The sequence below is a fragment of the Lynx rufus genome, unplaced genomic scaffold (genome assembly GCF_022079265.1).
Source record: "Lynx rufus isolate CCGP_SWC_20201006 ecotype Redwood Valley unplaced genomic scaffold, mLynRuf1.p SCAF_4, whole genome shotgun sequence".
Classification (NCBI taxonomy): domain Eukaryota; kingdom Metazoa; phylum Chordata; class Mammalia; order Carnivora; family Felidae; genus Lynx; species Lynx rufus.
In genome coordinates, this window is record NW_025814856.1 from 129454997 (window position 1) to 129527085 (window position 72089).

Genomic DNA, 72089 nt, shown 5'->3' on the forward strand with positions numbered 1-72089 from the left:
ATAAACCATGTGAAAGGAAATGACACACTTTAGAATTTTTTTAAACGAGGTCATGCCTATAAACTCTTTAGTTTCACATCAGGAATGAGGAAAATAGTTAAAATATTCTAATATTAAAAAAAATAACAGGTGCCCAGTGATTCTCATATTAACTAAATTAAAACAGCTTAAAAGAGATGAAGACTTTTTTCAAAGCTTTAAGATTTCAGAGCAAATTTAATGAACAATATTTTATAAATGAACTACAAATAATAATGGTAGGAAATTTGAAAGAGAAAATGTGAGAATAGAGAGATTTGACAAAATACTAGAGGCAGTTAAGGAAGCCTATTAACATAGGGAAAGCAGTACCAAATTACTTTCTTGACATCATATTAAAAACAAAAGAGGAAAGAAAAGGAGGCAATTTTTTTTTTTTTTTTGGAATTAGTCAATTTTGAGTGAAAACAGCTAAGGTAAATAGAAGAGTCAGTAGAGGCCTTTGATATAAAATTGAGGTATATTGATGGTAGAAAGTGAAAGAGAAGACGGATTTCAAATAGAATCAAATAAATCAAATAGAACTTGAAGAGTGAAATACATTTATGTATGTGTATAATTGGTAGTAGAAATTCAGTGAATAGTTTTACTCAGTATATTAAACTCAAGTGAAGGAAGTATAAATTCATTCAAAGACAAATACAAATAATTGATCAGCATGCAGGCAGTTATGCACACAAGGAATCATTAATTTACGTAGAAGGATAAGTTTCAACATAGATATGATTGGAGTTTCAGAAAGATTTGATTTTTATATTGAATTTCATATATTGTTGGTGAATCTGAAACTTGATAACCATATTGGAAACAATTTGTCATTCATTATAAATTTAAACATGAGTATCATTGGTTTCCAGCAATCCAACTCTTAGGTGTGTAACCTACAGGAATCATTTCACATGCATTAGGGGACCTACAGAAACATATTCATTACAAAAGCAATAGCAAAAACAACCCAAATCTTCATCAGTATTATAAATAATAAATTATATGTTCAAGCAATAAAATATTATATAGTATTGGAAATGAATGACTATAGTTAAATAAGATAAAAAAATGAATTTCAAAAACACGTTAAGCAAAAAGGAAAGCCTTGGAAAAACACATTATTCCATTCATAGAAATTAGGTATAGGCAGCATTAAGTAATATATTATTTCTACATATTTATGTAACAAATCTATAGAAAGCAAGGAAATTACCATAACATTTAAGATAGGAATTATATTTAGAAGAGAAGAGATGTCATGAAGTGGAGGGAGCATCCAGTGGCCTGGGGTTTGGATGATACAGTGTCTAAGGAACATGAATGTAGACACAAACTTCTAATCAGAATAGTAGGAAATGGAATGTGGGATCATATGAAAAGATTCATGACCAAGTAGATTTTATACCAGGAATTCAAGGTTGATTTGATATCTGAAACTCAATATAATTTATCACATTAACAGAATAGGGAGAAAATAGTACATAATCACATTAAGAAGTAGAGATGATTTTCCTCCAAAGGCAAAGATACCTGCTCACATCATACTATTCAACCTTGTATTAGATGTCCTAGGTAGTTCAATAAGGCTGGATAAGTACTATGTATTATAAATTATGGGTATTTAACTTTTGGTAATGGAGCATCTGATTAATTGACCTTGATAAACACTGTCAAAAAATATGAACAACCACTTAAACACATATCTTAAGGAATGAAAGTGAATTTCAAACAGTATGGTGATGTGAGATTTACATAATACTTCAGTTGAACATTTTAAAGACTGGCACCTTACCTTCCATTTGTTTCAGTGTTTACCATTGGATCCATTGGAAATAATACATATTTCCTGCTGGTTCTCTTCAACCAGAGAAACAGAACCACTAGGAAATATGTATTAAGAGATATATTTTAAAGCATAGCTTCATGTTGTTGTAGGGACTGGTTAGGCAAATATTAAATCCATGTAACAGGCCATGAGAAAGATCAGACTGGAACTCTGGCACAAAATGAAGCATCCAGTCCAGGCAGAATTTCTCCTTTCTAGGGAAACCTCAGTTCTTAAGAACATTTCACTAATTTAATTGAGCCCATCCAGATATCTAGGATAATCTCCCTTACTTCAAGCTCGAGTTTAACCACATCTATGTAATACCTTCACAGAAACAATGATGTTGATGTTTGATTAAATGACTGGATACTGTGGCCTAACCAAGTGGAAACACAAAATTGACATTCATGATCTAACCCTGGTCAATTTGGCACCCATACAAAAATCTCCTTAAAATACATCAATCTCTAAATAAAGATAATGATACCTACTTCTGCCTTAGATGATATGGCTGTCTCGCATACAACTAAAGACATGCTAATCCTTTCTCCATAGGAGGATAATATTCAGTCTTTTTCTTTGGTATTCAGGAACTTCATTTCTATGGTATAAAATTAGCTGCTATTCATGTATCTTATGTTAAATAATAAGGGAAAAAGAGAAGGAAGAAAATAAAATACTGTGTTAATATATATAACTAGATGTATTCATAACAAAAGAAGGAATAAATATTCAAAATGTATTAGGGTTCTCCATACAAGAGAGGGGGAGGGTTGGTGGACCAGAGAGGGAAAGACTGGGAGAGGGAAAGAGAGATTGGGATTTATTTTAGGAATTGGCTCACATGATTGTGGTGGCTTGGTGAGTCCCAAATCTGATGCAGTGGGCTGGCAGATGAGAGATTCAGGAAAGAGTTGAAGTTCTACTTCAAAAGTAGTCTGCTGGCTGCATTACTTGTTTGGGGAAGGTCATTCTTTGTTCTGTTAAGGCCTTCAACTGATTGGATGAGGCTGATCCATGTTACAGAGTTTATCTGCTTTATTCAGAATCCACCAATTTAAATATGAATCTCATCCAAAAATCATCTGCACAGAAATATCTAAAATAATGCCTGATGAAATATCTGGGCCTCAACTGGCCCAGCCAAGTTGACATATGAAATGAACCATTTCACATAGCTCTTCTCAGTTTTGCAACTGGTCATTTGATATAGCCACCTTCTTCTACCCCTGACTCCATATCCCCTTTACCCTGAGCAGCGACCTCAGCTGGTTGTGGTTCTTTGCCTAGTAGGTGACTCACATCTAATGGTCTTGAAGGTTCTGGACCATTAGAAGTCTAGCCTGAATTGTGTTGTTGTAGTTTTTCATTGATTTTAATCATAGGACATGGTACCACTTTAAGTCACCTTATGGGATATCTTGTATTCCTGACATACTCTTCCTTACTTCCACTGTATGAGAGCAACACATTTTCCCCTTGGTAGTATCAATTGTCCCAGCCAATTTAGTAATTTAACACTCTTCTTTGCCTGTTGATTCAGAGGCATGCAGAAGCCCAAAGTGGCCGAATGACAGTCTCAACTTCCAATTTAGTGGTCATGGTTGTGTTTCCTGATGATAGCAATACTTGCTTTGGAACTAAGACCTCTAGACCATCAGGTCCTAAATTGGTAGGAAAGGAAATGAAAATTTTGGTAATAGATCACTTGGGCTAAAAAATATATGGAGCCACTCCCATTTCCACCACTTGATTCCTGCACTCACAGATCATAGGTATGAGAGAAAAAAACACTGTTATGCTGATTTAAAACATACACAGTATCCTGGAGGACATTGCCCCAACCTTGCAAATTATTGGAAGCTAGACTGATCTTACTGGTTTGCTGGTGCTATAACTGAGCTTCAAAGGCCATTTTACCATTTTAGCAAGACAGCTGCTTCTGGATAATGGAGACCATGGTGAAACCAGTGCATTTCATGAACATGGGCCCATTGCTACACTTCATTTGCTGTGAAGTAACTTCTTTGTTCAGAAATGATGTGTTGAATACTATGATGGTGGATAAAGCATTCTAAAGTCCATGGATTGTAGTTTTAGCAGAAGCATTGCATGCAAGGATGGAAGATCCCTTTCCAGAGTAAGTGTTTTTTTCCAAGAAGAACAAAACACTGCCCTTTCTATGTTGGAAGTGGTTCAGTGTAATCAACCTGATACCAGCTAGCTGGTTGATTATCTTGGATAATGGTGCCATTTAAAGGACTTGGTATTGGTCTCTTCTGCTGGTAGATGGGGCATTCAGTGTTGGCCATAGATAAGTGGACCTTGATTACTAGAACTCCATGTTATTATTTCCATAGAATAAATGTAAAAATTAAAAACTTAAGGATATAATTTTTCATAATAAAGATCTAGATGGGTAATTAACAAGTATTATTGTAAAAAGTTACCAAGGTTGGTCCACTTTCATAAGACTTTGAAAATATGCCAAAAGTAAGGCAGAGGGGAGGGTAATCTTTAATGCATTTCCACCCTTACAAGTACCTATGCACTTCTGATAATTTGGCATTTAAGGATAAAGATATGTGTACTTGTAACTTACTGTTAACACTACCTGTGCCATGAGACCAGAGAATCCCACTGTTTGTGAACTGTAATTACTTCATACTCCCATCCAGAAGATATCCTACACTGTCACTCTTGTCAAGGGGTTAACATTTATTCATAAAGTAATAAAGGATTTGGTTATCAGAAAGGCATCTTTGCAAGCCCTACTTCTAACCACTGAGCTGGATTTCATAGACCAGAGTCCTTAATGATTTCTCAGTTGTAACTGCTCTGGTTAAAGAATTGTGTCTTCCAGCATAATTGGCTCAAGCTTTGACTTCTGAGGAAAGTTTACCTGTTTTCTGGCAAATAAAGCTTCACTAACAATGTTTGAATTCCCAACCAAGCTGAAGTTTATTTCTCAAGTTGTACAAAATAGATTTTTATTTTCTACAAGTGATATACTGTATTAATTAGATGCACTTTCTAAATGGCATCAAGCTTTTCTATAGATACACAAATGTGAAGGGAGAGTAGATAAATACAGCAAAGCAATTTTGTAGACAATTTAATAAAGTTTCCTACTTTGAAAGGATTTTGAAAAATAATGATTTACCTAAATGTTTAGTCATGCAAAGGAATGATCCTTTTTACAACATAATTAATGCACACAAAATCTTTGAAGACATTACTCATATGGAGCATATTTTAAAATTATATAAAACCAAATTAAACTAGCATTTTAAAGGTAAAAACGAGTCATCAGCAATTTCACATATAATTTAAACATTTTATAGTTTTATCTATCATTGTATAGCCACACTGTTTTAAGTTTATTGATACTGTTTTTTATTTAAATAAACATTTTTTCTGTAACAATAGGTATTAAAATTATTATATTTGTTGTTTTAGGGAAACATGTTATTGTTGGGGAAGAAAAAAATTTCCTTTATCCTTGAAAGTGCTTCTGGCTGTTCTAAGAATTAATTTAACTTGATACAGATTAATAGGAGAAAATAAAATTTAATTATGTATGTACAGGGAATTCACATAAACGTGAGAAATTTCAAAGAGAAGTCAGGCAAAATGAGGTATATGTGTCATCCTGAACTAAAGAGAAGGAGGTGAGGGCCCAGGACTTCAAAGGGAAGAAAGGCAGTTCATAGGAGGATGAGAAAGTAAATATCTGATACACAAATATTTGCTGGCCCACACAGAAACAATATGACATTGAGAGGAATTTTAACAAACAGACTGCTAAATTCCTCCCTGTCTACCACCCCTATTTCATTTTATAATGTGGTTATCTTTGGTGACAGTTCCATTCCTGGAGCAGGTCCTTTATGTAAATTGTTTTAGGCAGTTAGAGAGAAGGTCAAAGTTTCTTCCTGAGTCTTTTCGGCCTTGATTGTTTTCAGCTCAAAATATTCACATGCCAAAGTGGTACATTTTGGGGGAATTTGTTTTGAACCCCCCCCCCACACACACACACATTATTGAAACTTAAATCCTTTTTAATGACTGAAGTTTTTATGTTCTTGGCTCTGATGACTGTTTTTTGTGGGTTTTTTGTTTTGTTTTGTTTTGTTTTGTTTTGCTTATCTCACACACAGTACAAGAGTTACAGCATGTTACAAAAATGTTCCAACTGACTAGAACCCACTGAAGCCCCATATTATTCCTGCATATGTAAATGGTAGTAAATGTGAGGTGAGACAGTGATGAGACAGACATACAAATACAATTTGCCACTTTTCAAGGAATTTTCAAGAAGACTGGTTCTCAGGAGATTCAAATTCCATGTAAATATTTCAGCCATTTTCTCACATGAACTAACATTTTCATGCCTCTTAGAATTACTTCAGGAAGAGGTAACACCAAAATTGATATTCAGCTTTGTTTTCCTGTATCCCTTTGAAGCTCATTGGATACCTAGGAAGGGGAAAGGAAACAAAATGGAACACAAGACTCAGTAATAGATGATCCACAGGTCATACATGCAGACAAGCTTGTGTGACCTCAGGAGGGGCCCTGACATCAAAATATATCTGTGGTGTTGCATTTGCTTTCACCAATGAGGAGTTTTTAAGGGGACAGGTGGGAAGATGGATATTACTTTCATAGTGATAGTGATATTTTTAAAAAAATCTTTTGTTTTCAACTGAATTTTTTTTGCTAGTATTTGTTTAAATGATTTTCCTTTGATTGTCCTTGATGCTCCCCTATGAAAGTACATAGTGAATAACCTTTTTAAAAAATAATTTATTGATGTCTGTTAATACCAGTCTGTAGCTTTGTGTGACAAGCCCTGTCAAAATGACATAAAGTGGACATAGTGATGCGCCTATGCTGTAGCAACTCATGATAGAGGCTTATTTTGTCATTTGATCTTTATATCTGATGGGTCCCTGCTGAACCTGAATGAGTGACTGAAAGTGACAGTAAGAGCAAGTCAGTGCCTTGCATCTCAATGGTAGGTTGAACAGCACCTCAATTGAGGAGTCTTTGTGCTGGTGTGAATCTTGATGCAGTGTTGGCATAAGCCTGCCACAACATGTGCTTGCCTCTCTTGGATATGGTTTTCAAATTCCTGATTTATCACTTTGACATTTGAGAGAGCAAAGGAAAAAAATAAAAAGCACAATTCAGTGACAACTAACAACTTTCTCTTCCCTCAAAGATTTTCTAGGTTTGCCTGAGGAGAGTTGAATCTCTATTTGATTGTTAATTAGAACTGCTATATGAACACTCCAAAATCAAAACAAGCATAATCTGGTTTGTGTCATATTTGTGACAGTAGGGCAAAATCATCAGTTTACTGCAATTAATGAATAACTGCCTCAAGGACTGTGGAAGTGATTGGTCTCAAAGAAGATTTTAAATGTATTATAATGCCAGATTTTTTTTTTAATTTCATACTACAGAATAGTAATAAATTTACATGTGCAGACAAATAAAACTCAGGCCGCCCTTAACAGCCCTACTTAACTAAAATTGGTTTAGACAGAATGCCACTTATTTAAAGTCAAGTATGGAAATTGTATTTGGTATTTGGTTTGCTGACATTAGATAAATACTTGTGTATTTTGGATGTTAATATGAAGAACTCGTCACTCTTTTTAAAAAATTTCCTAGGTCTTTTGTTGAATAGACCATTATGGAAATGGTGTGTCTAAATTCACCCTTTAAACACAGACAGCCATCAATGATAATGCCCTAGGAGAAGCCTCAAAAACCTCAGAGGAGGTGACAAAAGTATATGAGAAGAGAATTAAAAAGTTATTTCACACTACTAGAGGCTGACTATACCCTTTAAAGTTGTCAATGATAATTCTGTCTTACTCACTTCTTAGTTTAGGAGTGGATGCATCTAGGTTTCTTCATTAATGGTTCATTAAACAGTAAATTTAATTACATATATTTGCCTTTTTTTCTGTTTTAGTAATTATATGTTTTTTTCATTTCTTATTTATTTTACTTCCTTTCAAATAAATAAATGGTCAAGCATAAAAATGTTACCTTTTTAGTCATTCATTTATTACTAATAATCAGTGTGTATAAGGAAGCTTTATGAAGTTCCATCCTTTGAGATGTACTATTTGTTAATCTCTCTGACTTACACTGAACTCAGTCACTCATTTTATAATTGCTCAGTATTTTAACATATATTGCGAATTGTTCTTCAGTGTTTCCATTTTGTTTTTAACTTTGTCCCTTTTATTAAATGTCTCTAATTGAGATAGTTATCATTTACTGAGACACTTTAAAATGCTCTATACCCCCAACTCCTCTTCATTCTTTTCGTAGTCTTGGGAGGTAGATACCATTATTGGCTTTGTTTCATGGAGTAGGTACAGAGAGGTTAAGTTACTTATTCAAGATTGCATAGCTAACTAACACGAAATTGTTCATCATTGTTCACAAGCTAAGAGGAATCATTGTTCACATTTGTCTACGCAGGAGCCTCTTAAAAACACTTACCTTAAATGAATGACTCTAATGGAAATAATTCAGGTGGGTACTTGAAAAAAATGTATTGTGTACATGGAAACCTTTGAGAAAATATCCTATTATGATGGCAACTGCTTGTTTCACTTTTATCCTGGAAACATACAAAATTTATCTCTTTCTCTTCCCCAGTCCCTTGATTTACCAATATATTAACAGAAAAGAATGTTTCTTACTGCAGATATTTGATAACAAATAAAAATACTCAAATTCGAAACATCAATTTATGCTACTCATTAAGTTATTTGTAAAAGTGAAATAGATATGCATATGCAAGATGAAAGGGAAAAATTACTGAATTAAGGATTATGTATATTTCTGTTACCTGTTCTCACTTTCTATATCTCTTAAAGATCGTTTTCCTTATTTCTCACTCTAAATGCCACAACTCTAGAATCTATAGGATGATGTGATGATCTTCATATCAGTATCTCATCTTCTCTTGGGCTGCATACTCTTATGGCTATAGAATCTCCAAATTAATATATCCAAATAGATCCCCACCCTTCCTAACCATTCCTTCTTCTATTCCATTTTCACCTCTCTTCTCTGTCCTTGTCTTTTATCATCTTTCACCTTTGTTCTCCCTGTTGACTTCCTGCTTGTAGACACTCAGACCACCAGCCATCATTAATCACACTAACTACAAATTACCCGTCCAAACACCAAATACCATCATGTCACTCATCATCTCAGAACCAAGTCCAAACTCCTTAGCAATGAATATAGTTATTCTAGCTTGTCTTTTCTTAATTCTTTCATACTTACCAAGATTACACCCAAAGTATACTACCAGTTTGGTTGCATTGGATTAGTACATCTTTTAAAGTCATATAGTAGTGTGTGTGTGTGTGTGTGTGTGTGTGTGTGTGTGTGTATTTTTTTTCCTTTTCGTGAAGACTTCACAAATACTTGGTTGTAGAATACCTGATACAGATACCTTATTTACTCTTTTTTGTGTTTGGAACCATAGGTTTTAAAATTTTTTTTTTTCAACATTTATTTTTGGGACAGAGAGCGACAGAGCATGAACGGGGGAGGGGCAGAGAGAGAGGGAGACACAGAATCGGAAACAGGCTCCAGGCTCTGAGCCATGAGCCCAGAGCCTGAGGCGGGGCTCGAACTCACGGACCGCGAGATCGCGACCTGGCTGAAGTCGGACGCTTAACCGACTGCGTCACCCAGGCGCCCCTGGAACCATAGGTTTTTATGAAAGCTAGTTTCTTTTGAAATGTGGAACATGCTTATAAAAGAATTTAAAGTGCAAAAGGAAGAGTATATACAAAATAAGAATGGAAAGAGGGAGATTCATGAAATGTATTAGATTACAGGATATACTTTATTCAGCACACCTACAGTCCTTTGAAAACAACTGCAACTGCAAGTTCTAGTTCAAAATGAAAAATTGAGCAAAATTAGCTGTCCACATTTCCTAAAACCATGATATAGTGTTTAATTAAAAAAACAAACAAACAAAAAAAAAACTTCAGAAAAAAACAAAAGTATAAACTTCTTCAGGGTTCTTCCCTTCCCCAACATGACAGCAGCAGAGTGCAAGGTACTTCTGTGTGGCTCCATGAGCTGTTCTGAACCAGCAGGCAGGTTCTGGATAAGTAGAAGTGGCATTTAAAACCACCAGCATCCAGATGGTCCAAGATAAGGTAGTCAGAGGTCTGAATCTCCTTGACACCAGTTTACAAAGAGATGCATAATAACCCAATGACAATTACAGTTTATGCTAATAGTATATTTGAAATGTATAAAGAAATCTAGGCTTTTTAAGGCTGTCAGTAGAAAACATTTTATGATATGAATAACTGTGCCTCCTTTTACTTATGCTTTCAAGATTTTTGTATAGGCTCCTGTGTACGTGCACACATATATATCGTTGTTTATTCGTGGCTTATAAGAATTCCCCACACAAGCATTTATGTTAATAATTCAACTAAATAATTCTCATTTGATGAATCTGAACAAAGATCCCTTGAAGTTGATTTGATTAATATCCAAATTAATTATTATAATTAACTAAAGAAAACATAGATAAGCACATTAATACAGTTGAAAGAGTAAGAATCTGGAAGGTGATAAAACTTATTGTGGAATTTGTTTAAATTCAGTTTTTTAATCTTTCCTATTAAGATGAAATTCTTAAACTTCCCACATTTCACCATAGCAAAAAGAAAGGGAGAAAATTGCTTCATGTCTCAAGTTCAAACCTTTGTTTCTTTATTTCATTGTACATTGTCTTTATGTACTGGTGATAGAAGCCCTTAGCAGGTTCCTAATCCTCAGTGTCTTGCCTTATACACCATATTAGTGCTACATTGTGGGGACACTGAATTTTTATATGCTTGGGGCTGAAACAACTACAATGATAATTTTTCAATACTATTATCTCTCCACTGATAGGATAATCACATTTATATCCTCTTCCCTTATATGTTCAGTCTGTTCTAGATATGCATTTCTTTTTTATGCATGGCAAAATAATTGACTCAACAGCTGCATAGAGATAATAAAAAAAAGGTATCTAGGAAAAAAAGGGTCATCCCTAATTCTTAAGGAAGTTTATTTTAGAAGATTTTAAGTTATGTGTTAATGCAGTTTGTTGAAATGATTGTTTTATATTCAAGGAAAAGTTCAGATCATTTTAGCAGTATTATACATTAAAATTGATTTTTTTTGTTTCCCATTATTGTTTATTTATTGCCAACATTTAGAAAAGAGTTTACTGCTTCATATTAAGAGATTATCTTTGGTTTTAATTGTTTTATATTTTAGCCTCTGAACCATCTTTAGCTCTAAACTATCCCTGATCTCAGATGAAAGAAACCACCTGAAGGCAGTTTTGTCAATTTAGTGCTGGGATCAGTCCGCACCTTTTTATTTTTTTAATATTTATTTAATTTTGAAAGAGAGCATGCACGCAAGAGAGAGCAGGGAGGGGCAGAGAGAGAGAGAGGGAGACAGAATCCAAAGCTTGCTACAGGCTCTGAGCTGTCAGCACAGAGCCTGATACAGGCTCAAACCCATGAACAGGGAGATCATGACCTGAAGATGCGTAACCGACTGAGCCACATAGGTGACCCAGAGCACACCTTTTTAGAGAGTTGTATCTACCAGTAAGCAAAATCAATACATGAAAATTTTCATGTAATCAAAAGGTTATTTATTCTCTTTGCAGAGTTATTTGCACTTTGGAAATTAATTTGTACAATTTCTTTGTGTATCCTGCCACACTATTGCATTTAAGGTATTATTCTATTGCAAACCAGTTTTTTTCATACTTTCTCAGGAAATTATCCACTATAAATCCAACAAGTGGTTTATCTAAAAGTAGATTTTCATTCATTCATTCACACATAAGTATATTGATGAAACTCCAAGGGTATAATTTTGCAAACTTGATGGGTGCCCTGATAATTACATTTAATTTGCCACAGACAGCTAAAATTTGATTCTTAACTCTTTTTGACCACACTAAAATTGAGTGTTGTATCATAAAAGAGCACATCAATGGTGTCTTAAAAGTTATTTTTGGCATTTTTTGCAGTTGAAACAATGAGAAGAAAGTAATTTGTATCTCTCTGAGGCTCATTTATGGTCCCATTCTCTTCATTCAGCTACTTTTTTTTTTCTTTCTTGTCACTCTTTATGTTGTAATTTATAGTTATCAGTCATCAATTTAATAGATGTTTGTTGTGTTCCAGCTATGCATTATGCATTAATCTGGGGACTGGATTTACAATGATATGCCTGGATTTAAGGAATTACATAGTTGGCACATATGCAAGTAAAAGGTAATTATAATACAGTGTGATAAAAGCAATAATTACAGTATGAATGGAATGATATGGGAGACAAAAGAGGGATTGAGTAATTACTCTGGCTCGAGTTGTTTCAGTATGGAAAAGATGATGTTGAATTAGTTTTTTGCATATAAACAACTTATTGTTGTTCTTGCTTTTTGTTCATTTTTTATTTAGGTTTTTTCATTGTGGTAAAATGAACATAACAAAACTTTACCATTGTAACAAAAATTTTAACCGTTTTTAAGTATACTCTGAAATGGTATTAAATACATCCTAACATTGTGCAACCATCACCATCATCTGTCTTCATAATTCTTTGCAAACTCTATTCCCATTAAACAATAACCTGTCATTCTGCTTCGCCACCTACCATATCTTGGTAACCACCATTCTGCTGTCTGTCTCTGATTTTTGACTACCTGACTACCCTAAGTACCTCACATAAGTGGAATCATATATTTACTTTTTGTGACTGGCGTATTTCACTTAGCATCATGTGCTCAGAATTCATCCCTGTTATAGCATATGTCAGAATTTTCTTCCTTTTTAGGGCTGAAAAATATTCCATTGTGTGTGTATGTATGTGTGTGTGTATACATATCACATTTTGCTTATCCGTTTATCTGTCCATGCACAATTGTATTGCTGCCACATTTTAGCTATTGTGAATAATGCTGCTATGAACATGAGTATACAAATATCTCTTTTTGAGACCTTGTTTTCAAATCTTTTGGATATATATCCAAAAGTGGAATTGCTGGATCATATGGTAATTCTGTTTAATTTGTTGAGGAACACCATGATGTATTACACAGCATCTGTACCATCCACCAACAATGTAAAAGCATTCCAATATCTCCATATCCTGGACAACACTTGTAATTTTCTGGGGTTTTTAATACTACCCATCCTAATGGGTATGAGGCAATATCTCATTGTAGTTTTGATTTGTGTGTTTTTTTTTTTAATGTTTATTTATTTTGAGAGAGAGTGCAAGAGAGTGAGTGGGGCGGTGGGCAGTGAGAGAGGGAGAGAGAATCCCAAGTAGGCTCTGCGATCACTGTTGAGCCTGACTTGGGCTTGATGTCATGACTGTGAGATCATGACCTGAGCCGAAATCAAGAGTAGGACACCTAACCAACTGAGCCACTCAGACACCCCGATTTGTATTTAAATTTGATTTTTTGGTTAATTTTTCTTACACCAGTGTTTCTCAGAGTGTGTTCCAAGGATTAAATGACCAAAATTAACCAGAATGTTTGTTAACAATGTAATTTCTTATGCTTCCAAACTTTTATTCAAGTTCTGGTATTCTATGAAAATTGTACACTTTTAGACTCTTCCGGTGATTTTTTGGCACAATAAATTTTGCCACAGAATCTAGTGAAAATTATTTTCTCTTTCATCAAGATTACTGTCATCTTTATAATCACATTGTTTATTATCATCATGTCTAAATTGTGTTAATGAGAACATACATTTAGATTACACTGGTGTATTGCATACCCCAAACAGCATGGTTTTCTTAGAGATTAGTGAGCCACAGATTCTGGGATTGGTGGGTACTTTATAGATGAAAGTAGTCAGCCCCCATTTAATCTTCAGATTCTTCATGCAATATGCTGCTAAGTCACCTAGCCTGTGCCATGTCTTTGAACCTACTGGATGGTTCCTCTCTTTGGAATATATTTTAGCCCTCACTCTCTGCATATATTTGCCCATGATTTACATCCAGTCCAAGTGCCTCCTCTGTGAAGCCATCCATGGATGACTTTAGCAAGGCAGAGCTGATGTTTCCTCCTGTTGTATCATCACCAGACAAAGCTTTGCCCTTGTACATACCTATATTGCAAATTTTGTTGCCAAGGCTGCCCTCAACTCCTTGAGGATAAAAACTGTTCTAATTAGCTTTAATTTTTTGCCTAAGACAGTGCCTTATACCTAATATATAAAAATATGTTCTTTTTTTTTTTTAATTTTTTTTTTCAACGTTTATTTATTTTTGGGACAGAGAGAGACAGAGCATGAACGGGGAGGGGCAGAGAGAGAGGGAGACACAGAATCGGAAACAGGCTCCAGGCTCTGAGCCATCAGCCCAGAGCCCGACGCGGGGCTCGAACTCCCGGACCGCGAGATCGTGACCTGGCTGAAGTCGGACGCTTAACCGACTGCGCCACCCAGGCGCCCCTAAAAATATGTTCTTTAAAACTCATTTGAAGTGGAATTTTAAGAAATCTTAAAACAGTAAGTTAACCAAGCAGGCGTGATAATTTTGTCCACCCAGAGGGTTAAAGATTAAAAATTACGTAAATCTTCTCAGGTTGAAAAATATTAGAACTTGAATTTTGTGAATAAAACAGAAAAAATCTGTAGTGATACAGAAAAGATATAACAAAGGTCTATGTAAGAAAAAAATGTATTTTTTTCAGAATTCTTTTGCAGTGATAAATTCTTTTAATAGGTAGAAAATAGGAATATAAAGATACGTTTAATTTTTCCCTTTGACATTTCATATAGAATTTTAGTTTTCAAATAAAATAAGGATAATTAGGTGTTGGAAAATAATCTGAAGATAAGATATTAATACAGGTATCTTGTAGTGTATAGGGTACAATTTCAAAACAAATGCTAAATTTATGGGGGTTTTTGTGGGTGAAAGTTTTTCAATTATATAATACTGATGGAATTTGTTTTTGAGATAACATTTTGGGACCCTTCCTAAGCAGGAAATTAGGAAGAGTAATTATGGAGTACAGTTTTCCTTGGAAAACTATATAGTTGATCTCATCGATGGCTGTTTTCTTTAAAGAACAGTCCAATCCTGGAGCCCACAGAGTCTCCCATAGATGATGCACACTAATTCCACAAACAAACCAGAACTGCTTTAACATGTTTTCCCTCTTGGTCTCTCAGGTAATTAGCTGTAGGTAGAATCAATAGTTGTTTCCCTAACACAGAGTATACCATTGCAGTGATAATGAAATAATCCTTTTCATTATATATTTACTAAACTACTCTTCCAATTTGGTGCATTAGTTCAAGGACCAGATAATCCAAAAATAATAATCTTCAATGAGAAACCATATAATCTATAATGCCCATTAAAAAGTGAAAATTTCATACATGGCCATAAATAATAAGGAATACATTTACTGAATATTAACATTCACAATACTAGTTGCATGTTCTAAAGATTTATGACAATCTGATGGCAGGCACATGATTGCAGTAAGCTAACAATTGACCATGTGCTTCAAAATAATGAGCCAAGCCTTTTCCAGAAAGCCTAGAGAAAACAGAGCTTGCCCAGAGAAAATAGGCCTGCCCAGAGAGCCTGACAATGAGGAAGTGAAATGCCGGTGATGGCAGTAAGGTAATCTTCACCTAACTCATTATCCAGGTGTGACAATCACTATGAAAAGTACCATTAAAAATCAATGCATATTGGCCTTTTACTCAAAAATCTTCCTCCTGAAAAACATCTGAAGGCTTTTTCAACTTGACATTATAAAAAGAAAAGGAAAAGAAAGGAATTTTTTTTTTTTTTGAGTTAAAGAAAGTTCTCATAGGTGCCTTTATGTGAAAATTTAGGACTGCTTTGGGCCATCCCAGAAATGTTTGCATTTCAGAATATAAACTTTACTCTCAGAAGTGCTGATATACTCTTCTTTATTTTTTCCTTTGCTCACCCTCAGTAGTCCTGAACTTACACCTAGTACATGGGGCTTCTGGGGATGCTCCCAGTTTTTCTCCTCTGAGTATGATATATAGAAAAAAGAGAAAATAAAATTACTCAAATTTTGCCAATGTATTGAAAGGTTATGGGCTAAAATGATCTGTCAGACCATTCTTTAGACTTCAAAGGTCAAATTGAGAGGTTAGCAATTCTAAAGTTTTACTTCATTGACTATTTTTTTCTGGCAAAGTGCTGGAAAATTTTGTTCCCTGGGGTTAATCCTCTGTCAGAGAACACAGCCAACCCCCTTTAATTGGCCAAAGTTGTATTGAATGTTCTTCCTTCATAGCCAGCAAGTGAGTGGTGGATGATTGCCAGTTTTGATCTATTAAACATTTTGATTGTCCTCCCGTCAGTTGTCTGCCTAAGATTGTGCAGCCATTCTATGCACTCAGAGGTGACTTTTTTTGACAGATGGACAGGCAGAGGCTGAAGGTAGCCTGACAGCACCTGTGATTCTATTGTGTGTCAGAATCAACCTGCAGATTGGCACCAGATGAAGGCAAATGTGGGCCACAACTCACCCGCTAGAGTGTCCTGATATCACTCTGCTTTGGTTCATTTGTTGTTTCATTTCGCTGGCTTTGGTTGTTTCTAATTTTGACCTTCTGTGACTGGAGTGCAGGGAGGAGCTCTGTCTTTGGGGTCCTAAAATCTTAAAGGAACTGAACTCTGTGGGACGGTGGGAAGCCAGCCACATAGGCATTCAGGAGATATGTGTAAATCAGTTTACACAGTGTTTGGGTCCATCAGAGAGTTTTTTACTTACTTAAATCACCTTATGAAACTTAAAACAGCCACTGACTGCTAACCAAACATACCATGCTTGTAATAAGTATAACATTTATTTTTAAGATTATCATGAATAAAATAATTTTAAGAAAGGACTAGATGTAATCTGTTGGTTCTCATGCTGGGTAAAGGAATCTGGATGTTTGGAGTTAGGCACAATGCAGATAGGCTCTGCTGCCACATCTGTGCCTGTCCCCTCTGCTCACCAGTCGCTTCCCAGAAAGAACTTCATTATAAATTCAGGCATTGTGTAAATTTCTGTCATGTTTTGAGATCTGAAGAGAACATAGCCTCACCTACACGGGCTGGAAGTTGCAAGGAGAAGCACAGCAGGGTCATCTGTCTCTCAGTGTCCTGCAGGAAAGCATGCTTGCCCTGCAGAAGAGCTAGCTGGACATACTGTGCTTCAGTATAGTTTTCACAGGATGTGGTAGTGAACCCACTTGTTACTCTGTCCAGGTCTCCTCATACATGCCTTCCAAGTTGGTGCTCCCCATCTCCAGCTTCAAAGTGCTTTTGCTTCTGACGGCCCAAACCTGAGGCCTGTTTTTATCACAACCCTCTGGCTACCATAGTGGTTTTGCCAGAAGCACAAGGAGCAAACAAAGCACAACTGTCAGGTTGTAATTTCCCACTGCTCAACCAGGCCACCCTTAGCTAATGAACAACTATGAAAGTGTGAAAACCCACGTCTTTTGTCTTTGTGCAGGGCGCATGTGAGGAGTCACGTAGACTCCCTGTTCCCTTGTGGGACCCCGCTGAACCTACTATTCTCCAGTCTTTGTCTGGAATCACATCCTGGCTCGTCTTCATCTTCCACACCTAGTTTCCCTCACTTCTTTATGTGCTTCTCCAGGAGGACTTCTTTAGTAAATCCTTAATCCACGTCAGGATCTGATTCTAGACAACTTGACCAAAAATCTGGGTCACATATGAAAGCTGCCTTATTAACACTTAACACATTTGTTTGATCAGTAGTCTATCTGGATTTGGTGTTACTCATTTTCAATTGTGAGATAGGAGCTGTTGGAGACTTGGGGAATGCATGAGAGGTTAGGTAGATGCATTAATTATCTGTTACTGGAACAAATTACTCCAAAGTTTGATAGTTTACATAATACACATTTATAATCTCACAGTTTCTTTGTGCCAGGAATTCTGACACAACTAAGCTGGGGCTTCTTCAGTATCTCTCATCTGTAATTAAGGTATTTGCCAGGTTGTAATTATCTCAGGATTTAACTAGGGTGGATCCACTTCCAAGTTCACTATGTGGTTGTTGACAGGATTTAGTCCATTGTGGGTTGATGGATTTATTTTCTTGCTAGCTGTTCTTGAGCCCTCAGCTCCTTGCCACAAGAGCCTCTTCATCATGGCAGCTTGCTTCAGCAAAGTGGAAAAGAAAACAAAACAGAAGGCAAGGGAGAATAAGAGAGACTTTGAGCAAGGGAGAGAGAGCACACTAGAAAGGGTGGAGTCACAGTCTTTTGTAACCTAATCATGGAAGTGATATTTCATTAGTTCTGTCACTCTTGGTTAGAAGCAAGTCCCTGTGTGTAGTCCACACTTAGAGGAAGGAGACTGCACAAGGGCATGCTTATAGGAAGTAGGAGTCACCTGTAGCTGCATCCTTCTAGGCAATCTGACAAAGCTGTCTGGGGTCATCTTTGCAGATTCTTGCTTGTCACTTCAGTTTCCTCTCATTAAAACTTTATACCTCAGTGATCATATTCACATCTAAATTCTATGAAGCTTTTTTATATAAAGAAGAAGCACGTATTTACACATAAATATCCCTCAAATGTCAGCATAAGGGAGAAATACAATGGTTTCATCCTTGGAATACCTCAAAAAAAAAAATGGTTAAAATTCTGTCATGACAAATCATGCAGGTTAGAAACTCAAAAATCTCTGCTGGCACTCAGTTGGCATTTCTTTTGACACTTTCTGAAATGATGCTTAGATAATTTGCTCCTTTGCTCAATCTGGCTTGACAACTGGAAGGTATTTTATGCTGGTCTTCTATGAAAGGCTGTGTGTCCACTTCAGTGGCTCCAAAATGAATCAGCTCAACTCCCGGATATGAATGATTCATTGGATCTTATCTCCCTCATGCTGGCTGCCTTGGCTCTCAATTTGCTAATATAATGATTTCCTAAATACTGAGTCCAGATGTTCCCTTGGGATAAGCAAGGCAGAGGAATACAGGTATGTGAAAAGACAAAGTTTGTTTTCATTTTTTAATTTCAAATAATTGTGGTTATGGCTTATAGTCATACTGTGCTAAAGCCTTTAATGCAGTAGCACAGACAACCCCTTTTCTCTCCACCTGCATGAATATGTGCATAGATAGATAGATAGACAGAGAGATGCATTTATATCACTGCATTATATAGGTGATAAGTTCTGGTCAGCAGAGCTGCCACGACAGCCATTATCTTGAAGTTGGTTGGCCTTACACTGTGTAAAATTTCAAAAAAGACTGAGAAGTCCCCGCCTCTACTAGTTAGTAAGAAAACCAACTGGCATTAAATAAAAAGTAGTGATCCTGTGCCAGATCGAGTAGATTTTTTATGCTTGCAAACTCTGGAGTGAGCTGTAACTACTGACAGGGGCTATGACCTTGTTTTAATATCATGTTCGCATGAAGGTTATCTCTTTGGTTTCCAGAAATTTTTATTCAATGCATAATTGATTTTAAGATGAATCATCATTATATTTAATCATTATTAAAATATATATGTGTGTGTGTGTGTGTATGTTTGTGTGTGTGTGTATGTTTGTGTGTGTGTATGTTTGTGTGTGTTTATTTAAAAACCCTAATAGCTAAGGAAAAGGCTTGCTTTGTGCCAGAATGTTTAAAAAGCTCTAAAATCCCAGGGCACCATCAGCCAGACAGCCACTCAGATAGCTGAACAAAACGACGGAGCTATGCAATTCATATAAATACACACAGATGTGATGCTGGAAACCCATTATTTTTCTTGTGGGATGCTTTCTGTCTCAACAGCAATAAAATTTATACAATTGTTAAATCAAACAGATGTAGCTTACATTGTGTCTAAAGGCCACCAAATCTGGATTCTGGAAGAATTAGATAAGAGAGAAAGCTCTTGTGTCAAAACTGTAAACCCTACACTGGCTTCACAGCCCTTTATGCTACTATGAAGGGATAAATAGATGGTGAAAGTCAGATCTCTATCTACAGTTTAAACTTGAAATGAAACACAAAATGAAATGATGTGTTTGCTGAGCAAGAAACATGTAACACCTCTTAACCCAGTTAAGAAACTCTCAGGACTATGGGCAGAGACAGAGATTTTGGTAGTTGGGACACTAAGATATTAGGTGAGCTGACCAAAGCCTTTCAAAGACCAGGATTATTTTCTAAAATTTAACAAAATCTGATGCAACAAAATATTTTGATCTCTTTTTAAAAAATAGTATAAATCCAGCATTTAAAATAAAGTTAAGCTTAAAAAGAAATTATCACCCATCATTTCAACACAAAGAAACACATTTTCACTTATAAATACATGGGTATATACACATACATATATGTATACATTAAATCCTTTGGAAAACCAAAATCAGACCGTACATACTGTTTGTAAACTGCTTAAACTTGAAAATATGTCACGAATACATTTCAGATTATGGTAGAAATTGTTAGTTACCTACAGTCTAGTTACCTAACATTCACTCCTTATTTTTTGCTAAACAGGATTTAGTGTGAAGCAGCAATGTATTTGCAAAATTTAAGAGGCTGGATGGCAATTGGTTCAAGCTGTTTACAATGATCCTATTCCCTCACTTTCTGCTTCTTTAACATGTAGGTTGAGCACATGGTCAGTTCAGACCAATAAGGTTTAAGAGAAGAGAGTTGGGGGGATTCCAGGAAACTTTGGATTTTCTGATTAAATAAGATAGATGTGATTATCTTGGTTCTTTCTCTTCCTCTTCCCCTATCTTTTGACTTGCCCCTAGACATGAGGGCTGATGCTGTAGTGGATTCCTTGGAAGCGTGAGAGAAAGGCAAAGAGGATCATGGTGATAGTACCCCTGAACCTAGACCAACACTGCCTTCCTCTAAATTCCTGTATTTTATTTATTAATAGAAAGATAAACATAAATTATTAAAGCCACTGTGATTGAGTTTTCTGTATGCTAAATATCTCTTTCTAATATGCGTCAAAGATTTCCTTAAACATAGGGTATATACTGCTGATGCTATGATTATAAAATATAGTTCATGTTGTTTGGAACAAGGCATTAAATATTAAATCTTATAGGGAAAACTTTATCCTACTTTCTGTTTTATTTTAATCACTCTGATCATTCTTACAATATAAAAAGAGGGTCATAATATGACTTAAATTTAACTATTTTACAAGTTACCTTTTTTATAAAATGCATTAACAGGTTTATCCAGCTCAAAATTAATGCTATTTTCAATATATTTATTTTTTAACATCAGTCTTAATTATGTTAAGCAATATTGGTTTCTACTTTTCATAAGATATTTAGTGGACTTAGGGAAATATATTAAGAAAATTATTAATTCAGGTGGCATATACATATGGCAAAAATCTTAAATGTGGACTAGCACATGATTAAAGTTGGAACACTATGTTCTACTATATCACTTTTAATGGTTGTGTATCATACTCTAAATTGTTATATTCAGGGGTAATATTTAGAACATTTAACTCCTGGTATGTTGTGGATACCAACCATCAACCATCAAATGGCCATAAAGCAAGTAACAGAAATAGATGCCAACGTTAACAACTGGGGCGGTTGGAGTACCAGCTGCCTATCAGTCTCAAAGGCATCAACAGTGCATATAATCAGTTAACCTCTTAGTAAATATTTAAGTTGTGACCTGCCTAAATCTTTGCTAAATTTATTTGACAAATAAATGTTTGAATTGTTTCCTCAGGAAAAAGGATAAGTTAAATTTTGGGGAAATAAACAAATATTTTTAAGATTTTCATATCCTTTTTGCCTAATTATCCCCAGAATGCTTGTACCAATTATATTCTCACAAATACCATAGAAGAGTGGAATGTTTTATTCAATCTATCATGCTTTTTGTACCACTCAAAAAACAGAGATATAATAATAATAATAATAATAATAATAATAATAATATAATTCCAATAAACATACACCTTAAACACACCTACACACATACTTATTTAGGTTTGTTTTTTTTAATACTCCCTATTCATAATACTGTTCATTTTGTTTTATTCATATAATACATCTTAACAGTCTTCCAATTTAATATAATTGATCTAGCCAATAATTTCAAAATTTTCAGTCTGTTTTAAATTATAAAAGTCATATGTGCACTTTCTAACAAATCAAATACTACTGAGATATAGAAATAAAATGGTGATAATGTCACCACCCCTCTCCAAATATAGCTTGCTTGCATTTATCATTATTAGTGTGAGTATTCCATAATTTTCTCCATGTTTAAACACAAGGGTGCCAGCATAAAGTTATGTATATGTAGAGACTTTCATTACTACTCTCTTAGAAAAAATAAGTTTTTACAAATGCACAGTGTAATTTTTTTTCTGTCATGTATCATTTATATCCTTTCATGTCAATAGTAACATATATAACTCATTTTTAATAGCTGGGCAATATTTCACTATGTTAATATTTTATAGTTAATTCAAACATTACCCTGTTGGCATACATGCATCTTGTTTCAAAATCTTTTACTACTACAATTTTTTTTTTTTTTTTGAGAGAGGGCACAGAGCAAGGGGCAGAGAGAGAGAGAGAGCGGGAGAGAGAGAAGTAGAACTCACACAAAGTGGGGCTCTTGCTCACCCAATGAGGGACTCAAAGTCAAAAATGATGAGCTCATGACCTGAGCTGAAGTCAGATGCTTAACCAAATGAGCCACCTAGGCTATGTTTTGTTTCTTTTTTAACCAATGTGTTTTTGTTTGTTTGTTTGTTTTTAAGTTCCTGTAGACATACACTTTTCTACTTGTGTTTGGTTGTTTTTTTCTCTACTATAGAAACACCCCCCACACCATATACAGCTACCAAAATAGGATTATTAAGTTAGGTTGTGTATATTTTTTAACTCAACAGTTGTGATAGAATATGTGAGATCACATTTCCTCACAAAATGTTCCAGTATACACATTTCCCCATTTAATACTGGATTTCATTAATCTCTTAACATTTTGCTAATCTGGTATGTTAAAAATGGCATTTTGCTGTGATTTATCTACCATGAGATTGAGAATACTACTTTAAAAAGTTTTATTTATTTGTTTTAAGAGAGAGTGAATGTGAGTGAAGGAGAGAGAGGGAGTCAGAGAGAGAGGGAGACAATCTGAAGCAGGCTCTGTGCTGACAGCAGCAAGCCCAATGTGGAGCTTGAACTCACAAACTGTGAGGTCATGACCTGAGCTGAAGTCAGATGTGCAACCTACTGAGCACACAGATGCCCCACTAACTTTTTTTTTGTTTTAAAGTTTATTTATTTTGAGAGAGAGAGAATCCCAAGCAGGTGCCACACTGTCAGTGCAGAGCGTGATGTGGGGCTGGAACTCAGAAACCGTAAGATCATGACTTGAGCTGAAACCAAGAGTCGGATGTTTACCCAGTGGAACCACCCAAGCACCTGCTACCTTTTTTTTTTTTTTTAAATAAATTTCAGTTCTCTTGTGAAGTTTTATCCTGGTTTTTAATTTATAGACCTTTTTATAAGTATGTATGTCTGACGAATATTAACTTTTGTTTGCAGTAAATGCTTCCAGTTATTTCCTAGGCTATTGTCTTTTAGCTTTTCTCAGTGTATATTTTCATTTTTATTTGCCAACATTTTTCATGCAGTAAAATAGGGATATTTTTCATGTAGATCCTTAAACAATAGAGATTTTATTTTTATGTAAAATGTGTTAAGTATTTAACTGTATTTTCTTTAAATTGCATAGCTAATTATTCTAGCTCCATTTATTAAGCAAATTATCATTTTCTGACTTAAAATAACACCTTGTCAGTGGTGTGCTGCAGACACCAGTTATTTAATTTTCAGAGGTTTTACATGTTGATTATCATGACATTGGTACCTTAAAATTGACCATGTATTCTTGTATTCTTTTCACTGGTATCCTTGGACCCATCTCAATATTTTCATTCATTCATTCAAACTCAGTATTTTGATTCATTTATTCCGTTTGCATAATGATATACAAATAATATACTTTTTATTTACAGTACATTTTCTCAGAATCTGGTATGGTAAAAAGATTCTTTTCTTGTTCTTTTGGAAATATCTGCTGTCATTTTTCTCAAATATTTACAATGTATTTGAAAATAATTTTGACATGTTGTCACTCACAAATTGTCCAAAAAAAGAAAATTTTTATTGTGATCAAAAGTGTGTTAAATCAATATATTCATTTGGTAATAATAGATCTTTTCATTTTATTAAATTCTTTTGCTCAGATTTTTTTTTTCTCTTTATTTAGGGTATTGGCATTTTAAAGAAACATTTTTTATATCTTTAGGCTCACTGTAATAGGTCTATTTTGTTAAATGTTTTAAATTGTGAAACAGAAAAGAGTCCATTCCTATTTTGAAACAGCAAAATGGGTGAAAGCCTTGAGGAAATAAGTCTCCTTTTTTTTAATTTTATTTTTTATTTTTTTTTAATTTACATCCAAATTAGTTAGCATATAGTGCAATAATGATTTCAGGAGTAGATTCCTTAATGCCCTTTACCCATTTAGTCCATCCCCCCTCCCACAACACCTCCAGCAACCCTCAGTTTGTTCTCCATATTTATGAGTCTCTGTTTTGTCCCACTCCCTGTTTTTATATTATTTTTGTTTCCCTTCCCTTATGTTCATCTGTTTTGTCTCTTAAAGTCCTCATATGAGTGAAGTCATATGACTTTGTCTTTTTCTAACTAATTTCACTTAGCATAATACCCTTCAGTTCCATCCACGTTGTTGCAAATGGCAAGATTTCATTCTTTTTGATTGCTGAGTAATACTCCATTGTATATGTATGCCACATCTTCTTTGTCCATTCATCCATCAATGGACATTTGGGCTCTTTCGATACTTTGGTTATTGTTGTTAGTGCTGCTGTAAACATGGGGGTGCATGTGTCCCTTTGAAACAGCACACCTGTATCCTGTGGATAAATGCCTAGTAGTACAACAGCTGGGTCGTAAGGTAGTTCTATTTTTAGTTTTTTGAGGAACCTCCATACTGCTTTCCAGAGTGGTTGCACCAGCTTGCGTTGCCACCAGCAATGCAAAAGAGATCCTCTTTGTCCGCATCCTTACCAACATCTCTTGTTGCCTGACTTAATGTTAGTCATTCTGACAGGTGTGAGGTGGTATCTCATTGTGGTTTTGATTTGTATTTCCCTGATGATGAGTGATGTTGAGCGTTTTTTCATGTGTTGGTTGGCCATCTCAATGTCTTCCTTGGAGAAGTGTCTATTCATGTCTTTTGCCCATTTCTTCACTGGATTATTTGTGTTTTGGGTGTTGAGTTTGATAAGTTCTTTGTAGATTTTGGATACTAACCCTTTATCTGATATGTCGTTTGCAAATATCTTCTCCCATTCTGTTCATTGCCTTTTAGTTTTGCTGATTGTTTCCTTGGCTGTGCAGAAGCTTTTTATTTTGATGAGGTCCCAGTAGTTCATTTTTGCTTTTGTTTTCCTTGCTTCTGGAGACGTGTTGAGTAAGAAGTTGCTGTGGCCAAGATCAAAGAGATTTTTGCTTGCTTTCTCCTCGAGGATTTTGATGGCTTCCCATTTTACATTTAGATCTTTCATCCATTTTGAGTTTATTTTTGTGTATGGTGTAAGAAAGTGGTCCAGGTTCATTCTTTTGCATGTCACTGTCCAGTTTTCCCAGCACCACTTGCTGAAGAGACTGTCTTTATTCAATGGATATTCTTCCCTGCTTTGTCAAAGATGAGTTGGCCATACATTTGTGGGTCCATTTCTGGGTTCTCTATTCTGTTCCACTGATCTGAGTGTCTGTTCTTGTGCCACTACCGTACTGTCTTCATGATTACAGCTTTGTAGTATAGCTTGAAGTCTGGAATTGTGATGCCTCCTGCTTTGGTTTTCTTTTTCAAGATTGCTTTGGCTATTCGGGGCCTTTTCTGGTTCCATGCAAATTTTAGGATTATTTGTTCTAGCTCTGTGAAGAATGCTGCTGTTTGATCCCCTTTGATAGAGATTGCGTTGAATATTTATTTATTTGAATATTTATTGCTTTGGGTAATATCGACATTTTAACAATATTTGTTCTTCCTATCCAGGAGCATGGAATCTTTTTCCATTTCTTTGTGTCTTCTTCAATTTCTTCCGTAAGCTTTCTATAATTTCCAGTGTATAGATTTTTCACCTCTTTGGTTAGATTTATTCCTAGGTATTTTATGGGTTTTTTGCAATGGTAAATGGGATCGATCCCTTGATTTCTCTTACTGCCACTTCATTATTGGTGTATAGGAATGCAACCCTCTCTCCCTGGTATCTCACCACTGCGTCAGTGCAGTTGGGCATCAGCAAATTAATGAGAGGAGAAAGGAGGCCCCTGCTCTTGGGCACCCGCAGGAACTTACTCCAGCTCCAGACACACCTTAAACACTTTCATCTAACGGAAGATAAGCTGTGAAATCGGATTTCTGAACCACAAGACACTTGTGTAAAAACTGCATTCCATGCCAGGCCTGAAATGTTCCAAAGCTCAGTTCGCTATCAGCATCCCAGGTGGTGCAATTAATAAAGAGCTAGCGTGGGGCCACTGGCACAAACAAGGCAGCTCCTTAGAACCTGAACTTCCTATTTGTTCCATTCCTTGGGTAGATAACGCCTGTTAATTACTCTGGAGTATTTTCTTATAGAAATTATTTTGGCGAGGAGAGAGGGAAGATGGCGGCGTAGGAGGATGCTGGGCTCACCGCGCGTCCTGCTGATCACTTAGATTCCACCTACACCTGCCTAAATAACCCAGAAAACCACCAGAGGATTAGCAGAACGGAGTCTCCGGAGCCAAGCGCAGACGAGAGGCCCACGGAAGAGGGTAGGAAGGACGGCGAGGCGGTGCGCGCTCCACGGACTGGCGGGAGGGAGCCGGGGCGGAGGGGCGGCTCGCCGGCCAAGCAGAGCCCCCGAGTCTGGCTGGCAAAAGCGGAGGGGCCTGACGGACTGTGTTCCGACAGCAAGCGCGACTTAGTGTCTGGGAGGTCATAAGTTAACAGCTCTGCTCGGAAAGCGGGAAGGCTGGAGGACAGAGGGAGGGTGAGCTGCGGAGCCCCCGGACGACAGAACTCAGTTTGGTGGGGAACAAAGGCGCTCGCCAGCGCCATCTCCCCGGCCCATCCCCCAGCCAAAATCCCAAAGGGAACCAGTTCCTTCCAGGGAACTTGCTTGCTCTGAGCAAACACCCAACTCTGCGCTTCTGCGGAGCCAAACCTCCGGCAGCGGATCTGACTCCCTCCCACTGCCACAGGGCCCCTCCTGAAGTGGATCACCTAAGGAGAAGGGAGCTAAGCCTGCCCCTCCTGCTGCCATGCACCTTGCCTACCCACCCCAGCGAATACGCCAGATCCCCAGCATCACAAGCCTGGCAGCTTGCAAGTAGCCCAGACGGGCCACGCCACCCCACAGTGAATCCCGCCCCTAGGAGAGGGAAAGAGAAGGCACACACCAGTCTGACTGTGGCCCCAGCTGTGGGCTGGGGGCAGACATCAGGTCGGACTGTGGCCCCGCCCACCAACTCCAGTTATACACCACAGCACAGGGGAAGTGCCCTGCAGGTCTTCACCACTCCAGGGACTATCCAAAATGACCAAGCGGAAGAATTCCCCTCAGAAGAATCTCCAGGAAATAACAACAGCTAATGAACTGATCAAAAAGGATTTAAATAATATAACAGAAAGTGAATTTAGAATAATAGTCATAAAATTAATCGCTGGGCTCGAAAACAGTATAGAGGACAGCAGAGAATCTCTTGCTACAGAGATCAAGGGACTAAGGAACAGTCACGAGGAGCTGAAAAGCGCTTTAAATGAAATGCAAAACAAAATGGAAATGACGACAGCTCGGATTGAAGAGGCAGAGGAGAGAATAGGTGAACTAGAAGATAAAGTTACGGAAAAAGAGGAAGCTGAGAAAAAGAGAGATAAAAAAATCCAGGAGTATGAGGGGAAAATTAGAGAACTAAGTGATACACTAAAAAGAAATAATATACGCATAATTGGTATCCCAGAGGAGGAAGAGAGAGGGAAAGGTGCTGAAGGGGTACTTGAAGAAATTATAGCTGAGAACTTCCTTGAATTGGGGAAGGAAAAAGGCATTGAAATCCAAGAGGCACAGAGAACTCCCTTCAGACGTAACTTGAATCGATCTTCTGCACGATATATCATAGTGAAACTGGCAAAATACAAGGATAAAGAGAAAATTCTGAAAGCAGCAAGGGGTAAACGTGCCCTCACGTATAAAGGGAGACCTATAACACTCGTGACTGATCTCTCTTTTGAAACTTGGCAGACCAGAAATAATTGGCACGAGATCTTCAGTGTGCTAAACAGAAAAAATATGCAGCCGAGAATCCTTTATCCAGCAAGTCTGTCATTTAGAATAGAAAGGGAGATAAAGGTCTTCCCAAACAAACAAAAACTGAAGGAATTTGTCACCACTAAACCAGCCCTACAAGAGATCCTAAGGGGGACCCTGTGAGACAAAGTACCAGAGACATCACTACAAGCATAAAACATACAGACATCACAATGACTCTAAACCCGTATCTTTCTATAATAACACTGAATGTAAATGGATTAAATGCGCCAACCAAAAGACATAGGGTATCAGAATGGATAAAAAAACAAGAACCATCTATTTGCTGTCTACAAGAGACTCATTTTAGACCTGAGGACACCTTTAGATTGAGAGTGAGGGGATGGAGAACTATTTATCATGTTACTGGAAGCCAAAAGAAAGCTGGAGTAGCCATACTTCTATCAGACAAACTAGACTTTAAATTAAAGGCTATAACAAGAGATGAAGAAGGGCATTATATAATAATTACAGGGTCTATCCATCAGGAAGAGCTAACAATTATAAATGTCTATGCGCCGAATACCGGAGCCCCCAAATATATAAAACCATTACTCATAAACATGAGCAACCTTATTGATAAGAATGTGGTAATTGCAGGGGACTTTAACACCCCACATACAGAAATGGATATATCATCTAGACACACGGTCAATAAAGAAACAAGGGCCCTGAATGATACATTGGATCAGATGGACTTGACAGATCTATTTAGAACTCTGCATCCCAAAGCAACAGAATATACTTTATTATCGAGTGCACATGGAACATTCTCCAAGATAGATCACATACTGGGTCACAAAACAGCCCTTCATAAGTTTACAAGAATTGAAATTATACCATGCATACTTTCAGACCACAATGCTATGAAGCTTGAAATCAACCACAGGAAAAAGTCTGGAAAACCTCCAAAAGCATGGAGGTTAAAGAACACCCTACTAACGAATGAGTGGGTCAACCAGGCAATTAGAGAAGAAATCAAAAAATATATGGAAACAAACGAAAATGAAAATACAAAAATACAAACGCTTTGGGACGCAGCAAAGGCAGTCCTGAGAGGAAAATACATTGCAATCCAGGCCTATCTCAAGAAACAAGAAAAATCCCAAATACAAAATCTAACAGCACACCTAAAGGAAATAGAAGCAGAACAGCAAAGGCAGCCTAAACCCAGCAGAAGAAGAGAAATAATAAAGATCAGAGCAGAAATAAACAATATAGAATCTAAAAAACTGTAGAGCAGATCAACGAAACCAAGAGTTGGTTTTTTGAAAAAATAAAATTGACAAACCTCTAGCCAGGCTTCTCAAAAAGAAAAGGGAGATGACCCAAATAGATAAAATCATGAATGAAAATGGAATCATTAACAACCAATCCCTCAGAGATACAAACAATTATCAGGGAATACTATGAAAAATTATATGCCAACAAATTGGACAACCTGGAAGAAATGGACAAATTCCTAAACACCCACACTCTTCCAAAACTCAATCAGGAGGAAAGAGAAAGCTTGAACAAACCCATAACCAGCGAAGAAACTGAATCGGTTATCAAAAATCTCCCAACAAATAAGAGTCCAGGACCAGATGGCTTCCCAGGGGAGTTCTACCAGACGATTAAAGCAGAGGTAATACCTATCCTTCTCAAGATATTCCAAGAAATAGAAGGGGAAGGAAAACTTCCAGACTCATTCTATGAAGCCAGTATTACTTTGATTCCTAAACCAGACAGAGACCCAGTAAAAAAAGAGAACTACAGGCCAATATTCCTGATGAATATGGATGCAAAAATTCTCAATAAGATACTAGCAAATCGAATTCAACGGCATATAAAAAGAATTATTCACCATGACCAAGTGGGATTCATTCCTGGGATGCAGGGCTGGTTCAACATTCACAAATCAATCAACGTGATACATCACATGAACAAAAAAAAAGAGAAGAACCATATGATCCTGTCAATCGATGCAGAAAAGGCCTTTGACAAAATCCAGCACCCTTTCTTAATAAAAACCCTTGAGAAAGTCGGGATAGAAGGAACATACTTAAAGATCATAAAAGCCATTTATGAAAAGCCCACAGCTAACATCATCCTCAACGGGGAAAAACTGAGAGCTTTTTCCTTGAGATCAGGAATACGACAGGATGCCCACTCTCACCGCTGTTGTTTAACATAGTGCTGGAAGTTCTAGCATCAGCAATCAGACAACAAAAGGAAATCAAAGGCATCAAAATTGGCAAAGATGAAGTCAAGCTTTTGCTTTTTGCAGATGACATGATATTATACATGGAACATCCAACAGACTCCACCAAAAGTCTGCTAGAACTGATACATGAATTCAGCAAAGTTGCAGGATACAAAATCAATGTACAGAAATCAGTTGCATTCTTATACACTAACAATGAAGCAACAGAAAGACAAATAAAGAAACTGATCCCATTCACAATTGCACCAAGAAGCATAAAATACCTAGGAATAAATCTAACCAAAGATGTAAAGGATCTGTATGCTGAAAACTATAGAAAGCTTATGAAGGTAATTGAAGAAGATTTAAAGAAATGGAAAGACATGCCCTGCTCATGGATTGGAAGAATAAATATTGTCAAAATGTCAATACTACCCAAAGCTATCTACACATTCAATGCAATCCCAATCAAAATTGCACCAGCATTCTTCTCGAAACTAGAACAAGCAATCCTAAAATTCATATGGAACCACAAAAGGCCCCGGATAGCCAAAGTCATTTTGAAGAAGAAGACCAAAGCAGGAGGCATCACAATCCCAGACTTTAGCCTCTACTACAAAGCTGTCATCATCAAGACAGCATGGTATTGGCACAGAAACAGACACATAGACCAATGGAATAGAATAGAAACCCCAGAACTAGACCCACAAACGTATGGCCAACTCATCTTTGACAAAGCAGGAAAGAACATCCAATGGAAAAAAGACAGCCTCTTTAACAAATGGTGCTGGGAGAACTGGACAGCAACATGCAGAAGGTTGAAACTAGACCACTTTCTCACACCATTTACAAAAATAAACTCAAAATGGATAAAGGACCTAAATGTGAGACAGAAAACCATCAAAACCTTAGAGGAGAAAGCAGGAAAAGACCTCTCTGACCTCAGCCGTAGCAATCTCTTACTCGACACATCTCCAAAGGCAAGGGAATTAAAAGCAAAAGTGAATTATTGGGACTTTATGGAGATAAAAAGCTTCTGCACAGCAAAGGAAACAACCAACAAAACTAAAAGGCAACCAACGGCATGGGAAAAGATATTTGCAAATGACATATCGGACAAAGGGCTAGTGTCCAAAATCTATAAAGAGCTCACCAAACTCCACACCCGAAAAACAAATAACCCAGTGAAGAAATGGGCAGAAAACATGAATAGACACTTCTCTAAAGAAGACATCCAGATGGCCAACAGGCACATGAAAAGATGTTCAACGTCGCTCCTTATCAGGGAAATACAAATCAAAACCACACTCAGGTATCACCTCACGCCAGTCAGAGTGGCCAAAATGAACAAATCAGGAGACTGCAGATGCTGGAGAGGATGTGGAGAGACGGGAGCCCTCTTGCACTGTTGGTGGGAATGCAAATTGGTGCAGCCGCTCTGGAAAGCAGTGTGGAGGTTCCTCAGAAAATTAAAAATAGACCTACCCTATGACCCAGCAATAGCACTGCTAGGAATTTATCCAAGGGATACAGGAGTACTGATGCATAGGGGCACTTGTACCCCAATGTTTATAGCAGCACTCTCAACAATAGCCAAATTATGGAAAGAGCCTAAATGTCCATCAACTGATGAATGGATAAAGAATTTGTGGTTTATATACACAATGGAATACTATGTGGCAATGAGAAAAAATGAAATATGGCCTTTTGTAGCAACGTGGATGGAACCGGAGAGTGTGATGCTAAGTGAAATAAGCCATACAGAGAAAGACAGATACCATATGGTTTCACTCTTATGTGGATCCTGAGAAACTTAATAGAAACCCATGGGGGAGGGGAAGGAAAAAAAAAAAAGAGGTTAGAGTGGGAGAGAGTCAAAGCATAAGAGACTGTTAAAAACTGAGAACACACTGAGGGTTGATGGGGGGGTGGGAGGGAGGGGAGGGTGGGTGATGGGTATTGAGGAGGGCACCTTTTGGGATGAGCACTGGGTGTTATATGGAAACCAATTTGACAATAAATTTCATATATTAAAAAAAAAGGAATACAACCGATTTCTGTGCGTTGATTTTATATCCTGCAACTTTGCTGAATTCATGAATCAATTCTAACCATTTTTTGGTGGAATCTTTTGAATTTTCCACATAGAGTATCATGTCACCTGTGAAGATTGAAAGTTTGACCTCCTCCTGGCTGATTTGGATGCCTTTTATTTCTTTGTGTTGTCTGATTGCAGAGGCTAGGACTTGTAATACTTTGTTGAATAACAGTGGCGAGATTGGACATCCCTGTCTTGTTCCTGACCTTGGGAAAACTCTCAGTTTTTCCCGTTGAGGATGTTGTTAGCATTGGGTCCTTCATATATGGATTTTATGATCTTGAGGTATGCTCCTTCTATCCCTACTTTCTTGAGGGTTTTTATCAAGAAAGGATGCTGTATTTTGTCCAGTGCTTTCTCTGCATCTGTTGAGAGGATCATATGGTTCTTGTCCTTTCTTTTATTGATGTGATGAATCACATTAATTGTTTTGCATATATTGAACCAGCCCTGCAAAGGTATAAATTCCCCTTGGTCATGGTGAATAATTTTTTTAATGTATTGTTGGATCCGGTTGGCTAATATCTTGTTGAGGATTTTTGCATCCGTGTTCATCAGGGAAATTAGTCTATATTTCTCCTTTTTAGTGGTGTCTCTGGTTTTGGAATCAAGGTAATGCTGTGTTCATAGAGTTTGGAAGTTTTCCTTCCATTTCTATTTTTTGGAACAGCTTCAAGAGAATAGGTGTTAACTCTTCTTAAATGTTTGGTAGAATTCACCTGGAAAGCCATCTGGCCCTGCACTCTTGTTTTTTGGCATATTTTTGAATACTAATTCTATTTCCTTACCGGTTATAGTTCAAATTTTCTATTTCTTCCTGTTTCAGTTTTGGTAGTGTATATGTTTCTAGGAATTTGTCCCTTTCTTCCAGATTACCCATTTTATTGGCATGTAATTGCTCATAATATTCTCATTATAGTGTATAGTGTTTATTTTTGCTGTGTTGGTTGTGATCTCTCCTCTTTTATTTTATTTTATTTATTTGGGTCCTTTCCTTTTTCTATTTGATCAAAGTGCCTAGGGGTTTACCAATTTTGTTAATTCTTTCACAGAACCAGCTTCTGGTTTCATTGTTCTACTGTTTTTTTGGTTTTGATAGCATTTATATCTGCTCTGATCTTTATTATTTCCTGTCTTCTACTGGTTTTGGGTTTTATTTGCCATTCTTTTTCCAGCTCAAGGCATAAGGTTAGGTTGTGTATCTGAGATCTTCATTCTTTAGGAAGGCCTGGATTGCTGTATACTTTCCTCTTATGACCGCCTTTGCTGCATCCCAGAGGTTTTGGGTTGTGGTGTTATCATTTTCATTGACTTCCATATACTTTTTAATTTCCTCTTTGCTTGGTTAGCCCATTCATTCTTTAGTAGGATGTTCTTCAGTTTCCAAGTATTTGTTACCTTTTCGAATTTTTTCTTGTGGTTGATTTTGAGTTGCATAGAGTTGTGGTCTGAAAATATGCACGGTATGATCTCGATCTTTTTGTACTTACTTGGGCTGATTTGTGTCCCAGTATATGGTCTATTCTGGAGAATGTTCCATGTGCACTGGAGAAGAATGTATATTCTGCTGCTTTAGGATGAAATGTTCTGAATATATCTGTTAAGTTCATTTGGTCCAGTGTGTCATTCAAAGCCATTGTTTCCTTGTTGATTTTTTGATTTGATGATCTGTCCATTACTGTGAGTGGGGTGTTGAAGTCTCCTACTAATATGGTATTACTATTGATGAGTTAGTTTATGTTTGTGATTAATTGATTTATATATTTGTGTGTTTCCACATTTGGCGCATAAATGTTTACAATTGTTAGGTCTTCTTGGCGGGTAGACCCCTTGATTATGATATAATGCCCTTGTGCATCTCTTGATACAGTCTTTATTTTAAAGTCTAGATTGTCTGATATAAGTATGGCTACTCTGGCTTTCTTTTGTTGACCATTAGCATGATAGATGGTTCTCCATCCCCTTATTTTTAATCTGAAGGTGTCTTTAGGGTCTAAAGTGGGTCTCTTGTAGACAGCATATAGATGGATCTTGTTTTCTTATCCTTTCTGTTACCCTATGTCTTTTGATCAGAGCATGCAGTCCATTGACGTTTAGAGTATGTGCTGAAAGATATGAATTTATTGCCATTATGATGTTTGTAGAGTTGGAGTTTCTGGTGGTGTTCTCTGGTCCTTTCTAATCTTTATTTATTTTGGTATTTATATATATATGTGTGTGTGTATATATATATATATACACACATATATGTGTATATGTATATATACACACACACATATATATATATTTTTTTTCATCTTTTCTCCCCTCAGAAAGTCCCCCTTAAAATTTCTTGCAGGGCTGGTTTAGTGGTCAAAAACTCCTTTAATTTTTTTCTGGGAAACTTTTTATCTCTTCTTCTATTTTGAATGACAGCCTTGCTGGATAAAGAATTCTTGGCTGCATATTTTTCTGATTAAGCACACTGAATATAGCCTGCCACTCCTTTCTGGCCTGCCAAGTTTCTGTGGATAGGTCTGCCACAAACCTGATCTGTTTTCCCTTGTAGGTTAGAGACTTTTTTTCCCTTGCTGCTTTCATGATTCTCTCTTTGCCTGAGTATTTTGTGAATTTGACTATGATGTGCCTTGTTGATGGTAAGTTTTTTTTGAATCTAATGGGGGTCCTTTTTGCTTCCTGGATTTTGATGTCTGTGTCTTTCCCCAGGTTAGGAAAGTTTTCCACTATGATTTTCTCACATAACCCTTCTACCCCTATTTCTCTCTCTTCCTCTTCTGGGACCCCTATGATTCTGATGTTGTTCCTTTTTAATGAGTCACTGATTTCTCTAATTCTTAAATCATGCTCTTTTGCCTTAATCTCCCTCTTTTTTTTCTGCTTCATTATTCTCTATAAATATGTCCTCTATATCACTAATTCTCTGTTCTGCCTCATCTATCCTTGCTGCTGCTGCATCCATCCGTGATTGCAGCTCAATTGTAGGATTTTTAATTTCATTCTGGCTATTTTTTACCTCTTTTATCTCTGCAGAAAGGCATTCGAATCTGTGTTTGACTCCAGCTAGTATTCTTATTATTGTGATTCTACATTATGGTTCAGACTTCTTGCTTGTATCTGTGTTGGTTAAATGCCTGGCTGTTGTTTCTTCATGCTCTTTCTTTTGGGGTGAATTCCTTCATTTTGTCATTTTGAAGGGAGAAAAGGAATTAATGAGGTAGAAAAATTGAAATTAAAAAAACCTAAATTCAAAAAATAAAAATTAAAAACACATACACAAAAATTGAATAGATGATGCTAGATCCTAGGTGTGTTTTGGTCTGGGTGTTGAAAATGGTTTGACAGAGGAAAAAAGGGGGGGGGGGAGAAAAAGAAAAAAAGAGAAAAAAGAAAAAGGAAATCTTTTGAGAATTTGAAAAATGAATACACTGAAGTAGACTAAAATGAGATGGGTAAAATAGAATTTGAAAAAATATACAGAAAAGTAAAGAATATAGTAGAAAAAAATTAAAAATATTTTAATAAAAATTAAAAATAAATATGAATTTTTTCTCTATTTAAGAAAGAAACGAAAAATAAAGATGAAAAAGAAAAAAAATTGTTTGAAAATTTGAAAAAGTGAATACACTGTAATAGACTAAAATAAAATGATGGAAGTAAAATAGAAGTTGAAAACATTTACGTAAAAGCAAAAATATAGTAATAAAAATTAAAAATATTTTTAATAAAAATTGAAAATAAAAATGAATTTTTTCTTTCTGTACTCAAGAAAAAGAATTATAAAAGAGAAAAAGAAAACAAGAAAATTGAATCAATGAACCTGCTAACAGATTGAAGTAGGACTGAAATTGCTTCATTTTCCCCTAGAAGTCTGTCTTTGTAGCTCTTTATAGTCCATAAACTACGCCAGCGGTGAGACTTATGTTCTTGAAGAGCCAAGTTGGGCGGGGCTCAGTGTAACAGCTCCACTCTCCACTAGATGGTGCTGCTAGCCGACTGGGGTGGATTGTTGGGGGGCTCGTAGGTACCTATGTGCATGTGAGGGAGTAATGAAAATGGCACCACCCAGCTACCCAGTCTGTTCTCCCGGATTAGCAATTGTGCACCTGTCCTCTGTCTTCAACTCTCATCCATTCCCTGCTTTTTCACTTTTTGTGACCAGGCCCCATACAGTACCTCTCTCCTGAGTTTTGTCTCAGATGCGGCTGCCTTCCCTGGTCCCTTTCTTCTGAACAACTATGGCTTTGACCCGTTCTGCCCCTTCCGCCCCTCTGCGGGAGGGTCTCACTGAGCAATGGCCGAATGAGCAATGGCCGAATGAGCAATGGCCGATTGTCGTCTGCACCCGGGAACGCTTGCTGGGACCTGCTGCTGCCAGTGCCCTGAGACTGCAGCCAGGTGTCAGCCGCCCCAGAAAAAGTTCGTCAGACAGTGTAGCAGCAGCATTTCAGGGATTATGGAAAATCACAACCCACATCTGGCACCAGGCTTCACCCTAACGACCTTGGTCCAGCACCAGCAAATGTGGCCGTTTTCTGGGGTCTGCTGGGACCAGGTGGCTTCAACAGTCTCTACCAAATGTCCTTCCAGCAGTGGAACCACTTTTCCACGTGTGGCCCGAGAACCTCCCGGACCCCACTCTGTTCCTGGGGATTCGCCCTTCCTATCAGAGTACCACCAGCTATCGAGCTACAGAGTTGCAGCCTTTGTGCTCCCCTTGTTTACAGTCTTAATGGAATTTAAACCCTCTCCTTTCTCCTTTCTCCCTTTTTAGTTTAGTCCCTGTGGCTGTTTCCAATTTTCTACTTTCTCTCCAGCTGCTTTTGGGAAAGGGTGCTTTTTTCATATTCCCCACCCCCCCTGCCCCAGTCTCTGTCTTCTCTTTGCCCGCAAAAGTGGTTCCCTACCTTTTGTGGCTTCTCGCTCCCCATATTCACCTCTCTGTGCCACGTACCTGCTGAATTCTGTGGTTCAGGTTGTGCAGATTATTGTGTGAATCCTCCAATCAGTTTTCTAGGTGTGTAGGATGGTTTAGTGTGGTCTGGCTGTATTTCATGGACGTGAGCCACACAAAAAACTTCCATGCTGTTCCACCGTCTTGGCTCCTCCCATAAGTCTCCTTTTTTATGAGATAGTTCTCTAATGTAATAAATTCGTTGGGAGACAGTTGTGAAGTAGATTATCTGCTACCTATCTGCCTACCTGTTTATTTAAATTCTGTCATTAATATGGCAAATACTGGGCACCTGGGTGGCTCAGTCGGTTAAGCATCTGACTTTGACTCAGGTCATAATGTCGTGGTCTGTGAGTTCGAGCCCCGCGTTGGGCTCTGGGCTGATGGCTTGGAGCCTGGAGCCTGCTTCTGATTCTGTGTCTCCCTCTCTCTCTGCCCCTCCCCCGTTCATGCTCGCTCTCTCTTTCTCTCTCTCTCAAAAATAAACGTTAAAAAAAATTTAAAAAAATGTGGCAAATACTTGAACAAAATAATTGTCAATCTGGTACTTTTAAAGAAAGTGTGATGGTCTAAGCTGTTAGCCCTTATGGTAGGTCTCAGACATCCAGCTCACCCTTTGTTTCCTAGTTAACACAATGACTCTGTGCTATCAATAACATGAGACTGAAAACATCAGAGTTTTTCATTTTTGTTTGTTACAGTGTATGCAGGCAAGAGAAACTGATTTGGAGGAAATGGGGGGCATTTTTCTCATGCTTTTTAAAAGCTGCAAGGACAGAATTATACCTCTGATTTGTCCTTGAGAAATAAAGCTTAAATCTCTGTGCCTCAGTTTGCCATGAATATATAATGAAAATGACATACAAATCCTAAAGGAAGGATAAAAGTGTGTGGGGAAAATGCATTTGACCTCTTTGGCACTAACTTTTTGATAAAATATTGTAGTGAGAGAGAAACTGGAAGTTTGGTATAAATTTGAATCATTAAAATTTAAGGAGAAGAAAGAAAGAAATATGGAAAGTACCTGTAGCTATATGCATAATGAGTGAAGTAAACCCTTTGTTCTTTATATAGCAGATAATGCAAGTGCTAATAAAACCAGAATAGCTGGTGGTGGGCTTTATTTTCACAGATGGGGCTTGGTTATTATCTAGATTTAGTCATTTTCATTTGATGTCCACTGGAAATCAGGAGAAAAGAGCACAACTGACTGACTGAAAATAGTGGACACAAATAGTAGGGATGGTTTTAGCTGATAATAAAACATTTTTGAGAGCCTTTCCAAGTTTTTTGCTTGTTTTTAATAAAGATTTAATTTGTGTGTGTGTGTCTACCTTACAAAATTGAAATAAAACCTTTTGTTAATCTTAGTCTTAGAGTCTTTTTTTTTTGTTTTTTGTTTTTTTGTTGTTGTTGTTGTTGTTTTTTTTTTTAGCCTTAGAGTCCTTTGAACTTAGTATTAGATAAATATTACATTGTTAACTTGCCTAAGGGATACTGGGGTCAGGTCTTGGTGAGGCCTAGCCCTGGGGGGCTGAATTCTTATACCTAATGAATATGCAACACCAATTAGTCCATATTTCCTAGCATATTACCTCATAACATGGGCAGATTTATGAAGTTATATGTGCCTTTGTTGTAGAGAATTAATAGCTGTTTCTTTCATAAGAAACCAATGAGATTGTTATTATTCCTATTATTTGTAATAGTAGTAATAGCAATATTATTAGTAGAAATAGCAAATTATATATTTCTATAATATTATCTAAAGAATATGCTGTTGTGCTTATTCAAAAATACTTTTTTAAAAATTTTGAAATTTTATTTAAATCCAAGTTAGTTAACATAGAGTGTAATAATGATTTCAGGAGTAGAATCATCACTTACATATAATACCCAGTAGTCATCCCAACAAGTACCCTCCTTAATGCCCATCACCCATTTAGCCCCCCCGCATCCAACACCCCTCCACCAACCCTCAGTTTGTTCTCTGTATTTATTTATTTATTTTTTTTTAATTTTTTTTTCAACGTTTATTTATTTTTGGGACAGAGAGAGACAGAGCATGAACAGGGGAGGGGCAGAGAGAGAGGGAGACACAGAATCGGAAACAGGCTCCAGGCTCTGAGCCATCAGCCCAGAGCCTGACGCGGGGCTCGAACTCACGGACCGCGAGATCGTGACCTGGCTGAAGTCGGACGCTTAACCGACTGCGCCACCCAGGCGCCCCTGTTCTCTGTATTTAAGAGTCAGAAATTCTTAACTGGCTTCTAAGGAATACCAGGCTGATGGTCTACAGGAATCTATGCCCAGAAGTTAAATTCTGTCATGAACTGACATATCTTTCAGGGCCAGACTGGGAGCTCTTTTGACCTATAAATATAGACTCTGCTGAGAGTACAGAGGGTCCCAATTTCTATCAATGTTTTGCAGAATGTAGATACCCTTTTCTAAGCAGAAAGAGAGTACCAAGTAGACCGTATGTATGGGTTCTTTAGAGCCTAACTGGCTCGGTTCAAATCCAGATGCCACACTACCTTCTCTGGCTTCCCACTCTGCTTCTTCCCTGACATGATCTCCTACCTCTCCCTGAGGCTCACTGCAGGTCAGCAATGCTGATGTTCTTTTGATACCTTTAATGTGCCAAGCCAATCTAATGAACTCCCATCCCAGGAACTTTGAACTTGCTATTTAATTTCCTGGAATGTTCTTTCCCTAGATATTCTTAGGACTCATGTTGTTGAGGTCTCTGTAGATGGCACCTTCTCTGGGAGGCTTTGTCTGAGCACCCTGGGTAAATATTACTCCATAATTTTCTGCCTTCTTACCCTTCACCTATTTTTGACACTTTATTAGAAAAGAAATAAGTGATGAAGAGAGTTTTTAATTACCTGGATCTCAGTATGTATTTTAACAATTACTATTTAATAAATATTTGTTGAATGAGTCAGTAACTGTTAATATTCCATTCCCTCCTCCACACCCTCATCTTCCAGACTGAGACTGGAAAAACGAAGCTGAAAAAATGTAGCTTGTTTGAGTTGCCGATTACACAACTCCCTAATCCTATATCTGTTCTTAGTTTACAAGTCCTGGTATCACTTGGCATTTTTGATAGTCCCTTCATGGTTAAAAACTTATTTCCTTGGTTCATTTCTATTGACACTACTTCTTTGATGACAAATATATACCCAGTCTATTTTATCAGTTTCTTTTCTTATATCTACCCTCCAAATGTTAGTATTCCACAGAGCTTCATTCTCCATAATGACTCTTCTGCTTTTCCTGAAAAATACTGGCCTGAATTTTAAATACCACATTTTGCTAATAGTGCCTAGTCTTGTCTTTATTTCAGATATTCCATACAACTTTTCTGGATATCATTTCTACCTAGATGTTACACAAGCTGCTCAAATTCATTTGGCTTTATCTGAGATAGTTATATTCCCCACCAATCTGCTCTTTTTCAGGTGTTCTCTAACTCTTTAGGAAATGAAGACTCACATCCATCAAGTCTCTCTAGCCAGAAACCTGAAGGACAGGATAGATCACTTATCTTTAAAAAAGAGCAGAGGGAGAATGGAGAGGAGAAGAGAGAGACAGAGAAAAAAAATGAAAGAAAAAACACATGCAAAGAAAGGATACACACTTACACAGGGAATATAAACATAATAATGAAATGACCATCTGTATATTTATAACCCATGCAGAGGTATAGAATATTAACCTTATTCAGAAGCTTACCCAGAGGTAACCATTCTACTGAATGTGTAAATCATTCTTTTGCTTTGCGTTGTAATCAACACCTGTCTACATCTCCCAAAGAGGAAATTATTCACTTTGTCTATGCTAATGTATAGAAATGAAGTTATACAACTATATACTCTTCACTGGCTTTATTTTTCCTTTAGATATTATGTTTTGTTTGTTTATTTTGAGTGAGAGAGAACATGAGCAGGGGAGGGACAGAGAGAGGAGAGAGAGAGAATCCCAAGCATCCTTCTTCCTGCTGTAACTCAGAGCCTCAAGCAGGGCTCGAACTCACAAACTGTGAGATCCTGACCTGAACCAAAGTCAAGAGTTGGACACTTAACCAACTGAGTCACTACCCAAGGCACACCTCTATATTACATTTCTCAGACCCACACATATAAATACATATAGCTGTGGTTAATTCAATTTCACTGTTGTTTAATATACCATGGCAAGAATACACAAAAACTTATTTATCACTTATATTCATAATGGATATTTGAGTCATCCCCCATTTCTTTGTTTGTTCTGCTATTAAATGAATGATGTTGTTGGGGCGCTTGGTTGGCTCAGTCAGTTAAGCGTCCGACTTTGGCTCAGGTCCTGATCTTGTGGTTTGTGAGTTTGAGCCCCATGTCGGACTCTATGCTGACAGCTCAGAGCGTGCAGTGTGCTTCCGCTTTTGTCTCCCTATCTCTCTGCTCCTCTCCTGTTTCACACTCTGTCTCTCTCTCTCTCAAAAATAAACATTAAAAAAAAATGATGTTGCTTACAAACATTCTGATATGTCACATGATGATGCACAGTGCAAGATTTTCTTTAATGTGTATGTCTAGTAGCAGAATTGCTGGCCTACAGAACACACACATACTCAGCTTTGTTATGAATTGCCAAAATTATTTCTCAAATGTTTTATCTATATACACTTGAACCTGCACAGGAAGGTTGCTGTTGTTTCAATTTCCTGCCAGAAATTGGTAATACCTAATTTTTCAGTTATTACTAACTGAATTTAGTGGATGTGAAATTTGTTGGATTGTCTCACTGTGGGTTTAATATATGTTTATTTGATTAATTGACTGGAACACAGTTTTATATAATAAAGAGTTTTAAACTTGTCTTTTCACTTTCTTTACATGATGTCTCTTGATGAAGAAAAAAATCTTAATTTAAGGTAACTAAATTTATATTCCTTTCTCTTACGGTGAAGGATATTTGGCTCATATGCAGTTTGTTGGCAGTTATGAATAAAGCTGTTACAATTTCTGTGTACAGGCTTTTGTATGAACATAAGTTTTCTGTGGAACGCATACTCAGCAGTGGGATTGCTGGGTTATACATTAAGTACATATTTAACTTTGTAAGGAGCTGTTGAACAGTTTTCTAGAGTGACTACTCCAGTTTACATTGCTATCATCAATGTATGAGTGCTTCAGTCACTGCATATCCTTTCTAGCACTTGGAATGGTCTTTGTTGTTTTGTGAGTGTGTGTTTAGCCATTGTAATAAGTGAGTGGTGACATGTCTGATTTTAATTTTCATTTCCCTAATGATTAATGATGTTGAACATCTTTTCATATACTTGTTTACCATCCATGTATCTTTTTTTGGGGGGAGGTGAAGTGTGTGCATATCTTTTGCCATTTTTAAAAATTGGCTTTTTTTGTTCTTATTACAGAATTTGGAGAGTTCCTCGTGTATTCTGGATACAAGTCCTTTCTTAGACATGTATTTTACAAATACTTTCTCCTAATCCGTAGCTTGTTTTTAATCCTCTTAAAGTATTTTTCAAAGAGCAGACATCTTTATTTTGATGAAGACTCATATATCACTTTTTTTTCTTTTATGGATCATACATACATATATATAGTATCTATGAAAACTTTGCCTAAGCCAAGATCCAATATATCCTTCTATGTTTTCTTCTACAAGTTCTATCAATATACATATACAAGATCTACGATCCATTTTGAGTTAATTTTTGCATAAGGTATAAAAAATGAAAAAAATGCACTGAAGTTGAATTTACTGGTATCAATTGATATATAGTATTTACTTAGTATCCTTTTAATGTCCTGATCTCCCATTTTTCTTTCCTGATACTAGTAATGAATCTGTTTCTTGTTATCTTTTTTCCTTGGTCAGTCAGGTTAGAGGTTTATGAAGTCATGGATCTTTTCTTTTTTTTTTTTTTTTTAATTTTTTTTTTCAACGTTTATTTATTTTTGGGACAGAGAGAGACAGAGCATGAACGGGGAGGGGCAGAGAGAGAGGGAGACACAGAATCGGAAACAGGCTCCAGGCTCTGAGCCATCAGCCCAGAGCCCGACGCAGGGCTCGAACTCCCGGACCGCGAGATCGTGACCTGGCTGAAGTCGGACGCTTAACCGACTGCGCCACCCAGGCGCCCCGAAGTCATGGATCTTTTCAAGGAACCAGTTGTTGTTTCATTGATTTTTATACATAGCTTTTGCTCTTTTCAGTTTTATTAATTTCTGCACTTAGTTTTTTTCCCTTTTATATGCTCAAGATGGAATTCTTTCTTCTTTTTGTAGTTTTCTAAATAGAAGCTTATTTAATTGATTTGATTTGTGTAGTTTCTTTTCTGAAATTGGAATTTAATGCTGTAATCTTCTACATACTGCTTTAGCTGGCCAAACAGTTTTGCAATGTTATGATTTCTTTTTCTTTCCATATTTTTTTGAAAAATTTCCCCAACAACAGCTTCTTTGACCACTGGGTTATTTATGTATGTGTCATTAGATTTCAAATATTTGAGGTTTTCTAGTTCTTTCTGTTAACAAATTTTAGTTTAATTGCAGTGTATTCACAGATCATACTTTGTATAATTTCATTTTTAAAAAATATACTGGGTTTGTTTTATTCCCAGAAAATGATGTATTTTGAATGTTTATGTGCACTTGAATGTTCCATAAATGTTAGTTAGGGAAAATTGATTAATAGTGTTGTTCAGGTCTTCAATATTGTTGCTTATTTCATTTATAATGTACTATTGATTACTTTGAAAGAAGAGTTGAAATATTTAGCAATAATTATGGGTTAGTGTTTTTCTTCTATTTTTTCTACCAGTTTTTACATTATGATTTTGATACTCTGTTTTTACGTACCTAAAAATTTACATTGTTATATCTTCTGGGGGAATTTTAGGTTTTTTGTCATTATGTAATTTCCCTCTTTATCTTAGTAATATTCCTTTATTTTTTCTTTGAAGTCTAGTTAATCTAATATTAATATAACCTTTAAGCTTTGCTTCAATTTGTGTTATAATTACCTAGACATTTATCTCATTTAGGATTTACTTAGCTTCTTGAATCTTCATATTCATATCATTTACTTGTCATGTTACTATATGTGTGTAGGTTTTATTCTTTTCCACTGTTCTTTGGTCTGTTCTTGTGCCGATACCAATTTGTTTTAATTACTTAATAGGCCTTGATATCTGATAGTTTAAGTTCTATAAATTTACTCCTGTCAAAGATAAAGCTATACTTGACTCCTCATATATGTGTGTGTGATTATATACATGTATACAAATATAACTATGTAACATATATGTAAATTCACAGACACAATAATGGACAAAATTTGCTGAGATAATTAGTTTTTTTAGTTTTTTCTTTGCCATGTGGTATTTGTTGAATAGTCAGTGAAATGTTAAAAATGTGAAGAGTAAAAGTTTCTAATGTTGATAAAATTCAGTTAATTCTCGTTTATTGTTTGTACTCTGTGGTTCCTGTGTAAAGAGTCTTTGTTTATTCCATCATGAAGGTATTCTCCTAAATGTTTCTCTAAAATTTTATGTTTTGGATTTTATGTTTACATATAAATCCATTTCAAATTAGTTTCTTTGTAAGGCAGTGGTTCTTAGTGAGGATGATTTTACTCCCTGGAGACATTTGGCACTATCTGGAGACTTTTGGGGTGGTTATACCTGGGGAGAGGATGTTATAGGCATCTACTTTGGCAGAGACCAGGCGAACATCTTAAAATATACAGGAAAAATCTCTACAACAAAGAATATATTATCTTAAATTACAAGTGAGGTAAAGATGGATGGTCTTTTCTTTTTTCATACAAATATCTGCATATGCATGGATCCTTTCCTGAACTCACTTATTCCATTTCATTGATATAAATTCCTATCTTTTTACAATTTTGAATACTATGAGTTATTTCTTGAAATCAAGTAGTGTAGGCACTATGATTTTGTTTTTGCTATTGTTTCAGTGACCTTAACTATTCTGTTTGAAATTTTGTATACACTTAGAATCAGCTTCTCCAAAATAGCATGTTAGAATTTTTACTTTTATTGTATTGAATCTAGAAATCTATTTGGAGAAAACTGACATCTTAACAATATTATGTCTGCTGATCTATACACATTATGTATGTGTACTTTAATTTCTGTAAGCAGTGTCCTGTGGTTAGAGAGCAGAACTCTTGTTTGTCTTCAGTCAAATTTATTCCTAAGTATTTTATGTTTTCAACGCTTTTATAAATGCTTTATTTTAAAATGGTTTGTTTCTAGTGTATGCACACATACAATATTTTTCATAATTTAACGTCTTCATTAACTTGCTAAATTCACTTATTAGATGTTGTAATTTTTTGTAGATTGCTTTGGATTTCCTATGTGTACATTCATGTCTGCTGAAAACGGAAGCTGTTTTATGTCTTCATTCTCCAGGTGTATGGCTTTTCTTTCTTTCTTTCTTTCTTTTTTCCACATTGTGAGAACTGTGTTCTCCTCCCTCCCCCCCCCTTTGATAGTGAATGGGAGTGGGGAGAACAAGCATCCTTACCTCATTGTCAGTTAAGAGGTCAAGCATTCAATATTTTGCCATTTTTAAAAGTGAGGCTACCTGTAGGATTTTTGCAGGTTACCTTTATCAGCTTTTATCTTAAAAGGGTGTTAAATTTTATCAAATGTTTTTCTGTAGTTTTTGAAGTGACCGTTGGATTTTTTCCCCATTTTCTGTTAGTATTGTGAAGCATATTGATTGTTTTTTAAATACAAACCATCTTTGTATTCTCAAGATAAACCCCACTCTGTCAAGCTGCAATCTTTCTTATGCGTTCCTGGAATTATTTTGCTAATATTTTGTTAAGCAATTTGTAGTTCTATTCACAGACACAAAATTGGTCTATGTGGTCTGTAGTATATGTGAAATGTTGAACTCATAAAATGTGCTACGAGATGTTCCTTCTGTATTTATGGCTGAATATTTTTGTAGCATTTTTGTGTAAATTTAATGATTATTTTTCTCTGTATTTTTATCTGAGCATCTAATTTTTTGACATTTCTGAATTCAGCTATCAATTCTTATACACCTGTAAATTCTTAAGGTTTTCTTCACATACTATCAAGCCGTTTTTAAGTAATGACAGTTTTATTCCTTATTTAACTTACTTTTTTTTTGTTGGTTCATTGGTTAGCATTTAGAGAAATGTTGAATAGAAATGGTGATAGCTAGCACCATTTTTTCTTGCCTTTATAATGAATGTTCTCAGTGTTTCAAAATAGGTATAATTTTTGCTACTGTCATTTTTTTCACAATCAATTGGTATAATTTCAGGAAGTTCCTGGTTCATTATAGTATTAAGATTTTAAATTAATGAACATATATTAAATTTTATCTGTTAAATTTTCATCTGTCTACATAGTCATATTTATTGTTTTTACTGGAGACTGTTAATGTAGAAAAATAATTGATTTTTTAATGTTAAGTAAACCTTGCAAAACTCTGAGACTTTCTGCTACACCTGCCTGAAAAGATTAGAGTATCCTGTCCCCTGTCCTCCCCCCCCCAAAAGTATAAATCTGGGCAAAATGGTTAGAAACAATTTCAGCCCTCTGAAAATTATCTAAAAGCAAAAAAAAAAAATTATAATCTTTTATCATGAAAAGCTACTATGAATAGCAGGACACTGCAGTCTTTTTGCCTAGACTTTCTTCCATTCCTTTCCTGTCTGTATTGTTCCCAGGACAGGGCTGGCTGTTAGATTCAGCAGTTTTGCTACCAGAGTTAATAGATTTGATTTGGTGCAGAGGGTGAAACACCATGCTAGTGGTTTTCTGGTGAAAGTGGCAAACTCAGTAGAAAACAAATAGGAGAAATCCACTGTTGTGCTGAACTGATTTTATGGAACTGGTTATGGGAGTGGGACAACAACCAGAAACTTGTGGGGGGAGGAATTCAATAGTAGAGCCACACAAAAGATAGCTCAATTCTCCACATATCTATAGCTGACTAAGAATTAATGTACATGTACAGAGCATATCAGTGACAGGCCCACAGAAAGTGAACATTAAAGTGGATATTTGAACTTTAAGTGTGCTCACAAACCCACACACAAATCCAGTGACATAGGGGTCAAAGCATTATAGGCTCAAAATTTTTGACAAGATCATTTCAAATAATTGGCTGATAACTTCTCTATGTGGACACAAGAGCAACCACTAGAAACCAAACAAAGTAAAGTAAAAATGATAAAACACGAACAATACCTCAGTGATTGCATACCATGAGGAAGATATAATTTTAAGTCGGACAAGTTAAAACCTTCAGAAGAAACAAATTAAGAATTGTTAAAACATGTTATCTAGATTTTTCATTTTTCAGTACAAAATGTAGAAACATGGGAAGAAAAAGGAAACTGAGACCCATACTTAGAAGGAAAAAAAAAAAAAGCAGGCAATAGAAACTGATTCTCAGTAGGCCCAGATGTTAGTTTAGCAGACACATAGTCCAGTGTAGCTATTATGAAAAAGGTTTTAAGAATTCTAGGACAATATAAGAACAGTGTCTCAAAAACAAGAATCTTTTTTTAATGTTTATTTATTTTTTAGAGAGAGAGAGCGTGCACACAATGAGGGGAGGGGCAGAGAAAGAGGGAGACAGAATCCTAGGAGGTTCTGTACTGTCAGCACAGAGCCCAATGTGGAGCTTGAACTCGAAACTGTGAAATCATGACCTAAGCTAAAACTAAGAGTCGGCTACTCAACCCACTGAGTCACCCAGGTGCCCCAAAATAATAATCTTAATAAATACAAACTATAAAAGGGAATCAAATGGGAAATTTAGAGTTGGAAATATAATAACCAAAATTAAAATTTCACTAGATGACAAGGATGTGGAGCAACAGGAACTCTCATTCATTGCTGGTGGGAATGCAAAATGGTGCAGCCATTGGGAAGGCAGTTTGATAGTTTCTTGAAAAATTAAACATACTACTACCATATGATCCAGCAATCATTCTTCTCGGTATTTACCCAAATGAATTGAAAACTTATGTCCACACATAAGCATATGGATGTTTATAGCAGCTTTATTCACAATTGCCAAAACTTAGAAGTAACCAAGATATCCGTCAGTAGGAGTATAGGTAAATGAACTGTGGTACATTCATACAATGGAGTATTGTTTAGCACAAGGAAGAAATGAGTTATCAAGCTGTGAAAAGACATAAAGGGACCTTAAATGCATACTGTTAAGTAAAAGAAGTCAATCTGAAAAGGCTAGATACAGTATGATCCAACTTATGACATTCTGAAAAAGGCGAAACTTTGGAGACAGTAAAAAGGTCAGTGGATGTTAGGAGAAATGAATAAGCAGTGCACAGATCATTTTTAGGGCAGTAAAACTATTATATATGATACTACAATGATAGATACATGTCATCAACATTTGTAAACTAGGATTATTTAACACCAAGATGAATCCCAATGTAAACTATAGATTTTTAATGATTATGCTGGGGCATTGTAGAGTCATCATTTGTAACACATGTACTGCTCTGGTGCCAGAGTATGGGGAAGGTTGTACATGTGTGGGAGCTGGTGTTATGTGGGAACCCTCTGTACTTTCTGCTCAGTTTTTCTGTGATCCTAAAACTATTCTAGCAAATAAAGTTTTTTATTAAAATAAAACTTAATGAAAGTATACAGAAATCATTAAATGGGCTCAAAGTAGAACTTAACATGGTTAGAAGACTCAATAAAGATCAATAAGGATTATCCAGTTGTATAACAGAAAAACGGATTTTATACATATACATAAACATACATATATACATACATGTGTGTACATATGTACATATATTATACATAAAACTAATAGTACTAAGGAAGGAGGAAAAATACTTATATTAAAGTTACTGCATTTTGTCTGAAATAGATTGTTACTAGTTAAGATGCATATTGTAACTCTTAGAGCAACCACTACAAAACTTTATCTCTGTCCAGCTCAGCCATGTTTCTAGCTAGTTGCCAGCAGTGGGAAAGGGATGTGTCATACTAGCCTTCTTCTACCCCTACCTTAAGTTTCCATTCCTCTCTTTTCTTTCTCTGGCTCCTTCAAACAAGAGGCTGTAATCTCATGGCGGTCTACTAGAAGTACTCTTCTGGCTTGGCAAATGTTTAAGCTGACTTTTTCTCTTAGAGAGCCCCTTGCCTGGATGCTCTGAAGACAAGCCCTCTACCCAATCATTGGAGATCTCCACACTGAACCTTCTTTGATGTGTGCAGATATATTTATTCTTAATCCCTCTGTATAATGTATAATTCTAAATTCTTTCTTTTCTGGTCTTTCTCCTCCAGGCAGTGTTCTTGGACAAAAAAATCTAAAACCACTTTATAACCAGACTTCACCTTCACCTTTTGTAGTGTAAGTAGTTGGAACTGTTATCCTGAGAATTGTACTAAAACTGAGACAAACTCCCATTAAAGCATTTTGTTGTATTAGTCTTGCCAGACTGAACTTGATCTCAAACTTTGTTAGAGTATATGTATTGACATATTTGTATATAATATACATAATGTTTGGTTGTCTTAGTAGTAATTCCCTTGATATGTGCCTTTGACAGATGTGCTAATCTATATAAAACAAGTCAGTACCAGCCTCCTTTAACAGGTAGTTCTGGATGACTTAGCCTTATAAGAAAATATTGTTGGTCATTCTTCCCTCATTCCTGCTTTGCTCCATTCCAGTATTTGCTTAACTTTTGACCTCTAATTTCTACTTCTGTTTGGGGCCCTCCCTACCCTCATCTTTTGGCTAAAAGAGAGATATGGCTTTTTTTCTTTTACCATTTTTTGATACTTTTTGCAAAGCATGATTTCCCACCAATCCTATGTCTTTACTGGGTTTAGATATATAGTTGGGTAATTGCCCTACTGACACTTCTGTATTTGCATGCTAGAACTCTAACACCAATTTTGGCTTTGTTTTGGTATTCCCAGACATGCCCTAGACTCATGGGGAAGTGCAGATAAAACTGAATTAGTCATCTAAAATTTGGCACAAGCAAAGAGTCTCTACTCACTGATCTAAAACCTCAGTGATCATTTTTATGCTTGATAATGATGGACTCAGAGAAAAAGCTTTTGATTAGGTTGTAACTTTTGATAGCATAAGAATTAGAGGATAGTCTGCTTCAATGGAAGTAAATACAGTTGACCCTTGAACGATGCGGGTTTGAACTGTGTGGTTCCCACTCATGTGGATGAATAAATATAGTACAGTATTGTAAATGTATTTTCTCGTATGATTTTCTCAGATTTTCTCTTCTCTAGCTTACTTTATTGTAAGAATGCAATATGTAGTTCATATAACATACAATTTATGTGTTAATTGACTGTTTATGTTTGACTGAGCCACCCAGGTGCCCCTAATTGACTGTTTATGTAATTGGTAAGGCTTCTGGTCAGTAGTAGGCTACTAGTAGTTAAGTTTCGGGGGAATCAAAAATTATACATGGATTTTTGGCTGCATGGGGGCCAGCACTCCTAACCCTTGTGTTGTTCAAGAGTCAACAATATTGTAGAAATAATTTTAGAGATGATTTATCATGGATAAAAAAGGGAGATTAAAAAATATATACCTATGCATCCGTTATTTCTAAGCATACACTTATATTTACTCTGATTAAAAATAAAGGCAACTTCTTAATATATGACTAATTATCAAGTCCCTGTGGACCTGTATTAGGCACTTAGCATATGTTGGGAAATTGTATGAATTGTCCATAAGGCATTGAAACTGTACATGTTTGCCTATACTGTTGATTTCTCACATTTGTCACTTATCTTTTCAAAATTACTGAGTAACCTGATGGCTCATTTATGAAACTAAAATATGGCTACTGGGAGAATATTCAAAGTGTACCCATAGCCCTTTAAGGTCATAAGTTTTAACTTAATAGAGTTATCCAAATAACACACAAAAAATTAGATTCAACACAATTCTATATTACTTTCTTGGCTCCATTTTTTCCTTTTTTTAGTTTTTCATATGTCATGTAGCTATACTCAGAGTGCAGTTAGGTAAACTGTTGGTCACAGAGCTTAGAAAACTTCCTAAGTCATTTAAGCCCTTTATCAGTTTGCAGCATCAAAAGTTTACAAGTGTCTCACTCTCTAAAATGTTTAAATAAGGAGAATTCACAGATTAACATTGAAATTTGTTGCAGCAGTCCTCTCTGTTGTCATACATTTATCTTATAATCAGTTTGTCAAGTGCCAGACAGCATGTTCCCCTTTCCCCACGTGATGGTACTTAGGATTCCACTATAAACTAATGGCCATGTTCATCTACACATTCAGAGAAACTGCAAACATCATCGTACTTCTTCTGACTCATTTGTAGAAATAAGCCACAAAATGCAACACTTACTTCCAGAAAATTTTAGTCAACTATTCAGAATGCACTTATCAACTAGACTGCTTGAAGTAGGAACCGTTTATCATGCCACATAGGAGGATGGCTTTGATAGATGGTTGGTAATTGTCTGTTTAATTGTATCATGATTTACATTGTAGACTTGACCAAAGGGACAAATGAGTTGTCTAAAAATATAATAATTGTCCTACTTTTTCAAGCACCTATCATTTTCTCATTCAATAAAAATCATCTCAATATTTATGTATGTGCTTCCTTGAGGATAAAACTTAGAAACAAATAGTCATAGGTTTTACTTAATATGTAAGGTAATAATCAGCCTAACAAAACTAAGTAAATAAGTTTTGAATCACTTTGACTTAATAGGGTGATATAATTGGACTGTGGATATAATGATGGTTAACATAGACCATTTCTGATAAAATCTTTATCAATTAGAAACAAATAAACTGAACTCTTAATTAAATATTTTAGGAATAGTGTAGGCCCTCATTTAATCCTGTCTGGAGACAGGAACAAAAGACAAAAGTTCCTAAACAAACCAGAAGTGGAAATTTTGGATTAAAGGTACTTCCAAGAAACTAACAGCACTCTCGCCTACCCTATGCTAATTTCATGACAACAGTCATTACTAAAATGATAAGTTTTAGGAAGAGAATGACAATATTATTTTTAAAAATAAAAAGCTAAATTGAGTACTTACTATGTTCCAGGAATCGTGTTAAGATCTTTCTAAGAATTATCTAATAGACTATAGGAACAAAGCTGTGAAACCTAAAGAGAAATTCAGCAAATTTTCCAAGGCCAACAATTGGTAAATTTTGGAGTGGAGTAGCATTACCTGATACTAAACCTGTATTCCTAGTGACTATATAATAATGTAGCCTCAAAGGAAAAAAAAAAAAAAAAGTAGAATCACTGTAGTCTACACACCAAGGCAAAGTGGATGAGTCCTCTTTAGATATGTTTTAACCAGGGATAATTTTCATGCCAAGTAAGCAATTAAATAGACAAGCTTTCTGCCAAAACATGATGGCTAAATGTGTTTTCTTATTTACCATTGTCTTTCATGTTCAAAAAACAAGTCTATTAATGATGCTGGTAACTGTGGGTATGAATGTGACCAAAGATTCCACCTAACAACAGTGTCTTCCTGAAGTCCTTTCTTGGCAGTTTGGATTCATGGTGACTATTTGCTGACTATTGAACATGATTATCTAACAGTGAAAAGGAAGGAAGCAAAAACAAATGATAGAACTATTCAAAATTAAGCCCACCTATCATCCCTGCAAAGTGGGGAAAATTATTGGACTGAAGATATATTATCAGGCGCTAATTATTTTTTTATTTTTTTAAATGTTTTATGTATCTTTGAGAGCAAGAGACAGAGTGTGAGTGGGGGAGGGGCAGAGAGAGAGGGAGACAGAATCTGAAGCAGGCTCCAGGCTCCGAGCTGTCAGCACAGAGCCCGATGCGGGGGTCGAACCCATGAACTGTGAGATCGTGACCTGAGCTGAAGTCTGATGCTCAACTGACGAGCCACCCAGGCACCCCTATCAGGTGCTAATTATTAAGCTATTTGAAGAAATTCGGTTAAATTGGGCTGGCACATTCCAGAAACAAAAATTCTGGATGAAAATAAAAATCATTTATATTTTTATATAAAATATTTTAGAAATTTATTTAAGACTTCTAGTACAGAAAAGATAGTATCTACTCATTTTCACTGCTCTTCTCTGCTAATCACAACTGTAAACCTTGGAAATGCTAAGGACAGCCAAGGGGGAACTCTGCAGTGTGGTAAGAAGAAGGTGGGTTGGTTTGGGATCCCAGCACTAGAGGAACAACACATCAACAGGATGTCTTGCATATGATCACCCAACAGAGCAAGGCCACCCAGACCTGACACTTCATGACCCTTATCTGATCAACAGAAGCCACCTCAGGTGGACTCGTATCTCCCATTGATCAGTCAGGTTTTGCTTACAGTGTCAGGAGGGCCCAGTATCATTATCAAGCACGATCATTTAGAAGTCCCACTAAAAATGAGAAGCCAAGAGAAGCATTTCCTATTTTCATGAGGCCTTAGACTTCCCTTTCACTGAGAGATACTGAGGCAGCCAGGCAGAACCAGCAGGGACTCAATCACAACAAGAGGCCCAGGCCAGATGTTTCTTTCTCCCTAAATCTTTTCTACGCTGCCATAAACAGTGGGGCAGGGGTGGGAAGGAATTGAACTAGCAAAAAGAGGACACAGGAGAAACAGATATGAACATGGTCTGGGTGATATGCCTACAATGTCAATAAATGCCAAATATTTCCATCAAACCACCAGAAATTAGGAAAAAGACATGGAATAAATTCTTCCTCACAGCCCTCAGATGCAACCAACTCTGCCAAGGCCCTTGTGTCAGACTTGCAGCCTTCAAACTTGTGAAAAATAAATTTCTGTTGTTTAAGTCAACTAGTTTGTGGTACCTATTACAGCTGACCTTGCAAACTAATATATCATCTGATACTGAAGACCATGCTATGTGAATGTTGGGAACATTAAAAATTTAAGTGGAAGTGAGTTTTCCACACTTCATTCAAAGTAGTAAAATACTAAGTTAAATATATATACTATTATACCCAAAATAACTACCAAAAATACTACACAAAGAGATACACTCAAAAACATTATATATAAATTAAGATGGAATCCTATGAAATAACTGAAGTAGCCCCTATGTAGATAAGGGAAAAGAAAAAGAGAAATGAGAATCAAAGGAAACAAATAGAAAATAAATAATAAAATAAAATTAAAATTAAAATAAAATAAAACTCAATTATAAACATAACATTACTTATACTAAATGGTCTTAATGGTCTTAATATACCAGTCAAAAGACATAGAATGGCAGTTGATAAAAAAAAGTGACCCACCTATATGCTGCTTACAAAAAAATCGCTTCAATGATATGATACAATTGAAAATAAAAGTATGACAAAGCTATGCCATGCAGATATCAATAAAAACAATAAAAAAGGGGCTGTATTAGTATTTTCTAAACTGAACTTCAGAGTGAAGAAAATTATCAGAATCAAAGAGGGACATTACATAATGATGAAAGAATCAATCCATCAATGCATCAGTATGCAGCAAACAACAAAGTCTCAGAATATATGGATGAAACTGTTAGAACCAAAAGACGAAATATGTTCATCCACACTTGTAGTTGCAACTTTTTTTTTAATTTTTTTTCAACGTTTTTATTTATTTTTGGGACAGAGAGAGACAGAGCATGAACGGGGGAGGGGCAGAGAGAGAGGGAGACACAGAATCGGAAACAGGCTCCAGGCTCTGAGCCATCAGCCCAGAGCCCGACGCGGGGCTTGAACTCACGGACCGCGAGATCCTGACCTGGCTGAAATCAGACGCCTAACCGACTGCGCCACCCAGGCGCCCCTGTAGTTGCAACTTTAACACCTCCCTTTACAAATTATGGTAAATACAAATTCACGGTCTTTATTAAATAGGGATTTTTTTTTTTTAAATGAGAAAATCTAAGTAGAAAGAATTTGCTTATGTATATCACAAATCTTTAGCCCCCCCCTCCCTTTTTTTCCCTTCTGTCTTCCTGGAATAAAATTGGTCAAGATCCAGGAGTAAAAGAATTAAGTGTGTGGATGACTGTTTAAATGTTTCTGTGAAGTTGAGACAGTGGAATGACCACTCAATGATCAGGCATTTCACTCTGCCAGATATACATATGGTAAACTATATTCTAGTTATGAAGTCTTTACAATAAGCCACTATTATCAAACAAGTTAATCAGATCTACAGATTATTCTAAGACACCAAGAAGTATAACACAGAACCAACATATTTTTCTGGAAATAACTTAGAAACTTTTTTCAAATGCAGTTCAGACTTTTAACCTAAGTGAAAAGTGGTTTGACTATTTGACGAACTGTGGCGAAAAAATAAGTAAATAAAAACCATCTGGTCCTCTGACAGAATATTTACATTTCCACAATATCAACAAGGAAATAGGCAGTCCATAAATGTGGAGTTAGTGTCATCTGTGTCTAAATGTATAGATTGGTATTCCTGTATTTTCATGGAAGAAGTATAGTGTCTCTTTTAAAATTATTATTTATTGTTATTATTGTCATTTATTTAAAGATAATACATAGGTCTAAACAGAGCAAAAAGGGGAAAATAACCTTGAAATAAATAATAGTTTCTTTGGGCTTCTATGATTTGTGCAGATACTAGCTTTAGTAAATTATTGATGCTGGGTGTATGGATTGGTGTCATTCTTTATGGTTATTGAATTTTCTTAATGACACTCCTGTGCTTTAATAGACACCTCTAGGCACTCAACAAATACTTATTGACTGGCCCCAAGTCACTGTTATTCATTCATTCTCCTGTTAGAATATATTTGCTTCTTTTCCCCATCTTACCTGGGATCTTTTAATACAGTCATTCTCACTTCCGCATTGTTCTTCCTAGAAACAAAACAAAACAAACGAACAAAAAAACAAATATACTCTTACCATATGCATATGCAAATACTTAAAAGACTTATAGAAGGAAAATAATGGACATTTGGACCAGAATTGTTGAAATACGTTCATTGCCAGGATTCTGCCACTAATATAACAACAAAACAAAATAGGAACATTTTATTTAGCTTTCATCAGTCTGACATAAATATACTTTCTAGATACTTTTTGGTTTTAATAAAAAGAAAAAAACAGGGGCACCTGTGTGGCTCAGTCGGTTAAGCCTCCCACTCTTGATTTCTGCTTAGGTCATGATCTCATGGTTTGTGAGTTCAAGCCCTGCGTCAGGCTCTGTGCTGCCAGTGCGACATCTGCTTGGGATTTTCTCTCTCCCTCTCTGCCTCTCTCTCTGCTTCAAAATAAATAAACAAACTTTCAAAAATATGTGCACTTTAAAAAATAATAATAAACCTTCTAACTTGGGGAAAAAATCATTAAAATTTAAAGGTCCACACTCATCTTCTGCTTGAGGACAGTCTTTATAATGTTTAATCTTGGATATAATAGGATACTCAAGAGTACTGTTTGGAAAGCATGCCCTTAGATGGGCTGAAATTTGTGATTCAGTGGACATAGTACTATTAGTTTGATAGAGTTTCATCATCTCAAAATGAAGATTTACTATCTTAATATGAAGTTATTTCAATAATATCAGGGTTTTTAATATTAGGTTTTGTTTTTACCAATTTGGGGGGTGAGTATGAAGGAGTTTCCTGAGGAGAGCAACCCAAAAACACCTAGTTTCTAGTCTTCCAGGCCAAAGAAGCCTTATTTTCTAGTTCTAGATATTTAAGCAGGTTTATGAGTCAACATGAAGACTATCAGTCTCTCTCATGACAGGAAATTCCTTGGCCTTAAATAGAATGAGTCTCGTGTCTAGGAAGAAGACTAGACGGTAAGGAACAGAGAGTTTCTGGACAGGATTATCAGTCTTGTAAGGACTGCTTTGAATCCTGTCTAAAAGTTGTAGAAAAGGGAGAGATTGCAGACCTTGACCCATTTGTGCAATTTAGATTTCCAGTAAGTCAGGCATGGCTGTGACCTCCTTCGTGGTAAGGATTGGTATCCAGAATGCCTCACAAGTTGTTCGTGAGCTTATTAGGAAGGGAACACTGAAGATACGGATTCTGCTAGTTAATGTTTTCTTCGGAATAGCATTGATTTTTGTTTTAGTGAGTTTTATTGGCTTAGCTCCAAACTATGCTGTCATTGTCAGCAGCTGAAACTTCTTTCTTCTTTCAAACATCCACCTGTCGCTACCCAGGTACCACTGGGTACCTTTGATTTATCCTTGCACATGCACAGTTCTGTGATCATCCAAAGATTTGGAGGAATTTATACATAGATTTGGGAGCTTTCTCTTCTGTGATTCATTCCTAAGATTTACCCTTTCATTTTTCAAATATGTTAGAAGGCTTTGTCACAACATCCAATTTCTCTAGACAGTAAATGGTGGATTTCAGTTTAAGTTCCAGTTTCCTTTAAGTGAAAAATCTTGTAACTCTATTTGTCCCCAGTGGAGTTCTAGTTGTTTCTAGTATTCAATTTTCTCCATGTTGTTAATGTTTTCTCTAGGGTTTATAATTTATATGTTTGGATGGCTAATCTTATTTCAGTTGCTCTACTCTTACCTTTTACTGTCCTTGTAATATGCTAAAATATACCAAACCTTCCTGGTTTTGAGTTTTGGGCATGACAAAGACATAATTTTCAGTGTTTGAAAAACTATTTCTTCAATGATATATTTTAATTGTTTACCTTTTTAAAAAACACTTTTTTTGTTTGCAATTCTTAAAAACTCATTCTTTTGAAAGTACTTATCTGATAATAGGCACGTCAAAACTATTCCTGAATTTATTTCCCTATTCCCCGTTTCTAGCCACATATCATTTTTTCCCCCGTGGCTCTCTGATGGCAGTGGCATTACAAAACAAGGATTATTCAAAGTCTTATGGTCCATAGATCAATTTTTGCCTGTTTTAAATAGTGTTTTTTAAAGAGAAGTTTTGGGGCGCCTGGGTGGCGCAGTCGGTTAAGCGTCCGACTTCAGCCAGGTCACGATCTCGCGGTCCGTGAGTTCAAGCCCCGCGTCGGGCTCTGGGCTGATGGCTCAGAGCCTGGAGCCTGTTTGGGATTCTGTGTCTCCCTCTCTCTCTGCCCCTCCCCCGTTCATGCTCTGTCTCTCTCTGTCCCAAAAATAAATAAAAACGTTGAAAAAAAAATTTAAAGAGAAGTTTTAGGTTTATAGCAAAATTGAGAGGAAGTTACAGAGATTTCTATATGTACTTGGCCCCCACATATGCCCAGTCTCCCCCATTATCGGCATTCTTTATCAGAGAGTAGTATATTTGTTACAATTGATGAACCTATATTGATGCAGCATAATCATCCAAAGTCCACAGTTTAAGGTTCACTGTTGGTGGTGTACATTCTATGGGTTTGCACAAATATATAATGACATGTACCCCCCACTGTAGAATTGTACACAATAGTTTCCCTACCCTAAAAATCCTTTCTGCTCTGCCTACTCATCCATCCCTTCCCATAATCTCTGGCAGCTACTGATCTTTTAGTGTCTCTGTAGTTTTGCCTTTTCCAGAATGTCATATAGTTAGAAACATATAGTACATGGTCTTTTTTAGATACCAAGGAGAACTGGATCATATGGTAAGAGAATGTTTAGTTTTATAAGAAACCACCAAACCATCTTCCAAAGTGGCTGTACCAGCAGTGAATTCTCACTAGCAGTGATTTGTATTCTCACTAGCAGTGAATGAGAGTTCCTATTATTCTGTATCCTTGCCAGAATTTAGTGTTGTCAGTGCTCTAGATTTTGGCCATTCTAATAGGTGGTAGTGGCATCTCACTGGCGTTTTAATTTGTCTTTGCCTGATTATATATGATTTGGAAACATCTTTTCATATGCTTTATTTTTTAAATTGCAAAATTAGTGTCAAACACTTCGAGAGAAAGGCTTAGAGATTTTATTTCTAGTTAGTCTTCAAAAATGTCAAAAAAGAAAATTTAAGTGCAAATATTTTCCATTTTGTAACATGTAGTTATATATAAAATTATGAAGCAAAAGAAGATACATTGAAGAAAAAATAAAATATGGCTGAATTTTTGACATATTTAGTTTGCTTACAATCAGTATAATATTAATTGCTAAGATAGGAAATAGTGCTTTTCACTCACTATGTATACCACCCTAGTTAATCTATGTGCTGGTTGAGTATAATTTCTAAGCATGATTGTTGATCTATGAATTCAAGTATACTGTAATAGACTGTAATAGATGCTGAAATGTACCATGGAAATACTCATTTTGGACACTTCTTCCAGTACAGGTGTAACTTCTACTTATTAATACGACTCTGTGGGAATCATCATTATTTTAGTGATCTTTAGAATGTAACAGTTTACCCTATGGTACATATATTCCCACCAAGGTGTCTGCCACATAGTTGTGAAAGGAAGGTAGAGGACACATGGTGTTTCACAATTTAAGAAAAAAGATTCATAAGTGGTAGACCCTTCCTACTGTGGTAAAACACTGAAAATCACTCTTTAAAAACACTGAAAAGATAGAGGAATGAGAATACCAAAAGTGAAGAATGATTAAAAATGAATGTAAGTATATTATATTCTCTTATTATATTCTTTTTTATTTCTACCTGGATTTAAGAATCTTGTAACTACTTTTTTGATTTTGCTTTTCACCTTTACTCGGATCTTTTCATTTGTAAATTTCTTTAAGTAACTGTGCTAAATTGAGAGGGGAAAAATGTGTGTGTGTGTGTGTGTGTGTGTGTGTGTGAGAGAGAGAGAGAGAGAGAGAGAGAGAGAGAGAGACAAAGAATTAAAAATACATTTTATGATAAATGTAATTTGTCCATTAAAAAGTGGATAAATGACTGAGAAATAGAGAATTGATAATTCAGTTGCCAAGCTGTACTCCTACACCGAGAAGATGAATTGTTCAAAACAGCCAGCTATATCACACAATTCTCACCTATTTCATTCTTCTCTTCTGATAGTGGCTAATTCCAGATATGAACCCAAGCCTTGGGAATTCATTAGGTTTACGATAACAAGAAGCTGTGACCTTCTAACTCTTCTCAGAGTTGTCTTGCTTCTATTATAGATGCAAAATACTTTTTATCTTTTAAAAAAACTTAAACATTTCCATCACTTCAAAGTAAAACCCTTTTTACCAAATTCTTTGCCTTCCCACCACATTCTCTTGGCAATTACCAATCTGCCTTCTGTCTCCATGAAGTTATCAATATTGGATATTTCATATAAACAGAATTTTACAGCATGTGAGCTTTTGTGTCTGATGTTTTCGATTATTGTGTATATTTTTGAGGCTCATTCAGATTGGATCACATCTCACTACTTCATTTTTCATGGTTGAATAATTGTGTAAACAAAATTTGTTTATCCGTTCATCTGTTGCTGGACATTTGGGCTGTTTCTACCTTTTGGCTATTGTGAATAGTACTGCTATAAATATGTGGGTACATGTACTTACTTGATTATCCATTTTTGCTTCTTTTGGGTATATATCTAATGGATATAATACTTCTTTTGGATATGTATCTAATTCTATGCTTAACTGTTAGATAGATAATGGATATAATGCTTCTTTTGGATATATACCTAATTCTATGCTTAACTGTTCGAGGAACCAATAAACTTCCATAGTGACTGAACCTTTCTACATTTTCATCAACAATGTACAACACTTGTAATTTATGTACATTCCTGCCAACACTTTTTACTTTTTTTTTTTTTTGTAATGTAGTCATTCTAGTGAACATAAAGTAATACTTGGTTTTGGTTTTGATATACATTTCTCTAATGGATAATGATGTGATAGATCTTTTTAATGTACTTGTTGGCCATTTGTATATATTCTTTTGAGAAGCACTATTCAAGACCTTTGCCCATTTTTTTTTAATTGAGTTCTTTTGTGGTTGAATAGTAAGAGTTCTTTATATGTTCTGAATACTAGTTACGTGATTTTTCAGTTACACGATTTCCATATATTTTCTACTTTGTAGTTGTCTTTCTACTTTTTAAATGTCCATTAGTGCAGTTTGTTTTTTCCATGAAATCCAGGTTACCTGTTGGTTGGTTTGTGCTTTTGATATCTAAGAATTCATTACTAAATCCAAGTCATGAAGACTCACGACTATGTTTTCTTCTAAGAATGTTATAGTGTTAGCTCTTATATCTGTCATTGATCTATTTTGAGTTATTTTTTTTAATATAGTGAGAGGTAGGCATCCAACTTTTCATTCTTTTCATTTTTTTTTTCATGAAGACATTTAGTTTCAGTACCATATGTTGAAGAGACTTTTTTTTCTCCATTAATAGTCCTTTGGCATCAGAGTAATGCTGGCCTCAAATAATTAGTTAGGAGGTGTTCCCTCTTATTTTTTGAAGAGTTTGAGAAGGATTGATGGTAATTCTTTAAATATTTGGTATATTCACTAATGAAACCATATGCTCCTAGACTTTTTTTTTTTTCAGTTTTTGTTTATTTTGAGATAGAGCAGAGGAGGGGCAGAGATGGGGAAAGAGAAGATCCTAAGCAGACTCCTCACTGTCAGTGCAGAGCTTGACAGGGGGCTTGAACTCACAAATTGCGAGATCATGACCTAGGCTGAAATCAAGAGTCAGAGCTTAATGAACTGAGCTACCCAGGTGCCCCTAGACTTTTTTTCTTGAGTAGTTTTGATTACTAAGTCAATGCTTTCCTTATTATGTCTGTTGAGATTTTCTACTTTTTCTTGAGTTAATTTGGATAATTTGTGTTCCTAGAGCTTTGTTTAATCTAGATTATCTAATTTCTTGGCTAATAATTGTTCATAAGTTTTTCATAACTTTTTCATTTTTGTAAGGTTGGTACTAACATTTCCACTTTCATTGTATCAGGAGACCTGCCCCACATGAAATACTACAGAGAGACCTTCATGTTGAAATGAAAGGACACTAGATAGTAACTTGAAGCCCTATAAAGAAATAAAAATCCCTGCTAAAAGTAACTACATGGTAAATATAAAAGCTAGTATTACTTCATTTTTAGTTTGTTATTCTCCTTTTTATTTCCTGTATGATTTAAAGACATGCATAAAAACAGTTATAGATCTGTGTTACTGGATATACAATATATAAAAATACAATTTGTGAAGGCCGTCTGGGTGGCTCAATTGGTTAAGCATCTGAATCTTGGTTTTGGCTCAGGTCATGATCTCACGGTTCATGAGTTTGAGCTCTGCGCTGTCAGTGCAGAGCCTGCTTGGGATTCTCTCTCTCTCCCTCTGTCCCTCCCCTGCTCGTGCTCTAACTCTCAAAATAAATTATATATATACATATACATATATGTATATATATATATTTAAGTGTTATATATAATATATGTATTTATGTTTTATGTATTTATGTGTGTGTATATATTTAAGTGTTATATATAATATATATATATTTGTGTTTTATGTGTTTGTGTGTGTGTGTGTATATATATATATATGTGTATATATATATATGTGTATATATATATATATATATATATTGAGGGAACAGAGCTATATAGGAGCAGAGTTTTTGAATACTCTTGAAGCTTAAGTTTGTATTAATGCAAACTAGATTGTTATAAATTTAGGATGCTCATTGTAATCCTAGGATAACCCATGAGAAAATATCTTTAAAATATGCAAAAAAGAAAATTAGAATGAACTAAGAACAAATAGCACTAACAAAATACAAACAAACCCAAAACAGCTAAACACAAAATACAATAATAGTGGAGGAAATAAAAAATAAAAAAAATATGTAGGACATAAACAATTTAAAAGTGGCAGAAATATGTCCTTTCTTATAAGCGATTACTTCAAATGTAAATGAATTAAGTCCTCTAAGCATCAGGCAGAGATTGGCAGGATGGCTAAAAAGATATGATCTAAGTATATACTATTGACAGACTGATAGATCCAAATATAAAAGTAGGTTGAAAGTGAAGGGCAGACAGGGCTCCTGGGTGGCTCAGTCCAGTGAATCTGGCTCTTGATTTTGGCTCAGGTCATAATCTCAAGATCCTGAGTAGCCTGCATCAGGCTCTGTGCTGATGGTGCAGAGCCTGCTTGGAATTCTCTCTCTCTCTCTCTCTCTCTCTCTCTCTCTCTCTCTCTCTCTCTTTCTCTTTCTCTCTCTCTCTGCCTCTCCCCCACTCATGAGCACACCCTCTCTCTCTCAAAATTGATAAGTTAAAAAAAAATGAAAGGGCAGAAAAAAGAGAATCATGGAAATCGTAAACAAAGGGGAGCTGGGATGGTTATACTAATATGGACAAAGTAGATTTTAAGTCCAAAAAAAATATTAGAGAGGCACCTGGGTGGCTCAGTCAGTAAGTACCTGACTTTGGCTCAAGTCATGATCTCATGGTTCATGAATTTGAGCCCCACACTGGTTTTTCTGTCAGCACAGAGCCTACTTCAGACCCTCCATCCCCTCTCTCTCTGCCTCTTCCCCACTTCCTCTCTCTTTCTCTCTCTCAAAAATAAGTAAGCATTAAAATATATATGTATACAAATATATATTTTAATGCTTACTTATATATATATGTATACATATAATTATATATATGTATACATATAATTACATATGTATACATATATATATATTAGAAACAAAGGAGGGCATTAAATTTTGATGAAATGTTAATTCATCAAGAAGATATAACCATCATAAACATACATAACACTAAAGAACAGAGCCTCCAAACATAATAAACACTGATAGCATTAGAGAAATAGTTCGACACACATACACACAAAAATCCTAACTCTGTGAGGTGATGATGGATGCGTTACCTTATTGTGGTAATAATTTCAGAATATATACATATATCAAATCATTGCATTGTACATCTTAAACTTACACCATGTTATATGTCACTTGTATCTCCATACACCTGAGGGAAAAGAATAAACCAACTACATCTAACAGACATAGGCAGAATAATACATCCAACAAGAATAGAACAATATATACCAAGTACACACAGAATATTCTCGAAGATAAAACCATGTTAGGCCACGAAACAAGTCTAAATAAATTAGAAAAGATTGAAATTATACAAAGTATCTTCTCTGATGATAAAGGTTGAAATAATAAACCAAGCTAAAAATCAGAGACAGAAGGAAAACGTAAAAATCTATAAACATGTGAAAGTCAAACAGCATACTCTTAATAATGGGTCAGAGAGGAAATCACAAAAGTAATTTGAAAATTACTTACAGAATAAAAATTAAAAGATATCCTACTAAAATTTATGGCATACAGTGAAGGTTGTGCTTGGAGGGGAATTTATAGTAGTAAATTTATATCTTAAAAAAAAATCTCCAATAAATAGCCTAACTTTATACCTTAATTACAAAGAGAAGAGCCATCTACACCCACAGCTAGCGGAAGGAAGGAAATAGTAAAGATTAGAGTGGAGATAAATGAAATAGAAATAGAAAAACAACAGGGAGAATCAGTGAAAACAAAAATTGTTTATTTGAAAAGATAAAATTTGCAAATCTTTGGCTAGATTGACAAAGCAAGAGAAAACAAAATATTGTTAATATTCTATCTTACATTTGTAGAGATATGAAAATAAATATAGGAAAAAAATCATTCTAGCTTTTTATTGTTCTAGCATTGTAGTTTGTTATTCTGTTTCAAGATACAATATTTAAAGGTTTTGAATTAGTTCTGTAATGTTAAAGAAAATGTTAAATTTTCCTTCCCTCAGGAAGGAAATACTAGTTTTTTGTTTTGTTTTGTTTTGTTTTTAGTTTTTCTATATATGTAAAAGAAAAAGTATATATAGCAAGAAAGCTTACACAAGTTACCACCATGTCATTTTTATGTGTAGATCTTCTGGTTTCTTCTATAAATGAAGATTAGAGAATGAATTTGTATAGAAGGAGTTTACACAACACATTTTGATTCTTTCTCTGATTCAGCTGTTTTCCTTCTTTATTATATATACCACATATGTGCAAAACTTAAGAAAGAAGTTTACTTATTAAAAGAATCAGGAGACTTGTTCCTATTCTTTAAGAGTTACTCATTTTTCATTCTTTTTGTTTGCGGGTAGTGACACAACCAACAAAGCCCACCAGTTAAAAGACAGACTGAGGAATGTAGATTGGTCCCTATGATAATTTACCTTAGTTTATTTCCTATTCAAAGTCTTATATACATAGTCTAAAATAATATAAAGTACATATATTCAGAGCAAAATAAAAATTACACTTTTTTTTTTAATATTAGAGGCAAAGTTGGGCCAACATGATAGTGTTTTTGAACAGTTTTTTTGTTTTGTATCCTCCCATACTATGGAACAAATAAATCGTCTTGTGCTCCAATATCTAAAAATTTAATTACAAAATTTATGAAATCTTGATTTGATATTATTTTTAATGCAATTTTTTTATAGAAGGGTCAACATTATACTTCCTCAAAATACGATAGATGTTAATTGAGTAATGATTTTTAAAAATTATTTATATTACGGTTATGGCTCTTATTAGAATCATATTCCCTTTTTTGAAAAACTAATGCATTACAAATTTTTCATGACTTAGAGAGTAAAAGTTATGTATACTATCAATGTTATCAAGAAACATATTTTAATGTGGGAATCTGCCCTCCATATTTTAAATCCCAAAACAAATTTTAACTAAACAAGTCTAGTTAACTCTAAATATCATAGAGCTTAATTATCTACAAAACCTTGTTGGATTAATTCCTTTTTGTACCTAATAATTTTCCAAAGTAATGAGTTCAAATATGGTATGTAAAGTAAGATAGCTTTTATCTTAAAAAATCTCCACTCAGGTGTAATGTGCTTGAAAATGACTGAGTTTAATTTGAGGTATGAGATCTCCCAAGATCCTGCTTCTCAAATCTACAGTGATACTATGTATCTTTCAGTATCTTTGGGAAAAGAATGTAAGATAAAGAACATTGAAGTGTTTTGTTTTGTATGCCATAAAGCACTCTGCCCACAAACATCATGTTTAAGGGAGATTCTGAAATTTGGGAAACATAAGTAGCTGTTTGTGATTTTATAGAAATAAATCACATTCTTTTAGCTTTTATATTTCCAAACTGAAAAACTGGTTTTTTAGACTGTACTTTTAGAAATTTCAGTCAAAACAAGATTTATTAGTGCCCACTATCTGCTGAGCATGAACTTCACTGCTTGTTTACAATGCACAGATAAACATAGCAGGATTTTTTCTTCTTTTCTAACCCCTTTTCACTTATTTAGTGCTACTCAGATTGTTCAGCTGAAACTCTGCTCTTGGTTGAGTATTCTGAATATGAGCCTAGGGGAGAAACAATGGGAGGAGGCATGCCCCAGTTTGAGGAGAAAATAAATAGTCCATCTCATTGTCCTTCAGAAGAGCAATGAATAGAACTGCCCACAGTATTTTAAGTATGATTGTCCGTTATAAGGAAAAGATTCTATTTCTAAATATTTTATCCAACATTCTTCCCTTGGGCTTTTTATGGTAACTTTTTTTTCCTTACTGAAGTACAGTGAACAAATTTCTGCTCAAATACCTTAGCTTTCAAATTTTGACTCTTAGCCGAGTCAAGTCAATAAGTTAATACACCAACATGAAATAAAGGAATAAAAATATCATGAGTAGATGAAAATTGAGTCTATAGCAAAATACAGGATTTTTTTTTTCAGGATAGGAGTACAGTGCTATAAACATCACAACTTCCACCCCCATCCCTTACCATCCCTTACCATCCCTCACCATTTGTCACCTAGCATTTTATAGCCAGTAACCAGCACATGTTTAGCCTCTAATAAGTATAGTGAAGCTACAAAATGGTATGTAGGTCAGACAAACCATTCAGTATACCTGTATCTCCAGTAGTGTGGAGTTTCTTTAATCATGCATCCTTGAGGGTGGTTTTAATAAATGACTAATTTCTGTCTTCACAAAAAGCGTGGATGATATGACAATTTGAAGAGGGATCTAAGAGATAATGTAAATCACCTGGAGGGGTGCCTGGGTGGCTCAGTTGGTTAAGCATCTGACTCTTCATTTTGGCTTGGGTCATGATCTCATGGTTTGTGAATTTGAGCCCTGCATAGGTCTCTGCACTGACAGTGTGGAGCCTGCTTGGGATTCTCCCTCTGCCTCCCCCCACCCAAAATAGATAAATAAACTTTTAAAAATAAATAAATCACCTGGAAGTCCACATTAGTGGTTAGCTACTTTCTCATAATTTATCATAGTCACTAAGAATATACTATGTATATAAAAACACTGATAGAAACTCAGCCCATTTTGTAGTTCTTGAATTTCTGAAATTACTTTTGATCTGCTGAGGAAGATCTAACTCACTGTAGCATGGCTCTGCCTTATGGGTTCTGTTTTGGTTTGCTCCATTCATTCATTCTTCATACGTTCTCTTAGAGTTCAGTAAGGTATGAGCATAGAAAACAGGGAAATAAATGTAAATATCATATTCCATCTCCATACCTGTGATTAGATAAATAAAACAAGTTTGCCCAGAAAATGAGTTGTCTGACAATTTAGTTGTCTCAATACCAAAATTTGCTTATTAAAATTATTTCTAATTCTCAACAGTTTAAAAAAAGATAACATAAAACATTCAACTTCATATAAATGCTGATATCTTTTGTTTCCTCCACATCTTTGCATTTTTTGCTTTTGACATTCAACTTTAAACTTTGGAGCCATTCTTTTCTTGGTCAAATCATTTTTAAAAGGAGAAGGCAGTATTATAAAATCAATGAGTAACTCTAAATTGAAGGAGTAGTTTGACAGTGCAAGTCAAGATTGCTAACAAAATGCACCATTTGAAATAGAAGAAATTTAAGTCCTGTCATTCTTTTCTTCTCCCATTTCCAGGAATAGGTCACTAACTCTTGAACCTCTTGCAAAGAGTTTGCTCATTTACTGTACTCAAAACAAACAAAAAATAAATAAAGGAGTTAGCCTTTTATGTACCTCTTTGGAAAAAATGGATAGATGAATGGGTCCACATTTTCAAAAGATAGCCTCTACTGAATTGTAAGGCTTTCAGTTTCTTGTTTTGAGAGTGTTCCTTCTGGAATTCTGCAAATATAAGCCTATATAGTATTATAAAATAATTACATTCACGGTCACTCATTCTTCCTGTTACTAGCAAACTTGGATGTATTAGAGAAACTCAGCATATGAAACACTCATTAACAAACTGACATTTTGTCAGGCATTTTAATTCAAATCCCTCCTACCTGCCTAATCACCAGGTGGCAGTGTAGTAGCACTCATCCATATCTGTCTTTGAAAAGCCTCAATAAAAGAGACATTGCAGTATCTTCACATAGCATAGGCAGAATTATTCGGGTTTTAATTTTTTTAAGTAAGCTCTAAGCCGAACATGGGGCTTGAACTCACAACCCCACGAGTCCCATGCTCTACCAACTCAGTCAGCCAGGCACTCCCCAGGGTTTTAATTTTTTTTTTTTTAAGTGTTACTCTCTCTCAATATTAAAATAGCCCTGCATACATTTTCCTAAAATGCCTTTTTCTTTGAGTACTATGTAGATAGTTTCCTTGTCTAATTTTCTAAACTGGAAAAACTGAATATGTATCATCTAACTGTTTTTTGTTGTCTTACAGTTTTAAGTAAGAACTTTTTATATATCATAGTAGGAAGTAAATTATGTATGTTGTTTTCAACCAGCACTTTCAACAATTGGATTAAGGCAGGGTTGCCCACAGCTTCAACAGAAGCATATGCTAGCATACTACAAACCTCTAAGACAAGCATTCTGACATTTCATTTTTCCTTATCTAAATTTCTCCAGCTGTCATTGTGCCATCTGAGACAAGTTTTTAGTCTACAGTACTATTCCACTCTATCAAGTCTTTTGTATTTGCACAATGTCCATTCAGCAGTTTCACCGGGACAAAAGAACCAATTTCAACATTTGGTTTCAGATACCCAGGATTTATTATGTGTTTAAAGTGCGTCTGGATTCTTCTTTTTTGCAGATGGAAATTCAGACATCCCAGTTATGTCATCTGATCCAGTGTCAGCTAGCAAGTATAGAACAAAACCTACAACTTAAAACATTTAATGTTTTCTCTTTGACTTTAGTGTCGTGTCATCCTCAAATACTATTGATGGACTGGAACAAGTTTAGGAATGTCTCCCAAACCCTGCATATAATCTTTTCCTATATTTTGAGGTAGTGGTGGAGGAGATTGTCTTCACCTCTGGAGGGACTCTATAGATACTATTTAGGAGGCAGAGGAAAGGGCCTGGGTAGGAACTGCGGTTAAACTACAAGAACCTTCTGTTAAAGTTGACTATACAAAACCTTTGGAAAACAAAAAGAAATGGAATTACTGTATGATCTGAAGAATCATTGGCTGTCATAGAAGACGAATTGAAAAATATTCAGACTTTGACCTGGGCAGCCTTTCTTCTATAGCCAGTCTACCACCAGTAGGCTTTCAACAGTTAGAATTTTTTAACCTAAATAAAATTGATCCAACCCCACGGCTAAGCTACAAAACAATGTAGTCATAATTCATATCAGGCTATTAGCAACTACTTTTTACTTATGTATAACTTTACTAAGTTTATATTAGAGCATTTTGTAAAACACATTAAAATTAAGTTAGAAGGGACAAGGCCCTAAATTAGGAATCTAAGATTTCATATTTTAATTCAGTCTCTATAATGCAGTTTGTTACTCAGCCTTGAGGAGCTCTTTGTTTGCACTAAAATTCCAAATATTAGGGATAAAGCTCAACTGTACACCCTTGTAGCCCAAGTTGCATGTAACTCTCTTTGGAAAAAAGCAGATAGGTGAAGGTTCCAACTTTTCAAAAGATAACCTCTGTTAAATTATAAGCCATTTCAGTTTTTTGGTTTTAAGGATGTTCCTTCTGATATTCTTCAAAAATAAGCCTATATTGGGGCGCCTGGGTGGCGCAGTCGGTTAAGCGTCCGACATCAGCCAGGTCACGATCTCGCGGTCCGTGAGTTCGAGCCCCGCGTCGGGCTCTGGGCTGATGGCTCAGAGCCTGGAGCCTGTTTCCGATGCTGTGTCTCCCTCTCTCTCTGCCCCTCCCCCGTTCATGCTCTGTCTCTCTCTGTCCCAAAAATAAATAAACGTTGAAAAAAAAAAAAGTTTAAAAAAAAAAATAAGCCTATACAGTTTTATAAAATAATTACATAATATTCATTCAACCTATGCAGTACATGTTAAAATGGAAATCTGTTTGTCATTCTGAAAGAGAAATATTTTTGTCCATAGCTACAAGGTGAAAAGTGTTGTGAAAAATAGTTTTAAGATATTAGAAGTTAAATGTCGCAGTTTTTATAACTAGTAATGTTACAGAACCTGGTCTGGATTACCTGGTGGAAAAACCAAGCAGCACTCGGAGATCTTGGAAGGCAGGAGGTTTATTTCACACAGACAGGCTCAGAGGAGATCATTCTCCAGAGGTCTAAGTCCTGAGCATAAGCAGAGGGAACAATTTATAGTCTGTTACTTCCGCATTCTGCATTAGTAGTAATTTGGTGTGCAAGTGGCAAGCAGGGTAGGAAGAAGAACCTGGAAGGGGAGTCTTCACTCTGCGCTGGAATTTCCCCATTGGTCCTGTCAGTAATCTTGTAACAGATTTTTCCCTATCATTCCCCCCTTTGATGCCTCTTTAAACAGATCTAGGCATCTAAAGATGCCTCTTTAAACAGATCAAAGGGCATCATCTTTATTTGTTATGAGCTGGTCCTTTCTCTTAGTTCCCTGACTTTGGTTGTGACTGTTTTCAACTGGTTTACAAAGTAACAGCATACTTCTCTGAGGAAGATGCAGGTGCCCCCTTTCTCGGCAGTGAGGAGGTCAAGTGCCCATCTGTTCTGGAGGGCAACTCCTTTCAGGTAACTTATTTGGCTCTGCAAGGACACTAGGGAGTTGGTGCCATAGAAAAGCCTATGCCTCCTATGCTTATCCCTATCCTTGTGGCTATCCCTGCCCCTAGGAGGACAGGTAGCAACACCACTTGTTTAGCCTGGGCCTTAGGGCTGAAAGTTTACAAATGGGGCCCAGATTAGAGGCAACCAATACCAACAAAACATCCTATCCATAAGAGGAAAGTGAGTGCGAACAGCAACCTCTCACTGTTTCCCCAGCTTTCTTGGGCAACCTTTGCCAATCCAATGACAAGGAGTAAGGACAGTTTATTTATTTTAGCTGACCTGTGATTCCTCAGGCTTCTGCCATGCATAGAGCAGCCAGCTTCTGGGATGTGGTGGAGCAAGGCTGACGATCAGACTTGGGTCAGTCTTCAAAATCTGGGGCTCCTCGGGATTGGCCCTTTTGACTCTGGAGTAGTGGACCCATGGAGTGATGTCTATGACCTT